General features: G+C 38.7%; 1 protein-coding gene and 1 pseudogene across 6 annotated transcripts; both read left to right on the top strand.

Moving 5' to 3' along the window:
* The first annotated feature begins 5,565 nt into the window (after positions 1 to 5,565).
* On the top strand, positions 5,566 to 7,805 carry LOC148852601 (nucleolar GTP-binding protein 1 pseudogene; annotated as a pseudogene). The gene has a single exon (XR_016099440.1). The product of XR_016099440.1 is annotated as a nucleolar GTP-binding protein 1 pseudogene (transcript).
* Positions 7,806 to 60,608: 52,803 nt separating this feature from the next.
* LOC148852600 (Tetratricopeptide repeat (TPR)-like superfamily protein) lies at positions 60,609 to 71,100 on the top strand. Of its 5 annotated transcripts, XM_088947085.1 has the most exons (5): positions 60,638 to 61,156; positions 64,771 to 65,000; positions 68,839 to 69,380; positions 69,648 to 69,860; positions 69,948 to 71,100. In XM_088947085.1, exons 3-5 carry the CDS (start codon positions 68,907 to 68,909, stop codon positions 70,788 to 70,790), a joined length of 1,530 nt encoding a protein of 509 aa, XP_088803211.1. In that variant the 5' UTR covers positions 60,638 to 61,156; positions 64,771 to 65,000; positions 68,839 to 68,906; the 3' UTR covers positions 70,791 to 71,100. The 5 variants fall into 5 exon arrangements, with proteins under 5 accessions (XP_088803209.1, XP_088803208.1, XP_088803210.1 ...); XM_088947082.1 differs by having other exon boundaries at positions 60,633 to 61,156; positions 69,648 to 71,100; XM_088947084.1 differs by having other exon boundaries at positions 60,635 to 61,156; positions 64,784 to 65,000; positions 69,648 to 71,100.
* Positions 71,101 to 72,089: the final 989 nt, after the last annotated feature.

Below are 72,089 nucleotides of genomic sequence, written 5' to 3'. Positions count from 1 at the left end.
GGTCTGACTACAGGGTCAGTATTAAGTTTGTGAGTTATCAAGCCGGGGCTAATGCCGGGCATGTCGGCCGCGGACCAGGCGAAAATATCTAAATTTTGAAGTAAAAAACTCACCAGTTCGGTTCGTAGGGGTTCCTCGATGGAAGCTCCGATCTGAAGTGTGCGAGTTGGGTCCGTAGCCGAAGTCGGGATTGCGACCATTTCCTCCATGGGCGAAGCTCATTCCTCACTTTGCTCCGCAGGCCGCTCCATTTCGAGGTCGTCGGCCGCCTTGGTTTTTCCCTTCAGGGCGGCAACATAACACTTGCGGGACTCGAGCTGGTCGCCCCGCGCTACCCCCACACCGAAGTCCATTGGGAACTTCATGGCCAAATAGTAGGTGGAGACCACCGCCCGTAGGATATGCGTGATCAGCCGCCCTATTATGGCATTGTATGGGGAGGGGTCGCAACCACCAGGAAATCATGGTTGAGTCTGACTGCACAAGGCCATGTGCCGACTTCCACAGGTACTGTTATTTTTCCGAGGGGCTTGACTTCCTCTCCGCTGAAACCCACCAGGGGAGTGTTCACGGGCTTTAGCTCGCTCCTTTGTAACTGCAGCTGGTCAAATGCTGATTTAAAGAGGATGTCCGCTGAGCTGCCCGAATCTACGAGTATGCATCTGACCTCGAAGTCGCTGATCCTTAGTTTAATGGAAAGTGCGTCATCATGGGGGTAGCGGACCCCTCGCGCGTTGTCCTCCGTGAAGAAGATTGGTTCTTCGGTCTTTGGTCTCTTTGGGGGGTTCCGTTCTTCGAGGGCCGCTTCACGAACTGAAGTCCGGGCCGCTACCGAGGTACACCCCGCTACCACTGAACCTCCCACAATTACATGGATGGTTCCCCGAACTGGCCTCTCTTCCGGAGGCTGTCATTGCAACGGTTCGGCAGGTCTGCTGCTAGACTCGGGGGCATCCTTTTCGTGCTCCCCTTGCCGACCTGCCTTATTGTTATTATTGTTGTGCTGTACAAAGTTTCTCAAGTATCCGCGACGGATGAGCCCCTCTATCTCGTCTCGGAGGTTATTACACTGCTCGGTACTATGACCATGGTCTCTATGGAAACTACAATACAATTTCTTATTTCTCTCTTTCGGATTTCCCTTTAGGCGAGGTGGCCACTTCACGTACAGGGCGTCTTTGATCGTCATTAAGATCTCGGTCCGCCTTGTGTTTAACGGCGTGTAATCCGTCCGAACTGCTAGGGGAGCTCGAAATGACTAGTTCGGCTTCGGCTCCCGGGCCGGGTTTTTTCTGTCGACCGAGTTGGAGAGCTCGCCTTCCCTCTTTCTTTTCTCGTTCCCGCCTTCGGTTCGTTGGTTGATCTCTTCCTCTGTCCTCATGAACTTATCCGCGAGCTTGAGGAATTCGGCCACGGTTGCGGGCTGGTTAGCCACCATGTGCCATTTGAATTCTTTGTGCGTCACTCCTCTTTTGACCGCCGCGAGCTGCACTACGGGGTCCAACCGCGGTATCTACAAGCATGCTTCGTTGAATCGCTTGATGTAGCTCCGGATGGATTCTCCTTCCCTTTGGACTACTCCGAAGATGCTTTCCTCTGTTTTGGGACACCGTTGGCTGGTGACAAAGTGTGCGGTGAAGACTTGCACGAACTGGGCCCAGCACTTTATCGACCCGGGGGCCAGGTTCCTGTACCAAGTGCGGGCTACCCCCCTGAGGGTGGTGGTAAAGGCCACGCACATGCACGATTCGCTGGCCCTGGCGAGGTGCATTTGGGACTGAAAGGCGTCAACGTGGTCGTTGGGGTCGAAGGACGGCGCCAATTGATGAAGCGCAATCCGGCCGGTCTTAGCTGTCCACGATCTTGCTTCTGAATGGAGTAGCAGGGAACCTTAAACGGAGGAGATGAGGAAGCTCCGGGGGGGAACCCGGTGTAGCGGCTCCGAAGCTCAAGTTAGAATCCTTCAAAAGCAAGATAATACCAAATAGCGCAAAGTTTGCATACCTTCTTTGTTGGGGGGCAGGAGGCTCTTATAATCACTTCGCGCACTCATTCCAAGGCCCTTGTCAGGTCGGGTATGATTACCCTTGCGCTTGTTAGTTCGGCCGTCGTCCTTTCTGCTGGGACAGAACCGTCACTACCTAATCGTCTTTCTAACTGGAGATGGTGGTGTCAATGGCGGTGGCAGGTGGCCGTTTAAAAGTGCGACCGCCAAGCGTCAGATCCCAAGTCAGTCAGGTGCGGCGCCCTTGGGCACGGACTTCCTCAGTGTCAGGCATGGTATGACTTGTTTGGTTTTGGTGCCCAAAAGGTGATGCGGAGTGGTGAGCGAGGCGAAGTCTTGAGTTCGGAGGTATCTATAGGGCAGGTCAGTTCGGCGAGGTGAATCCCGAACTGTTACAAGGTTGGCCAGCTCGGCGAGGTATATCCCGAGCTATTACAAGTTTGGTCAGTTCGGTGAAGTGAATCCTGAACTGTTACAAGGTTGGCCAGCTCGGCAAGGTATATCCCGAGCTGTTACAAGGTTGGTCAGCTTGGCGTGGTATATCCCGAGCTGTTACAAGGTTGGTCAGCTCGGCGAGGTATATCTCGAGCTATTACAAGGTTGGTCAGTTCGGCGAGATATATCCCGAGCTGTTATAAGTTTGGCCAGTTCGGATTACTCTGGTTTTGGGCCAAGGGTGAGTTCGGGCCCCCCGTGGGGAGTTCGGTCCGCTGGTGTCCCCTTGTTCACGCCTAAGCTTGGCCCTTTTGCCGAGCTGTCATTTCTACCACGTGTCGTATAACTGTGAGGTCGGGCCAAATCTTCCTTCATCAGTTCTGGTTGAAGAATGTGAATCATTCAGAAGCGTCATTGTCGTGTGAAAAAAATAATGGAGTTGATTCTCGGTTGAGTCTTGATTTGTTGGTTGGTATCCTGAGTTTGTGTTTGGGCTTTCCTCTGTCCTCTTTTTCCATTTGTGGGTTGGATTCTGTCTGTAAACGGATTATCTCATTGTGAGAAATAAGTTTGTAGAAAAAAATGATTTTGAAAAGTGAAGCAGAGATGTCCTTTTAGTTCATGGTAATTGAAATTTGTGCTGATTTATAAGTGGCTTGTGTTTCTTCCCTATTACTCTTCATTCATTTTAGAATTTGTAAGTGGATTGTGTTTCTTCCCTATTTAAGATTAAGAGCACATAAGAGACAGAGAGTAATCTTAAATCTCCAATGGCAACCATCAACTTACAAGAAAATTTTTAACAACCGTGGCTTTTACAGTAGTAATCTTGAAGGGAAGAGATAAAATAGCCCAATGGATGGAACTTGCTGAATTGCAGCTCCCCAATTTAATCACTAGAAAACACAGGTTCCTGGCTCACAAGACCCGTCTTTTCTCTCAATCATTTCAACTGAAGCTTTAGAATCTTACTCCATCTAGATTCTAGAACCTAGGTTAATGTGATTTGATCATTGTTTGTCTCAAAACGATATCACTGTTTGCCACCATTTGAGAGAAATATCAATCAAACCATCTAAATTATCTAATATCTTCTCTGGCCTTTTATGTTGTATACAATCAGTACACAATATACATTTCACTCCTAAGACATTTAAAGATGCAGAAATAATTTATTAACTTAAATATTGTATATCAGAAGTATATGTACAACAGATAAAGAGTAATTCCAGTTGTTCCTTTTCCAATGGATTATGACTCACCCAGCTGTTGACTTTGGCACTTGTTGCTTCCGCTGGAACATGCTACCAAACAGCGTTAAATGTGCCTTTCTTTTGAGCCCCTTTTTTTACTTGTTATAGACTTATAGAAACAGCCTTAAATGTGTTTTTCCCTAGAATTGCAGCCCACATCATAGATTAATATGGATTTTATACATTTTTTTTAGTTTTATTATGTTCTTTTTGTTTATTTAATCCAATAATTGAATCTCTAGCTGTTTTAGTCCATTTGTTTCTGCATTTCCTGCATTTTTTTTGTAAAGGCGTGCACCTGGTGCGCCTAGGCGTGCGCCTCATCCCAGGCGTGCGCCTCATCTCAGGCATGCACTTTTTGCTATTTTTTGAGTCTAACGGCTGGGCCAGGGGCTTTGCCCCCGGAGCCCCAACCACACCCCTCGAGGCAAGCCCAAACAAGTCTATGTTAGGGTCTGAAATTCTTATTTCTCACATAAAATATAATGATTTTACAACTTTCATTGCCTTTTAAGAAGATGTTTTATTGCAATGAATGAATGAACAACATAAGCAAATCGGGGGTTCTCATAGACTTCTTTGGGCTTGCCTCGTGGGGCATGCTACAATGGCGACTCATAGAATCAAGAATGCAATATGTTTTACATCACATTAATTACTTGAAGCAATGCAATTAAGGAAAAAAGAGATTGTGGGTTTTACATGCTTGAAAATGCTTTATATGTTTTCTTTTATTTTTAAATTTTCATTTGAATACACTTTACATGTTATGTTTATGTATTTTAATTTTAGATAATAGGTTTTTTAAATCATTTATTTTAAAATTTAAGTTTATGTTTTTATTAACACTATGTTTAATATTTTTTTAATTTTTTGGAATTTTCTCACTTTTTTTAAGCTTTTTTTTTTGGTAATTTTGCACCTTTCTTAAAAAGGCGCGTGCCTTGCCTTGCACCTCAGGTGCAAATTGGCCCTTGCGCTTTTTTTGTGCCTTGCCCTTTTAAAACACTGTGCAAGTTGGCCTGACCCATATGTATCACGTGGCAGTCATAAGGACAACATTTATTGTAAATTTTTGGGTATACAGATTGACCCAACCCATATCTGCCATCTTGCATTCAGAAGAATAGACAAAAATTGTTTTCTCTTAAAATGGAGTTTTTTTTGGCTATGTGAGTTAATCAAAACCAGTTGTGGTATTTGAAGTAGAGAAATGCAAGAAAAAAAAAGATATCTACTTTGGGTAAGTGGGTCAATATTGGTTGGTAAGGGTGGGTGAGGGTCAGGGTGGGTTATGGCCCACTAACAAGCATTTATAATGGGTCACTAGTGGGTGTTGGTCATTAATGGGTGGGTTAGCACCCAGCCCAACACATCCTACCCCTTTGCCACGCCTAGGTTTGGATCTAATTCTTTCTTTTTGTCTCTATTTTTGTGAATACTTGACCTTTTTAGGTTTTTTATTGGACTGAAACAGGTTATTGGTTCCTTGTTGTTTGATGAGTATATTCTCCATGTCTGTAATATACTAATATTCAAGCATGTATTGTTTCTCTTACCAATTTCAGTAGGGAAAAATCATTTTATTTCATTTAACCATTTTTTTTACTTTCTCTGAAGTTTGATTACATGTAATTCTGTTTTCTGTTCTACTCATGAAACAATTCTTGTACCATTGTAGAACTAATATGCTTGCCATTTCATGGACCAGTTGCTGAGTCCAATGTGAATCAAATGTTTTAATCATTTATTGATATGAACTATTTGATAAATATTCAATAACATAAACTGTATCTTTTCCAGCACTTGTCCCCTCCCTAATACTTTTCCAATTCATTTTTGTGTTCTGCATTGTAAACAGAAACCTGAACAATGGTGCAATACAACTTCAAGAAGATCACTGTTGTCCCCAGTGGGAAGAACTTCATTGACATCATCCTCTCCCGCACCCAGCGTCAGACCCCAACTGTTGTCCACAAGGGTTATGCCATCTCTCGCCTTCGTCAATTCTACATGCGTAAAGTGAAATTCACTCAACAGAACTTTCACGAGAAGCTTTCTACCATCATTGATGAGTTTCCTAGGCTGGATGACATACATCCATTCTATGGAGACCTTCTCCATGTGCTTTATAATAAAGATCACTATAAGCTTGCTTTAAGCCATATCAACACTGCAAGGAATCTCATTGGTAAGATCGCAAAGGATTATGTTAGGCTGTTGAAGTATGGTGATTCACTCTATAGATGCAAATGTCTGAAGGTCGCTGCACTTGGACGCATGTGTACGGTGATCAAACGTATTGGTCCTAGCTTGGCCTACCTAGAGCAGATAAGACAACACATGGCAAGGCTACCTTCAATTGACCCAAACACCCGGACAATCTTGATTTGTGGGTATCCAAATGTTGGCAAGAGCTCATTTATCAACAAGATCACTAGAGCTGATGTGGATGTACAGCCATATGCATTCACCACAAAGTCTCTCTTTGTTGGTCATACTGACTATAAATACTTAAGATACCAGGTGATTGATACTCCAGGGATATTGGACCGTCCTTTTGAGGATCGTAACATCATTGAGATGTGCAGCATCACTACTCTGGCCCACCTTCAAGCTGCTGTCTTATTTTTCCTGGATATATCTGGATCTTGTGGGTACAGCATTGCTCAGCAGGCTGCTCTCTTCCACAGTATCAAGTCATTGTTTATGAACAAACCACTAATTATTGTCTGCAACAAGACAGATCTGCAGCCATTTGATGGACTTTCTGATGAAGACAAGAAGTTGGTCATGGAGATGAAAGATGAAGCTATGAAAACTGTTATAGGTCAAGGTGTTGAGGCTATTAATGATGATGGTGTCCTTTCGACTATGAGTACTTTGACCGAGGATGGAGTCATAGCTGTAAAGAATGCAGCCTGTGAGAGACTATTGAATCAACGTGTAGAAATAAAGATGAAGTCAAAGAAGATGAATGATTGCCTGAATCGTTTTCATGTTGCAATCCCAAAGCCACGGGATCAGAAGGAAAGGCCACCTTGTATTCTGCAGGCAGTTTTGGAAGCCAAAGCTAAGGCAGCAACAGAAAAAGAGAAGAGGAAAGTTGAAAAAGATTTGGAGAATGAGAATGGTGGGGCTGGTGTTTACTCAGCTAACTTGAGGAAGAATTATATCTTAGCAAATGATGAATGGAAAGAAGATATAATGGTCACAATGTCGCAGACTTTATTGATCCAGACATCTTGCATAGACTTGAGGAGTTGGAGAGGGAAGAGGGGCTCCGGCTTGAACAGGAAGCCGATGATGATGATTTTGAGATGGGTGGTAAGGAGTGAACTCCAGAAGAGCAAGAAGCCTTGGCCGAAATTAGGAAGAAAAAAAGCTTGCTCATTCAACAGCATAGGATCAAGAAGAGCACTGCAGAGAGTAGGCATACTATACCAAGAAAATTTGATAAAGACAGGAAATTCACATCAGAGAGGATGGGGAGGCAGCTGTCTGCATTGGGGCTTGACCCCACTTCAGCCATTAACCGGGCACGCAGCAGGTCTGTCTCTAGGAGGGGCCGGAAGAGAGAGCGATCATTGTCCAGGGAAGATAATGATGGTGATGCTATGGATATGGATGCTGATCTACCTAGCAAGAAGCTACGTATGAGATCTAGATCAAGATCAAGGTCAAGGTCACGCTCACCTAGTGATGTTGTTCCAGGAGAGGGCTTTAAGGATTCTGCACAGAAAGTGAAAGCTGTAAAACTTGCTAAGAAATCTGTCAAGAAAAGGAACAAGGATGCTCGGCGGGGAGAGGCAGATAGGGTCATTCCAACTTTGAAACCCAAGCACTTATTCTCTGGGAAGCGCTCCATTGGAAAAACTAGCAGATATTTATGTTTGTTTCTTTTTGAACTGTTTTTGTTGTTGTTTGTAATACTCCAATATTTATCTCTAATCATTATGTTCGCTTCTTTTAACTGTATATGTTGTTACTCAGTCTTGATTATGTGTCCTCCTTTAACCACTTCAATGCATTTTTTAAGTTTTATTGTCGAATTTCACAATCATAGTTTGATTATTTGCTCTAAGGTTCTTTTTCTCTTTGCTTTCACATAGTCATTTTGTGTTTTGTTAACCATTTAGCAGTGTAGTGTTGGAACACCTGGAATGAAATAATTGCGTTTTGGTCTTCTGGATTTCAAATGAACTCATTCCCTCTTATGATGACAGTCAGAATTGGTTTCACTTTAGATGAAAATGAGAGTTCTGAGTGGTACCTGAAAATAAATTAGGGTCCATTTGGTTCACAGCCAGTATCAGAATTGGAATCAGAATCGGAATCCCCTGTAATTGGAACCAGAATCACCTATTCCCGACGCCTGTTTGGTTCAAATGAAAATTGGAGTCAGATTCCAATCATTGCTGTGTGGTTCATTTGAAGTCGGAATCGGAATCAACTGAAATTTTTTAATTTTGTATTAGTTTATTAATATTTTAATATTCTATTATTTCTTTATTAGCACTTCTACTACATCATTGCCATTCTAATACCATTTTTGTCAATTCATTCATTTTTGTTTTTCTCTTTGAATCCACTTTATTCTCTTACTTGTAAATACATGTAATCTTATTCTTATACTATTTTTGTCATTATTATCATTTATTTATTATTATTATCATTGCTGCATAAGTGTATTGTGGTTCTGCTTTTATTCATTTATTTCAAAAGAGATGAGGGTTGAGATTAAGCCTCTACATGAAATAGGAACAACTACACATCGAATTAAACTTATTGACAATGAACTTGATTTGGTTAACCATCTTTTACTGAAAATTTTCTTCCTGTCAAATTTTTCTCACATATATGTATACAGATATGAATCCTTTCTATTCCCTCGAAACACAAATGGATCAATTTCATTTGAACCTATCACACTAGAATAAGAAAAATACACCATATAACAATAGAACTGATAAAAACAGAAAATAGAAACTAAAACAAAACCAGATCTTGCCTGACTAGAGACTTATGTCATCCATTTTATTATTGCTATTATCATTCACATTATCCAAATCATAACCGAAAAGCCAAAACAAACTGAAAGAAGAACTAAGTAATTATAAAAGATGAAGATCGGCTCATTGTGAATCACTATGCGGATACCCGACTCAGAAATCACTAGATAGATACCAGATACCGACAGTTGTATAAAATAGATCTCCAAACCAGTAAATCGGCTTTGAATGACCTCAATCAATTGAAAAACGATGCTTAAACTGAGATCTCTCGATCCTGATATTGCTCGTTGATGTAGCCTACTCAATCTATGGTGAGAAATGCAGTCTAATGTTACTATTTTTGCTCTTTATTCCATTCTAAATGGAATCAGGTGGAGACAAGTCTAGTTAACAGATGTTTGTTGATAGTCCTATGCTATGGCAGACAGGGGAGTCGGGAGGTGAAGGAATGAAATAAAGAGAGAAAACGAGGAGAGAGAAAAAGATAGAGTGAATAAAAAGACAAAAATAGGAGGAAGAATGCCACCATTGTTCTTGGCGGTGGCTAGAAACAAGGGATGCGCCGAGAAGAAAATAAAGAGATGGGGGAAAGGGAAGGAGAGAGAGAGAGACGGAGATAGAGACGGTGTGTTTGTAAGAAAGAGAGAGAAAAAAAAAAAAAAGAAAGAGATTGAGTAAGAGATGGAAAGAATAAGATTTGAGTATTCAGGGAAGGGGAGATTTCAGTTTGGTCACTGTAGTGTCAGAGAAAGGTGTTGAATAGTAGATTCAGGCCATTAGTTCAAATTGAAAGAAAGGTTAAAATTTATATTAGGGTATAAGGGTGGTAAACTAATTTTTGGATCTTTCGGGGGTATTTTGGTAATTTTGGGTTTAAGTGGGTCAAACTAAAATTCTGATCTAATGGAGGGGATTTTATGTAAAAAAATGGCGGGTGGGCATGGGACTAACCTTCTCTTGGATCACCACAAGTTGTCCTCTTCACTAACCTTCTCTTGGATCATCTTTAAGATTTCCATTTCCGAACCAGGGTTAGAGGAGTTAAACAACTCTACAAAATGGTTCTTTAGGAGTTTGTGATTTAGTCTTGGCTCTGATCCAATTCTCATTCTCATCCTTCAAGGCTACTATTCTATTCCTAGCCCTTTTAAAAGTTGCCTGATGAAAAAATAAAACCTAGCTTTACATATAAAACATATTCAAATGTAAACTCTTAACCTCTTTATTTTCTTCCCAATTGTATTACATCAAAAAGCTAATGTGATGTTAAACATTATGCATTCTTTATTCTATGAGCCGCCTTTGTACCAAGCCCCTTGTGGCAAGCGGCAAGCCTAAACAAGTTCATATTAGGGTCTTAAATTCTTAATCCCTATAAATTTAAAGATATTTTTTTATTACAATGAATGGATGAGCAACATTAGCAATTATTCGGAGCTTCAGTGAGTGAACAAAGCGAACGAACACAAAAAACAGAAAATGCACAGATTTTCAAAAGGCATATGCCTAGGCTGAAGTGCAGGGCGCACCAGGCATGCACCTTTCGAAAATACTTTGCCCGGGACTTAGGCGAGGTGCATACCCTATAATGTTCCTTGCCTGTGCACTTCCTAAATCACTGCTTACAACTGATAATCAATTCAACAATCTATAAAACACTTCTGATATCCCAACTATGCATTAGATTTATCCAAGATTACCTAATGCAAGAGATGTAGAATAGATCTTGTTCAACCAGCAACTGAGTGCAAGGAAATTGAATGGTTGGAATTAGAACATGAAATGGAGACAGAAAATTGATTGGATGAGACAGAAATTGTTTTGTGAATCAATTACAGATTAAAAACTTTGAGGAAGCATGATTTATTTCACAACCACTTGCAGCAAAAGTAGGTTCCAAGGTGTTAAAAACTGGACTGTATTTGACCATCTGAATTTAATTCTTTAAAACAAAAACTAGAACACATGTCAGAATCATATAGAATAGCCAGATTACTAGAGAATTTAGGTGAGAGAGGATGTCTAAGCAAAACATTCAATATTCCACATATAGTTGAAGCAGATTGGGGAATAGGGACCAAGAAACATCTGAATGTGACCTCTTTGTCACCTTGGTTTGGTAATCCATATCAAGGGATATATTGAGGAGGATGTTTCCCATAGAATTGGAGCCAGATGAGAGAAATGGATTTGGTGCATTTGGCATCCTATGTGATAGGAATGGAGAATACCACTTTAAGGTAACTTATTGTATTAAGAATCAAAAGGACTTTACACCCCCACAACTGCACAACAAAAACTATGCTACCGAAACATCCGACTATACAAAAGAAAAAAAAAAAAAACTTTAGGAATTACAAAAAAGTGTATCCACAATAATAAAGAGATGTACTGTATATTTGAGAAACATCATTGCACTGCTGCCCAAAAATTTCCATATGAAGCACTGTCATCTGGCATTTCTTTCCGATCACACTGTCCAAAAATTGCCATATGAAGCACTCGCCACACATTTCCTTTCCTACTCAGGCCTTTAACTGCCAACTTGACAAAAACTCCAAATCAGACTTTGGGAAACACAACTGTAGCCCAAATATGTCTAACATTTTCTCCACGGACTTCTAGTAAACGTGCAATGCAAAGATAAGTTATCAAGTTTCTACATCCCCATACCCCCATTACAAAAAATACAATCAGTGTTATCAATCATACAACCTCTCTTAATCAAGATGCCCCTCGTTAAACAACTGTGGCAATCCACACAAAAAGCAACCTTCAAAGGTGCATCTGTACACAAAAAACTTGCACATAGGAAATCAATGTTTTAAAGTGTGGAGGTGTGACGCGAGGTGTTCCACTACTTAGAGGCGTGAGGCATAGTTCAGAATGCAAGAAGCATAAGCCTCCCAAACACAAGGAGGTGTAAGCCTCCTTAAGAGGAGGGGTTAGGAGGAAGGAGGAAGGGGAGGATGATGAAGAGGAAGGGAGGATCTCATTTTTTCTTTATTTTTAATAACAATCTTTTATATTAAGAAGAATAAAGATGTATAACATTAGTTGAAAGTAAACCACTTTCTTTCCCCTTATTTTTTCTTCTCTTCCCTTCCCTTTTCTTTTCTTTCATTATCTCTTTTTTTTCTTCTCTTTGTTTTTCTTTCCCCTCCTTTTCTTTTCCTTTCCTTTCCTTTTCTTTTTCTTTTTTTTTTCTTTCCTTTTCTGCCTTTTTATATAAGATGTGCATGAGGCGTATGCCTCTAGCACACCTCATGAAAGAAGCACATGAGGCATATGCCTCTAGCACGCCTTAGGAAAAAAAATGCATGAGGCATACTCCTCAAAGGTGTCAGCGCTTCTAGCATACGCCTTAGTGTCATAGGACTAGTCGTTGGGGCCCTGTGTGGCATTCGAATGCGACGAGTAAGCCTAAGCAACAAGCAACAACACAAGAAAATGCAACAAAGATGGCACACAAATTAGACAAAAGGCAAATTGTATTGCATTAATGGATAGCAAGCATAAGCACACAGTTCAGTGTCGAGGGGATCTCATGCTTAACCTTTACATGCTCTTGATTCACTCAACTACCTACCTCCCCTAAAGAGTACGTTAAGCTTTTGGAGGAGTGACATAAAGATACATCAAAAGGATGAAAAATCATACTAGGTAATTACAAAAATGCCATTGACAATCTCCCCATACAAAAATACATGCATAGCCCACCCATGACACACACTTGGACATTGGAGTGGCAGTTGTAGACACGATGGATGGCACTTAATGGCACGACGAAGAAAACACTTGTGACATCAGGGCGTTTTGGGAGCGCCTCACCTGGAGGCATGCTTCCAAGTGTATGCCTTCCATGCCTTTTAAAACATTGCAGGAAATTATATTCTCCCCTCTCCACTAGCATTTTGTAAAATGATTTAGCAGATAACATATCATCCTTATTACCATTTCCATTCTCTTCTGTTAGCAACACCCAAATTGCTTGGGTTAAGGCCATAAATCTTCTACAACAGATCAACCATCTTCCCCATCTCCCAATTGGTTAATTTCCTCTAGAAGTAGGGTGCCATAGTTGTACCATCATGAAATGACAAAATAGTCACCACCAAAGCTTCTTTGTTTTGAGCTATACCAAATAAAGATGGAAACACCTTTAGACTAGTCCCCTCACACCCAGGGTCATACAGGAATCTTATCCTTGTTCCATCATCAAGGTCCCAATTATCACCCCTTTGGTCATGGTTTGCTCAAGGATCAAAGTTTTGATATGATACGCCCCATACCGGGCATATCATACCGTATCTTTTGGGTTTCAAAATACTTGTTTACATAGGTGTTTCGGAACTCCTCTTATATTTAATAATATATATAAACCAATTTTTTAAAAAAAAGACCACAAAAGTGCAAGGTTTTTAGTATTGATACACCTCTGTGCTGATACATGGAGGTGTATCTTTACTTTGAACCTTGGCTTTGTATGAATAACTTCCCTTTGCAAATTGTCCGCCTCATTGTATCTCCCAAACCACTTACCCAACAAGGCCTTGTTGAAATATTTTAATCTTCTTATTCCGAAGGCCTCCACTCTTTCTTGGTTGGCAAACATTCTTCTATTTAACCAAGTGCATCAGTCACCCTTAATCACCCCACAAAGGAAATGTTATGGTTGTGCCTTGAATTCTTTGTTGCAACGTGCTTCATGAACCTGCTCCAGATTAAGTTGAGAAAAACCCAAAGGCAAAATTTCATAGTGGTTTTTGGTGGAAGCATAGGGGCGGTACAAACCCGATCCATATTTAGCTTATCGGTCCAAACTGAATATGAAGAGTTATGTATCTTGGGGGTTTTTTCTTCTGTATACTTAGTCTTTTGTCTTGTGAGAGAAGTGTGAGACTTTTGGTGTATTTGGGGTTTAGGGCTTACTCTCTCTCCCTTCACAAAAATGAGCCAATTGCAAATTTTTTTCCAACCCGAGGTAACCTTGGGCCTTCAGGTATAGGGGGTGTCCTAAGGAATAAGGATAGCAATATCATTTTCTTATTCTCAGGACCGATGTGAGTGGGGGACTCTACAAGGGTAGAAATTAGTTGTTGTACAAGGAATTCATATCGCTAACCAGCTTGGACCGGAACATCTCCTAGTTGAATGGGACTCTCAAGTGGTAACAAGGTTGCTTCTAAACCCGAATGCTACCATTTGGGGCTACAAAGACTTCATCAAAGTAGTAAAGTGGTTAACTAGTAATATGAGAGTTGAGGTTGTAAGCAGGTCAACTAATACTATCATTGATTCTTTGGCGAAATAGGAGGTTTCCAGGGAGGGCCTTTTTTGTGCTACAATGTAACTCATTCTAGTATAATGGGAAGTTGTACTTAACTAGCTTGAAGAGGTTGCATCTCGTACCTCTCCTTGGGTACATTGTACTATTTATCTTTGCTGATCAATAAATTTCTTTCAATTATCAAAAAAAAAAAAAAAAAACTCTGTATTCCTCCCCAATACACGTTACATAGTGGATTTCTGCTCCTTCGCCTATGGACATAGGTTATAAGCCGAACCACGTAACTTTGGTTGTCCTCTTTGCTTGCTTCTCTTTATCTTTATTTTTCTTTTGCTTTGGGGTGTCATTTCAAATTTGTGTTTTTGAGTTTTGCACAACAAATTGGTATTAGAGCCCTATTTTTTGTTTGACACTTGCAATATCATCAATGAAGTTTGATGATAGCATCAATTTCAATATTTGGCAAGTTAGGACGCGTGCCATTTTGGGACAAGACAGATTGCACAAAGCTCTGTATGGGAAGCAGAAAAACCTATAACTACGAGTGATGAAGAATGGGGGGAGCTAGACTTTAAAGACCTAATCATGATTCGGCTGTTGCTACCAAACGAAGTTTTGTGGAAAGTTGCTCATGAGAAGATTGTTGTAGGTTTGTGGTGGAAGTTGGAGTCTCCGTACATGTCAAAATCCTTTGCTAGTAAGCTCTACTTGAAGCAATGACTATTCCTGTTTCGTATGGATGGAAGTACACCTATCAAATCTCATATTAATGAATTTAACTCTATTGACAATTATGATGGATTTGCAAAATATTGATGTTAAGGTTGAAAGTGAAGATTAAGCCCTTTTGTTACTTTGTTCCTTACCACCCTCATATAAGTTTTTTTTTTTTGAGAGTCTTCTTTATGGAAGAGACACTATTACTATAGAGGATGTTAAAGCATCATTACTTTCTAAAGAAGTGATTGATAAATACATGACTATAAATAGGGATGATAGTCAGGACTCTAGGTTGCTCGCAAGAGGGAGGTCTAAGGACAAGGGATCAAATAGTAAATTGAAATCTAGATCAAAATCTAGACATAAGAACTTGACTTGCAACTATTGTCACAAGAAATGGCACATTAAGTCAGAATGTTATAAGTTAAAACAAAAACCAAAATGAAGAAAAGAAAAAGAGTAACTCTATAGAGACTAGTGCGACTGAGGATGAAAATGCTGATGTTCTCTTAATGATAGATCACAGATGATAGAACCAAATCCAAGGATTAATGGATTTTGGATTTGGATTTTTCTTACCATATGTGTGTCAATAGGGACTAGTTCTCTACCTATGAACCTGTTAATGTTGGAGTTGTAGTGATGGATAATAATGCCTCTTGTAAAACTGTTAAAAAATGAACAATTAGAATCAAAATACATGATGATATTGTAAGAACATTGACAAAAATACATGTATCGGATTTAAAGAAAAATCTCATCTCTCTTGGCACTCCAAATGTTAATGGGTTTAAGTATTCAATTGAAGGTGGAGTTTTGAAAGTCGGTATGAGTGCTTTTGTTGTGATGAAAGAGGCATGGGGATAGAAAGTCTGTATGTAATCACAAGTTTAGTTGCAATTTCTACATTATCTTTATCTGAGTTCGTAACCATCAAGTTATGGCACATGAGACTCAGACGTATGAGTGAAAGGGGATTGACTATATTAAGCAGGAGAGGTCTTCTTTGTAGCCAAAGTATAGTAAATGTTGACTTTTGTGAATATTGTGTTTTTAGGAAGCAGAAAAGAACTACTTTCAATGCAGACATTTTTTATCAATAACAGAAAGCTTTATTAATGAAATACACTTGTGAAATTTACTTACAAGACAGGGGAGGTAAACTATCTTAACTCCCCAACATCAAAGGACAAAGAAAAAAACTAAAAATTAGTCCAAAACAAAGAATCATTAGCCACTCCTTGTTTAGCTAACCCATCAGCCATTGAGTTAGCACTTCTCTTCACCCATCAACCATTAAGTTAGCCACTCCTTGCTCCACAAGCAACTGTTGTCTCCTTTCAGCCACCTAATCACCACCTCCGAGTCCCCCTCAATAACTAAGCATCTAATGATTAATTCTCTTGCTCTTCAAGAACTACTAGAATTTCGGCCCTAAGAGAGTCACCATCTTCGATTGGTCCAGAGAACATGGCAATAATATGCCCCTCCTCATTCCTGAACACACCCCCTAGCCTAGAAGGCTCTGGATTCCTTAAACTGTATCCATCGAAATTCAGTCTTATGAGTCCAACGGGAGGGGGGTCCAAGCGGGTCTATAGGTCCTCTTACAAAGAGCAGTAGTAGCTACCTCTTTCCACTTTCTGAACTAGTCAGCCATAGAAAATTCAGAGAAAAACTCCATTGATTTTAGCCAATGAGCTACTCTTAATAGTATCAAGTTTATTAGGTGTTTTGTGGTTCTTTCCTTATCTGAAAAAATTTGTGAGTTTCTTTCTTCCCATATTGACCAGCACAATGCAGCCCTAATGCTTCTCCACATAACCTTCCCCCTTTTCTTAGGCCATCTAAAAAAAGAGGAAGAGAACAAGCATTGCACACTCACAAGGGGATTCCAAGTACACCCAAAAAAAGAAAACACCCATTCCCAAACAGTCTTTGTAACTGGACAAGTAACCATAATGTGGTAATTCGTTTTCCCATCAGATTTACAAAGAATACACCTATTGGGAAGTAAACAACAGTTAGGTCTCTTTCTTTGAAGCAAATCATTTGTGTTAATTCTTTCCAGGAAAATTTCCCAATAAAAACTACCAACCCGAGGAATGGGTTTGCTCCAAATCTCTTTAACAGGGAATGACAACCCAAGCGAAATAGTAGGTGGAACTAATGTCTCAAAAAAATGAAGCACAAGAGAAGGAGCCAGAGGAGGAAGGTATCCAGATTCTGGTGTCTTCCTTATTGGATTTCAAGAAAACATTTTGGCTTCAATGCAGCCATTCACAGAACAAAGGGCAGTTTGGATTATGTTTACTCAGACCTATGGGGACCTTCACACGTTCCATCGAAGGGTGGTGCTCAATATCTCCTTACCATCATAGGTGACTACTTTAGGAAAGTGTGGGTTTATTTTCTAAAGCATAAGAATGATGTATTTGTGACTTTTAAATAGTGGAAAACATTGTTTGAAAAGCAAACAGGAAAACAGGTCAGTTGAGACAAATAATGGTTAGAGTTTTGTCAAAATGAATTTAATGAGTTTTGCAAAAATGAAAGCATTGTAAGGCATCATATTGTTGTTAAAACACCACAGCAGAATGGAGTTGCAAAACGTATGAACAAAACTCTACTAAAGAGCAAGGTGCATGTTGTCAAATGCTAGTCTTTCCAAGGAAATTTTGGGCAGAAGTAGTTAATATGGCTTGTTACTTGGTAGACTGCTTTCCATTTACTAACATTGAGTGTTAGACTCCAAAAGAGGTATGGTTTGGCAACCCCCCAAATTATTCAAATTTGAAAATATTTGATTGTTCAACATATGCACATGTTAATGAAGGCAAGCTTTGAGCCTAGGGCCAAGAAGTGTATATTTCTTGGTTATGTTTTAGGTGTGAAGGGGTACAAGTTGTGGTGTCCTGATCCTAAATCACCAAAATTCATAGCAGAGATATTACTTTTTATAAGTTTGTTATGCTTCATTTGAGAAAGGAGTTCATTTTTTGTGATGCAAATAAAACACAAGGTTTAGGAAATAAAGTGGAGTTAGAAGTTAGAAAATTTTCTTCCTTACCTCAGTTTACATCAATCCAAGTGCCCACTTCTACTGAGATAGAAGAACACATACAAGAGGAAGAAGATGAGCAATATTCTATTGCTAGAGGCAGAACAAGGACAAAGGTTAGACCACCTCAAGGATATGGCTATGCTAATTTGGTTGCTTATGCATTGTCAATTGCAAAAAATGTTGATGTTGTTGAACCTAATACTTATGCAAAAGTTATCTCATCTATTGATTTTATTAAGTCGTTGGAAATCATGCATGAAGAAAATGAATTCTTGCATAATAACTAGACTTGGTAGTTAGTAAGACCACCTAAACGAAAGAAGATTGTTGGATACAAATGGGTTTTCAAAAGGAATGAAGGTAGTCCAGGTATTGAGGATGCTAGATATAAAGCATGATTGGTTGCTAAAGGCTACAATTAGGTACAATGTGTTGATTTTAATGATGTTTTCTCACAAGTTGTTAAGCATAGCTCCATTCATTTTTTTCCTCGCTTTGGTTGCCATGCATAATTTGGAATTACAACAGTTAGATGTTAAAAACTACTTCCTTGCACAGAGAAGTTGATGAACATTTTTATATGCATCAACCTGAGGGTTTTGTTGTTAAAGGGAAGAAAGACCATGTTTGCTTGTTAAAGAAATCTATTTATGGTTTAAAATAGTCTCTTAGACAATGGTATAGAATATTTTACTCTTTTATGGTGGTTTTTGGGCATTCTAGATGCAAGTATGACAACTGTATTTATTTTAGGAAACTTGTAGATGATTCTTTTATTTACTTGTTGATTTATGTTGATGATATGCTTATTGCAGTAAGAGAAATATCTGAAATCAACAAGTTGACATGGTTGAGTGGTAAGTTTGAAATGAAAGATTTGGATGCAACAAAGAAAATTCTTGGCATGGAGATTTAGAGGGATCGAAAAGCAGGGAAGTTGTATTTGACACAACAAAAGTATATTGAGAAGGTCCTGAGCATTTTGGCATGAAGGATGCTAAATCAGTAAGTACTTTTCTTGCAGCCCATTTTACACTTTCAGCTAATTCATCAGCACAGATGGATGAAGAAAAAATATATGTCACATGTCCCTTAATTCTAGTATAGTTGGGAGTATTATGTATACTATGGTTTGCACACGACTTGACATTTCACATGCGGTTAGTGTGGTGAGCAAATATATGTCATGTCCCAACAAGGCACATTGGCAGGTAGTGAAGTGGATTCTCAGATACTTGAAAGGAACATCATATGCTTGTTTGGAGTTCGGGAGTAGTAATAGCTTGATGGGCTATGTTGATTCAAGTTATGCAGGTGATCCTGACAGAAGGTCACTCATAGGTTAGGTATTTTCTCTTGGTGGTTGTGTTATTAGTTGGAAAGTTACCTTACAGTCTACAATTGCATTGTCTACTACTGAGGCTAAGTATATGGCATTGACTGAGGTAGTTAAAGAAACTATTTGCTTAAGAGGTTTGTTTGGTGAACTCAGTTTGGGTTCAAAGGTGATTGTTCTCTATTGTGATAGGTAGAGTGTTATTCATCTTGTTAGACAGTTTTGTATGCCCTTAGCTTCAATCAGAATGATGTACTTTATGAGTTTATTGTAAATGAATAAAAGTGCATATTTGATTCATGTTCCCTTTGTATGTTTCTGTGTAATACCCTTAAACTGGATACTTAATGAGACTCATGTTAGTTTAGAATGTTCACAGCCAGTGGGTCAGTCTGGGGAGACCTATCCTGATAAGGCTGACACTGTGGTGCCACCAAGTCAGTTGGGGTGATCAGTCTCAGCTGTCAGAGTGACACCCTAGGTACACACAGTGTATGATTAATTGAATCTTTGAACTGGACCAGATTTTTAGTATTGCTTTGGACCTTAGAGATTAATGGGCAAAACTGAAAAGTTACACCCGACCCCTAAACTCGATTATGATACTGCACTAGGTGTCGGATTAGGTTGTCTTTGATGTACCAATCAGTGAGATCCTTAGCGGGGGTCAAAACCTGGGTATGTTGGGACAATCTGACAATTCATCTGAGTGAGTGATCATAATGACAGGATCAGTCCCTCTGTCGGACAAATGTAATGATCGGGGATGCACTTTCACTGATGGAAACCTAGATTGTCGACAACCGATTTCAATCGTTGAGATTTGTTTTTGCAAAATATATTTTATATGAGATATAAAAGTATATATATTATGGTTTCTAAAATGTTTGCAAAAGGTTTTAATTCCTGAGATCCATATAAGTAGAGAGTGCAACATTGTTCCTTGCAGCCGAGGGAGAGGTCCTCTCTTGTCGGGCAGTGTATGATCATTATGGGCTGAGAGGTTAAGTGTAAGACCATTGAGGATAATACCTGATGGGCTAATCTTGCATCTGCCCACAGTCCTTGGGTGTTACAAGGTGGCTTGGCCCAAGGACCACTTAGGGTAAGTGTTGGGCCCATAGAGCCCATTTGATGGGTTTCAAGGGGTGCACTGTCCATAGCAATGTATTCGGCTAGGCCTTGTGACAAAGGCTGGGTTGAACCCATGTGACTGATGTGTAGATCAATGCTTGGGTCCCACGCCATACAAGGAAGCCCAACTGGGCAGCAGTTAGGAAGGTTAAATATGGATGAATTCTGAGATGGATCAGCAGATAGGATAGGGACTTAACCCTATCCACTCAGAGAGTCCAGATCGAAATATGATTTGGATCTAGAAACCTCATAATAAGATTAGGAGAAGGTTGATCTAATCTGCAGATAAGATAAGGGTTTATCCTTATCACCTTAAGAGATGTTTGATCCAAATAAGATTTGGATCAGCAACTCCTAATAGGATTAGGAGCTGATCCTTTAGGGTTACAATTAAAGAGGGGGTGGCAGCCTTTAGAGAAGACATAATCAAATCCTCTTCAGAGCTGAAATCACAGAAGAAATATTTCTACAATCCCCGCAAAGATCTTTCTTGCCGCCTCCTTCCTGCAGCCGCCAGACATCTAGTTCGATCTCCAGTTGTGGGAGAAGTTAAGATTCGATCTTGACATAAGTTCTTTGAGAAAGAATTGATAGGAAGCTGTGTTCACATGCCATTCTGTTGTTTCTTGCGAATGACAGAATTCTGCTGATTCTGCCCCATCCTGCACTGTGCCATCTTCAGTGGGAGCAGTCTTTGGACCCTTCCTTGGGCGTAAACACCTTCGTTGGGGGATACTATTTCTCTATATCAGGTATAACCCTCTCCTACTCCTTTTGATTCAGATCTGGTTCAGTTTATAGTTCAAGATTGATCCTTGAAAATATGATTTTTTAAATAGGAAATGCGATTCCCAGTTGAAGGGAGAGAAAAAAATTTTGAAATTCACTCCCTTTATTCCGCAAGATTTGAGCATCCATACGATGGATCTCTCATCCCTTCACATCTGACTAAGGATCAAATGTGCCACCATGAGAGGACGAAACACATTGATGTGAGGTACCACTTTGTCCTTGATGTTGTAGAGCAAGGAAATATCATTGTGAAGAAGATTGGCACTGTAGAAAACCTAGTTGATGTGTTAACAAAGCCTTTTCCTATGGCTGAGTTCAAGCATTTCTTGGACCTGATTGGTGTTTGTAGCATTTGAGTTTGCCCATTGGGGGCTTTTGTTGGAGAAGTTGGAGGGAGATTGTTTTTTTATGATGCTTGAGAGAATTCAAGCCAAGGTAGAGTTTTGTTATGGTTATGGTTGTGCCTCGAATTCTTTGTTACGACCCACTTCATGAACCTGCACCGAATTAAGTTAAGAAAAACCAAAAGGCAAAATTTCATAGTGGTTAGTATTTAGCTTATGGCTCCAGACTGAATACGAACAGGGGCTTTCTCTTTTGCATGCTTAGTCTTTCGTTTTGTGAGATAAGTGTGGGACTTTGGGTGTATTTGGGATTTAGAGTTTTCTGTGAATGTATAACTTTGTATTACTCTCCATTACATGGTGGATTTCTGCTCCTCCACCCATGGAAGTAGGCTATTAGCTGAACCATGTAAATTTGTGTGTTTTCTTTGCTTTCTTCTCTTTATCTCTGTTTTTCTTTCATTTTTTGGTGCCATTCAAATCTGTATTTCTGGGTTTTGCACAATGGGAAATGACTTGTTAATTTCTCTACCCTCCTTGCTACACTTGCTGGAATGGGGAACAATGACAGAACATATGTAGGAAGAGAGCTCAATACACTTTTAATCAAAGTTATCTTGCCTCATTTAGATAAATATTTTGCCTTCCAACCAGTTAGCCTTCCCTCCTCCACTCTTTCAATCACTGGGTCCCATACCAATTTTCAGATGCATTTCTCACCTAAAGGAAGCCCAAGTATTTTGAAGGCAACTCAACAACCTTGCACCCAATCAAATCAGCCAATACATTCACATCTACAACCTCACCCACAACAAAGAGTTCACTTTTGAACAGATTAATTCTCAATCCTGAAAATTGAAATAGCCTTAAATCATTTTAAAATACAGCTTAAGTTTAGCAGTTGGTCCGGATCAGCACATGGGGAGAATACCACTTAAAATTTTATAAAATGGTTATAAGACCAGAAATGTTTGATGGAGCAGAATATTGGGTAGTCAAGAAACATGTCCATAAAATGTGTGGTAGAAATAGATGTTGAGATGGATGAATGGAGAAATTAGAAATGATAGGATCAGGAATGAACATATTTGTAGGAACTCGGGACCAGCCCTAATAGATAAAACGAGGCAAAGCGGACTAAGATGGTTTAGGTTCAGTCACATGCAGAGAAGACCATCTATAGTACCAATAAGAAGAAAGAAACGATCTGTTGCAACAGTATTGCATGGACATGGACAAAGGAGTTGAAATCTGATGCGTGTCCAAGATGACTCTACAAGATTAGAAAACATGGACGCCTCTATGAGAAAGTATATATGATTATGTACCTGCAAAAAAAGGGTCCAGCATGTTGCCTTTGTTGCCAAGTAATATTTGTATGGAAAATTGCATTCATCTTGTACATTGGCTGTTCATTTATGTCAAATAAGCACTGTTGTAAATAGGAAACTTTATGTAGAAGTGTCTTTGAGATTCCATGGATTGTCAGACTCCAATGTATGTCCAACATGGAAACATCATTGATATAAGACAGTCCATGCAAAACTGGTTTCAAGTTGAAAGGTCTAGAATGATAGAATGATTTGAGAGCCAATGATTTGACAATGGATCCAGGTAGTAGAGTAACATAACAGAATAGAATAACATAATAGGATCCAAGTAGTCGACCCCATATAGTTGGGCATGGCTTAAGTTCAAATGAAGCAAACGGGATTCAATGTATGAAAAAGCATGAATGTAATCTCAAAATTTATTTTAATGTACATATGTTATAGTACAAACTAGACCTGTTCATGGGCCGGGTTGGGCCGGACTTTTGCTCTTCAATAACAGAAATTTTTCAGGCCTGAGCTCGAGCCCGGCTCGACCAATGGGCCTACAATTTGGGCCCGAGCCCGACCCTCATAAAAAGCCCAAAGCTCCACCTAGAGTCTGAGCGCCGCCGGTGCCCTCTGAGATTGAGAGAATGGTGCCTGGGTTGAGTCCGCCGATTCCTAGGAGTTTGAGAGTGAGAATAGAAACTAAGAAAGTGAGAAGATAGAAGATGAAAAATAGTGCTGGCGAGAGAGAGAGAGAAAGAGTGCTTACTGCCGGAGAGAGAGACAACCTAGATCTGGTGGTGCCAACTGCCGGTGTCTGAGTTTGTAGAGTGAAAACAGTTCGCCTGGTTTCTGGTGGCACCAATTGGAGAGAGAACTGAGAAAATAGAAGACTTAGTTCTGAGAAGAGAGAGAACTAAGAATGAGATGATAGAAGATGAAAACGGTGCCGACTGGAGAGAGAGAGAGAGACGACCTAGTTCTGGTGGCGCCGGCCGTCGGTGCATGAGTTCGCAGGTGCAGCTGGGTTCGTAGATTGTGAGAGTCTGAGAGGGAGAAATGAGAGTCGATTGAGAGTGTGAGAATGAAAGGTGATAATGAAAAGAAAAGATTTAAGAATTTAGGGTTAGGGTTAGGCAGTTTGGGAGTTTAGGTTAACTTATACAAAGGTCGGGTTGGGCTTGTTTAACAAATCTCGAGCCCAGCCCGCAAAATAGTCGGGCTCAGGCTTTTAGGCACAAAGTCAAGCCCACAGGCTTAAATGCATATGCTCAAGCCCTTCCAGGGGCTAGGTCGGCCTGTCGGGCTACCCGGCCCATGAACAGGTCTAGTACAAACCCACTTCACCAAACTGGCCTATAATACTTATAACACAGAGAAAAAAGAAAACCAACAAAAAGATATAGAAAAAGAATAGGAAATCTAATATGTAAAGCAAGCATTGTTGGAGGAAAATGCTATGATATATATGATGTGGCAACTGCAAAGAAAACTAGAAATAGTTTACAATTTCTGCTAAATAAACTAAAGTAAATAGAAAAACATACTTAGGTAACACAAACAAAAGAGTTGTAAAAATGAAGGGAATAGAGCCATAACACCAAGGACATAGGAAGAAACAATAAAATAAATTATAAAGCAACTGCCCTAAGCAATTAGCCATTTGCATAAACCTCTCTCTCTCTCTCTCTCTCTCTTGGAGAAGTAGACTAAAACATGTTTTGATGTTTAGAAACCATAAAACTTGTAACTCAAAATTGTAACTTTTTGAATCATATAAGAGCTGTGAAACTAAACAGGATGCCACAATTGAAAATTAGAAGAGAATGGTCCAACTTGCCTTCAGATGGGAAAAAACTGAAGAGGAAAACTGAAACATGTGCTACGCTTTTTTTCAGAGAATGAATGCTCTTCCAGACGTAAAAAGAGGGAGGAAAAAACTTGAGAATAGAGGTCCTGTACAAAAGCCTCATAGGTTGTTTTATGAAGATTTAAGCATCCACACCATAGCTAGATGCCAAGAACAAACTACAATCCTAAGTTTTTTATTTGCATCCTAGGTTGAAAAGCACAGATAGATATTTTAAAGGGAAGTATGGAAGATTAAATTTAGAAATGTTTTGATGAATAAAAAGACTCGAGTGAAACTTGGTTCCAAAAAGACTTAAAGAAAATCATTTCGTAAAATGGGAAAATTTTAGAATGATTCTGAGTTGATTTGTGGTTGAAAAATGGAAACTTTTATTATAGAAATATCAATGACCCACCGATCTAGCGCATGGATCAATTCTTGCAGATAGGATACTGCTTTATTCGCTGACTTTTTTTGTTTGTAATCTTACAGGTTGCTACAGGAGACAGTAATCACTCTAGAGATTGTCTTTTGGGATTTTTCGATGAAGTTTTGAAGCCGAGAATAGGACCTATAAGCTTTTTTGGTGCGTTTGGATCAGTGCATGGTGATATAATATTTGATTGGAGTACTGCTATCAGTTCTTTTCTTTTTGAACTAATGCTTTCATTTAATGCTCAGCAGTTACTGCTATCTGTGCTGTATTTCCTTGGCGACAAAAATGAGCAACTGAACACTGGGTGACTCTGCCAATCAATACCCTAACCTGTAATCGGCCATGATTTGTTCTATACGCCAACGAGTGAAATTTCCTTCTATTCCTTGGTCACAAACAGCGCATCTCCTTTGATAATAATCCCAGCTCCATTGCCAAGTTTAGCCTCCGGACCAGCCACCGTTTCCTCTAAGGTCCACCTAGGTTGCTTTATAGCTCGACTCAGTACCCACAACCAATGTTTTAGAAACCGACCCAGAAATAGAACTGGTTTGATCACTGGTTTTTTGGTCAATGGTTTGATTGTTTAGGTTTGAACGGATCGGGCGGTTTGATCTATTTTGACTTATTAGGGTAAAGAGAAATAGGTGGCTGTCAATTTGGAAAGGAATTAAAAAAAAAAAAAAGAAAAGGAATGAAAGAAACGAAAAGAAAGGAGGTGGTGGTTCAGATCTCATCTTTCGATCTCCTTTCTATTAATGCTCTTTTAAAAAATTAAATAATATTTTATTAAACCATGAACTGCTGCCCGGGTTGAATGATTCGATTGCCCAGGTCAGTATTTTACTGACGAATTCAATGCTTTTTTCCCAAGAAAAAAAAGATTAACATGAAAGTCGGACATGGCAATATGACCATTCCTTGAGTCAAACGGTTCGACCGTTTAATCCGATCCGATCCGATTTTCATCCATTTGTGCATGTGCACAACTGATCAGTTGGTGTGGATTTAACGGTTTATTTTTCATCGCAAAACTATACCTAAACCTCCAAATGTTTCATGATCCTCACACCATGAGTCAGAGCAAGATACTCATACCCACTCATTCACCCTAAGAGACAATCTACTTCCAAACCAAACCAACCTGAAATCTGTACAATAAACAACAAATGCTCCTAATAAGGTTCTTCCTCCATCCTACATCTTCTGCAAACGCTCTCTATATTGATAGCCGTAGAGAACTAGGGATGGTATCAAAGAGATATCGCTTGAGGAAATGATGGATCTGGGTGGTATATGTTTGAAGCTCCAAAATTGCTTTCATGTGACAGTCCCAAATACTGGTGAAGGGGATGAAGAATGACCGCTGTTCTCTACTAAACATTTGTAATCTGAAAAAGATGTGAGTTTACCCAACGGTGTCAATAGGGATGCAATTGGATCCGGATTAGAATCTGATGCTATTCTGTTGGATTTGAATATCCCTTATTGGATTTTTGGATTGGATAAGATCGAATAATTGGATTTGATTAAAAGTTGGATCAAATTTCTTATTATGTTTATATTGCATTTTTGTAATTTTTATATTATTATTTTTTATAAAAGATATAATAAAAATAGTTGAAATTTTTGATTTTTTTGTTTTTTCTTTAGATAAACTTTTATATTTTTTCCTTTTAATGCTTTGTTAAATTTGAAAGAAATTAACTCCGATTGGATCATATTCAGATATTCAACATCCTTGTTTCTTTTGACATCCAATCCGATCTTTGGACCGGATATGAGAATACAGATATAAATATTCCTCATTTCCTTGATTCAAATCTATTCCGATTGATTTGCACCCCGACCCAATTAATTCATCTTCTGTAGAAGATATTTGTAGTGGTAATCACACTGATGATATTGCTGAGAGCCTAAGTCATCCACCAAGTTGTTAATAATGTCCATCCTCTAAGTGTTCATCTTTGGGTGAATAAATGCAGCCACTTTGCAATTTTCCTCCAAATAATCACCCATGAACCTAATCTCTTCACCCCTCGTAAACCTCGGAGTCCAAGATCTGGTTTGATCCATACACTCCAACGATTTGCTATGAAAAGCGGGTTTCCTCCTCACAAAATTAGTCCTCACAGTCCTTGCACCCGTGCTTTGGAACATATTTCCATGAATAAAAGCATACAATGCCAGTACAAAGATGTTATTGATTGTGGCTACAAGCCTGCAAGTATTGTGAGGTGGGAGTTCAGATTTTCTCACAAAATTAGTCTTCATACCCACCTCACAGCTCTTACAGCTTCACATTAGGCACATCTCCATACTTGTATGTTTTTATCATGCGAAATGTTCCCAATGCATGGCTGTAAGGTCTTGACTGTGAGGATCAATTTTGTGAGAAGGAAATCCAAACTCTTTAACATATGACCCACCCTATACCCCTTCCAAGCAACTTTTGACAGTGATAAATTCCTTTCTAGAAGAGACATGTGTTTGGATTGGCTCCCTATGGCGCATGCCTCATGTGCACATTTCAATGTGCATGGAATTGGGATTTAGGTGATGTTTGGTTCCGTTGGCGTTTATCAAAAGAAAAAAACACTGCCACATCAACGCCACATGGGTGTTTGTGTTTATTGCATATTCATCATTTATTAAATAAACACTAAGAAACTGAAATGCTTGATTTTTTTATTCATGGAGCATTTGGGGAAATGCTGACATGGCATGCTTTTAATTGATGCTCAACCAAACAAAAAAAAAAGCAAAAAATGTTTAAAGTAGAATGGTACATATAAACGTTTAAAGTAATAAATGGCCTCTCAATAAACTCTAGTGGAACCAAACATATACTTAGTCCTCACGAAATTGGTATCTCACATCTTACAACACTTGTAGTCATGCATTGGGAACATCTCCATACAAAGCGTATTTTCATTCATGGGAAGATGTTCCCAATGCATGACTAGAAGAAGTGTGAGGACTAAATTGCAATGTTTTTGAACCACCGTTGATCTAGACAATCACACCATACGGCTTGGGAATCATCCCGGTAATCGGTTCTATTTTACCCCAAATCTGGTCCTTGGCCAAAAACTGTTGAATTGGTCAATGACCTATTAACTCAGAAGGTCAAACTGTCAACCTGTTCGAGAATGAAGTGCAAGTTGATTGTTATCAATATTTTCCACTTTATGACACATGGATTTTCTACCTTTGTGATGTGCCAAAGGCAAAAAAAAACTTGTGTGCTATAGAGCAGAAAATACTGATTCTAATGTGCTAAGGGTGAAAAACTTGTGTGTTATATAGCGGAAAATTCTGATTTATGATGTGTCAGATGGTGGAAAATCTATGCGCTATGCAGTGAAATTCATGATGTGCCAAAGGGTAGATACTTCATGTGTTGTGTAGCGGGATTCATGATGTGCCAAAGGCCAGATACTCAATGTGCTATGTAGCAGAATTCATGATGTGCTAGAGAGCGAATACTCTATGTTCTATGTAGCGGAAATTTCTAATTTTTGATGTACCAAATTGGCAAACAATCCATGTGCTATACAATGGAAAAACTGTGCTATTCAGTGGAAAATCCATGTGCTATGCAGTGGAATACATGATGTGCCAGAGGGGTGGATACTCCATGTGCTTATGCAGCTGAAAACTCCAATTTCTAAGGTGCCAAAGGGTGGAAGAATCATGTGTTATGCAGCAAAAAAAATCCAAATTCAAGATGTGCTTGTGAAGCGTTAAACTCAATATACCCGTGTGCTATAAAGTAAAAAGAAAGTCGATAGGGACAATAATGTGCAAGAGCGGAAAAACTAGTGATCCGATTAAACAACTAAGTCAATGATATAATTAAAATTGTGATTCACGATGAGAATAATGTAGTTCTTATGCTGGAAACCAAAATTTGCAATGTATTGCACAATAATGAAGATATGAAACTAATACAAAGTCACATAAATGATAAAAATGATAACAAGATCAAAAAATTTTGAAATAAACCAACATGATGTTAGATGTAATGAATGCAAAATGCAATAAAGATTCAAGAACTGTCATCTCAATATCACAATCTTGGGAGCCTTGGCTACATCATCCTCCCCGGGTTGAGGAGATTTCAACCATGAGCTAAAAACTTTAAAAGTGTCATTCTCCTAGTGATAATGAGGCAAATACTTGACATTGAACACGCCTGAGGTCTAGTTCAATGTGATTGGCATTGTCACTGATCATCTCTAGGGTGTGACAAGTATTCATCTTGTGGTTTCGTAGATTATGTTCTAGAGTCAACACAACCTAAACTAAATCTCCATCCTCAAATAACACCTTTTGTGTCATCTTTTGTCAATGTAAGCCTTGTAACATTTGTTAGATGTTTCAAGATGTACCTCAACTCAAGTGCAAATATCCTTGTGGCGATCTAAAATTTCATTAACCTTCAAGATGGGCTTTGTTGAGGTCGGTATCACGTAGTGAGTTCAAGAGGTCCTAGAGGATTAAACCCATCAACGATTTGGCATGGACTTAGGTGAGTACTATGATGGGAACTCATATTGTAGTATAGCTTTGTGAGGAAGGGTTGAATCCCAAAATTGTGGCAATTTTCTCAGCTATATTCGTAGTAGATTACCAACTTAATTATTTATTTATGACCTTAGTTTGGTCATTGGTTTAGAGGTGGTAAGAGCTACTAAACATAAGCTTGGTTCTCAAGTTGGCCCAAAATATTGCCAGAAGTGGCCAATATCATGATTTAAGATGTGGATTCAAAGCACTCGAGATTTCCTACTCACTTTTCCTATCCATTCTCTACCCACCGTGAATCGGAGTCACACATCTCTATTATGAATCAGAGCCACACATCCTATCCATAAGCTCGATTCAAGGACCCAATATAGTTTGACTACTTTGATCATGAGTTGGACCATTTATGAAATGAAGTGTGCCATTTTGGAGAAGTGATCAACCATGATTAGGATTCTATCAACGCCATGAGAGGTGCAGGGGAGATTGAGTAATACTTTTCTATAAAAGAGCTACAATGGAAGGTTTTCCCTTAAAAGTCTAGTAGATCTACATATCTTAACAAATTTGTCTAAATCGTGCTTTAATTTAGCCCAATAGTACTTTTTTGCGAAAAAAGCATAGGTTTTATGACACTCGAAATGGCCATTGTGGATCTCCTGCAAAATTAACAAATGCCTAGAATAATTAGACACACATAGTTGATTGTCCTTCCACAAATAGCCATCACGCAAATAATATCCAATATGATCTCCATTATATGTAAAGTGAAAAATGGAAGAAAAACCTAGGTCATTAAAGTAATTCCTCCAAAGTATTCAGAACCAAGCACCTTTAGTTGTGATATTGCATTGAGAGACACTCATCTGCTCAGCGCATCAACTGTCTTGTTCAATTTACCAGCTTTTGTATCATAGGGAAAGGTGAACTCTTGAACATAACTAGTCCACTTGGCATGTATCACATTAAGATTTGATTGAGAGTTTAGATGCTTAAAGGTTGGTGAACAATATCTCCACTCTCTCCTTTCCACATTAGGAACAATAGTTTATATTTATATGTAGGGTAATGGAAACTTTTGTAATTTTTGATAATTTAGGGGGGTCTTTTTATAATTTTAAGAAATCCGGTAAAAAACCGTCCAAGGAATCAAACCTGGGGTTCTAGTTCAATGGTTGTGATTTTTTGGTCAAATATTAGAGGGTTGAGGTGGGTTTGACCGCAGAGAGTGGTTTTGTGTGAGTGGGCTAATGGGGTTGGCTAAAACGGAATATTTTTACATGGATGGATAAATAAGGGTATTCTTGGCTGAAATTTGACAAGGTGATTTTTTTATCATTTTGGGTTGAATGGTGCGGTCAAATTGGCCCAATTGAGCCTAGATTAGGTAAATCTAGAAGGGGCTTAATTTGGTTAATCTAGAGTCTCAAAACAGAGTCTTTGTGTGATAAAGGGGCAACGAGGGTCTTTTTGGTTGAAATTTCAGAGGGTAGGGTTTTTGAGCATTATGGGTTGAATGGTGGGATCAAATTGGCCTAACTAAGCTAGGATCAAACAGATTTAGGATTCGATCAATTTAAGGCTTCAAAATGGAATCTTAGTGTGATGAAGAGGTAAACAAAGACAATTTGGGATGAACTTTTACATATGGGTATTTTGGAGTATTCCAGATCTGATGGTAATGTCTAGATGGTTCAGGGGGTCAAAATTGTAGGAATTTGGGTCAACGAATGATTTAAAATGAAATATTGGTTTGATAGAATGGTAAATAGGGGAATCTTAGGTTAAAACTTTATGGGTAGGTTTTTTTGGTGTGTTTAGGGCTTAATCGTATGGTTTGATTACAAGGTCATATGATTAGAGTGGAGGACAAACTTAGTAGAAATTAAGTAATAGCTGTGGTGCTTGAGAGTTAGAACTATGTATGGAACGAAGCATCGTATGCTCTATAATTGAGTTGCAATTATGTGAGGTTCTTGCTAACATATGCAATAAGATGATTGATCTACAGCAAAACTGCTCTTATTCTAACCTTGGTCTCATTTGAATCAAGCTTAAATAAAATATTGAAGTCCAAGAGTGTGAGGATAGGTGGATTGGAAAATTTCTCCTTGATCTCATAGAGTGGTGCTTGTGTAGCTTCGTTCCACTAAAACCACAACTTGCTCTACATAGAATCAATGATGGGGGCCATAATTAAATTAAAGTCTATGATGAATTGCCTATAAAAAGAGGTGAGCCCATGAAAGCTTCAAACTTCATGCAAGCTCATTCCCATTGGTCAGTTACGGATTGTTGCAACCTTAAAAGTTCATCTACTTTGATTTCTTCAACTAAGAACTCATATTCAAGAAAGGCCAACTTAGGTTGCATAAAGAAGCACTTCTTTAGATTTGTATAGAACTTCTCTCTATCAAAACATCAAAAACCTCATATAGGTGTTGCATGAGTTTATTAATACTTCTACTATATGCAAGAATACCATCAAAATAAACAAGAGATTGCCTAGAAAATGCTATAGAAGTTGAGTCATCACTCTCATAAAAGATGATGGTACATTAAACAACCCAAATGGCATGACTAGCCACTCATAGAGGCTCTCTTGGGTCTTGAAGGCCATCTTTCACTCGTCGCCTAGTCCAATGCAAATTTGGTGGTAGTCAATGCTCAGATCAATCTTATTGAACATAGTAGCTTGGCTGAATTGATCCAATATCTTCTCTAGTCGAGATATGGGAAACTAATACTTGAGAGTGATCATGTTGATAGCACGACTATCTATGTGCATCCATCATGAGCCATCCTTCTTAAGAACAAGCAAGGTTGATACAATGTAAAGACTAAGACTATATTGGATTTAACCCTTCTCGAACAATTCATTGACTTGGTGTTATAGCTCATAACGTTCCTTGGAACACATCCTAAAATGGGGTTAGTTCAGGAAAGGAGTGTTAGGTATGAGGTTGATTTGGTGTTGGATATCGTACAAGGAAGGTAAGCCATTTGGAAGCCTCTTAGGAAAATGTGTGTATTCTAAAACCAAAGGTTGGAGCTGTGTTGGGATTGGAATCAATTCTTCTATGGGATTTGCTATGAGGACTAACATGACACCCACTCATTGTTCTTCACTCTTTAATTGCTTGCACAATAATAGGGTCAATGCAATCCCAGAGGTCTTCAATTGAGTGCACTAGGGCTGTGATGGCTTTAGCATGAACTTCATGCCTTCCTTAGTGAAGCTGTAAATGTTGGTCTATCCATTGGGCATGACATTGTGATCATATTGCTAGGACCTTCTTAGAAGCAATTGAGAAGCATCCATTTGCATCAAATCACATCATACTTAGTATAAGACTTACCCATGATGAATTGTACCAAGTAGTTCTTGGTTACTTTCACTTTGGCACCCCTTTTCAACCAAAGTAGCAAGTATAAGCGAGGGTGGATTCTTGTTGGTAAGTGCAATTGTTGTACTGCTTCTTTTGATACAACATTCTCATAGCTGCCACCATCTATGACTACAATGCAAACTTTACCCCAATAAGGTAATTAGAACAAAGATGTGTTGGTGCAAAGATGGTCTTCATCCTTTTGGGGTGTAAGCAAATTCCTACAAACAATCAAAGCTTTACCTTCATGATTTCCATCAATGAATTCAGCATGCTTCTCGTCCTTCAAATTGCAATTTGTCCTGATGATCTACTTCATCAAACATTATGCACTTGATGAGCTTATAATTATTGGCATTGTGCTCTACTTCATTGCATTGGAAACAATGTATAGTCATTTGCACGTTTGATTAAAAAGGTGGTTTTCAAGGAGGATGTTGCACATAGAATTGTAGGGTTTGTTGCAAGCTTGGAATTTTTTGTGATGAAGTCACAATGATCTTGACAGGTCATTATTATGGAAGTTGCACCTACAACTTCTTTACTCTCTATGCAACTTGTTGGGTGTTGGAGATGGAGTAAATGTACAATGTAACCAATAATTGTTTTCACAATGAAGGCTTTAACCCTTCAATGTACCTAGTGACTATGACTTCTTTGGGCTCCTAGAGGCTCATCTAGGCCAACAACGATTAAGACTAGAAAGTGTACTCATTTACAGTCTCGTTTCCTTGGCATAGGGGTTATATTTAGATGAAAATGTCTTGGTTATAGTCCTGTGGTAGGAACTCCATTTTCATCTTGGTTTCATCACCTCTCTAATAGAGATTGTTCCACCAAGCGAGATCCCTGCCCCAAAGCTTGAGCACTACCAAGAGAACCTTGTTTTGCATAGGGACTAACATATAGTATAAAATCTTCTCTAGACTACTTAAGCAAACTACAAAAATCTTTGGTGCCACTATCTAGTGACAAATGCAATGTCTAGCCATTGTTGTTGTTGTTGCATGATGTCAATAGGGGTGTAGTAGTTTGCACTCTAGTGACTCCCCAACGAAAGATATCAAGGCACCTTGAAGTTTATCTAACTCCAATTAATGGGGAGACCTAGGGATAGAATCTAGTGGTAGGTGGCTACTTCTAGAAGCTCTCTTGTCTCGAAGCTCAAGGACCAAGTTAATGAACTCCTGGACCTAAGCTGAGATTTGGTTTAGCCACCTATTCATGTTGATGATACATCTTCAAGGTCCTGCATAGAGGGATGATTTCTTTGCATACCTTTAACAGGACTCTCTTTGGTTTGGTTCCCTTTATGCTTAGAAGCCATGGAAGTTTTGATATCAAATGGTGCAACCAATAGTCTTTAACAAAGGAAATTGATAGGAAAAACCAACAACAAGATACTATTATGGTCTGACTCGATGCAACAACCACACTAGCCCTTTAGCTTTGCAACCCATAAAGGTAGTGACCTTAACCTCTACTCTAATACATGGTTGTAAAGGATTTAAGTGTGGATGGCTCCTAGAGAATAAAAGTAGGTACAAGTAGATAAGCATAAGATCAAAAGAAAAATTAGAGGCTGATAGCTCCTAGAGAATGATCTGGTTGTTAAGAGATTGCTCAGTGTGATATCCACTAGGTGATCGGTTTTGTAACCACCACACACTGGGAGTTGATTGTAGAATGCTAACATTTGGAAAGAGGGCACGGGGACTCAAGTTTGGATGCTTGTCTAATCACCATAGGGGTCTTGTGGTCGTGACCTATGTGATGAAAGAGTTGTATACATTACACCCTAGGCATGAGTTATGGGATCACATGCAAGTATGATGTCGAAGCTTGATATGATAAGTCTTGGTTCATCACCCAATACCCATAAGCGTTCGTATCCAATCTCTATTGCATCACAGTTTTGTAATTTCTTCTCATCACAACCTTGCGGTTTTAACACATCATAGTTGTTTTCTTGCTCATTGTTGCATTCTAAGGTCTCATCACAGCTAGGGATCTTCTAATTGTAGCTTTCCTTTCACAACTTTAGAATTCTTGGGCTAGATCATGACTCTACCAAAGTATAAAGAAGTGGGAATTAGCATTAATTTCTAGTCTAGTTTCTTTATCTCACCTCTTTGTGTAACTAAGAAACAATACCCCTTAAAATATGAGAGGAAACTTCATTTTAGAAGAAGTAGAGTGGAAAAGAAAACTCCAAACAAGCATCTTAACATTGATGATGGCACCCTTCTTTCTCTAGTTGAAAAGTTCCTAGGCAAACTTTTAACTTCCATGGTGGCCTGGTGCACTAATAGAGACATCATTGAAAAGATAAACACCTTTGAACCCCATAAACAACCTCTTGAATTCATCTTCCATTATATCAAAGAACTTGATTACTCCATGAACTACACTTGGATCAAGAGCTTGTGTTTTAGTAGTTTTGATCATATTCTTGGATAAAACATCAAGACGGTACAAGTACTCTTTCCTTGTGGAGTACTTCCTACCATATTTTTCATGATGATTTGGAACTTCCTCTCATATACCCAAATGTCAGTCTCTTCTGAACTTTGTTTTGGTTCGATCACCTATGGTTGAAACACTCTCAATTCTTTTATATTGTCTTCAAAAGTAGCTAAAATTGAAAATATGTCTTCAAGGCTATGTTAAAGAAATATTTAGAAAGCCATGATTAACAGAAGGATGAGGGAAATATGCTTTAGTTATATTCCCTCCATAGGAGCATCACATACCTAAGTATTACCCCAAGGTGTGAGTGCATCCACTAGAATATTGTCAAGCAAGCAAGTTAAACGGCCTAAAAGCTCATTATTATGAAGAATAAACGATAAGTGTAAGGTTTTGGAAGATGGAGAGGTGGCACTTGCATGAAACATAGGCTCCATGTCATCTAGGGATTAAATGTCATGACATAGAATAGGTTTTAATTCTATCTCCTCCCTTCCAGCCAGGTGTAGTAAAACTTGGAGAGAAAATCTTCGGTGTTGGGACCTTCTTCTTGATGTTAGTTTCTGGCTTGATAAGTGACGTTGAAATTCTTAATTACAATTTACTTATTAAGGATGTTCTTCGTTTTGAAGGCACTTGGGATCTTTCCCTCGTTTTGAATGTTATTTGAGAAAAGGGTATTTATCTACTAGACCGGCGTGATAGGTTATTTTGGTTACATATTAGTGATGGTTTTTTTTTCCATGAAATCAGCTTAGAATGTGGTTCACAACCTTAAGCCTACTTCTTCAGTATTTTAGTAGGTTTGGCATTCCTCTTTTCCCTCTAGAATTTCTTATTTTTGTTGGAGACTTCTTTGTAAGAGGTGAAATTCAAAGAATTGGAATTCCCCCTTGTATCTAAATGCTCATATTGCAAACACTCTAAAATAGAGAGTGTGGATTATCTCTTTGTTGGAGGAGTTCTTGCTAGAAAAAGTATGGGCTTTATTTTGTTCTTTGTTTTACGTGGAGTTTTATGATGCTGATAGTTGTTCTACGAGGATTTCTCGTTGGTTCTCCCTTGCAAAGTTTAGAGGTTCCCAGTTTGACTTAATTCTTGGTATATGCCCTCTCTTCATTGTTTGGGAAATCTGGAAAGAAGATAATAGACATTTCTGGGTTGATATGGTCATATCTAGCTCAAATACGCCTATCTTTGGTACTAGGCAAATGATCTACATGATCTTTTATAGGACATGGATTTTATCATTCAGCATATGTATAAAGAAGGTAATTGGCTAGCCGATGCCTTTGCTAATCTGGCTTGTGACTTGAAGTCATCAATAGTTTTTGACTTTCTCTTGTCTATACATTTTCATGTTCATAGAATTTTTATGGATGATTATCATGGTCTCTCTTACATCCAAGTTTCTTGATTTCCTTGATTATGGTAAAGATGTTAATTTTTTATGTTATATATTTATAAGTCGGAAACATGGAGTATAGATTTTCTAGAGGGGTAAGGTTTCTATGACCCTCCCCTTCTCATAGGTTTTTATTCTTAAGATTTATTAATAAAATTTACGATGGCTGCCCCTCCACTGAGTGTAAATTTTGGGGTTAAAAAAAAGAGAAAGTTGAACTAGGTTTTTTTGTCTAGCAAGAGAGTATATAACAAGATGCAAGAAGGAGGTTTACAAGTGTATATTGACCTCTACTTATTTCCTTTATAGACATGCCAATGCCAATTCTAATGTAATTAGGACTATCCAATTCTGATGTGGCTAGGCTTCTAGTTACATTAGTCATTATGGAGATCCATACCCATTTTTGACCCATTGCACATAACAACTTTAGTTGTCATGTGATTAATCTAATTAGCTAATGAATTAAATCCATTACTTAAGTGGTTCAATCCATGCACATAACCCATATGGACTGTTGCAAGCCTTATTGGGCTTGAATAATGTATGGTGTGGGACCCAAAAAGTTCCTATATCAATCCATATGGGTTCAGCCCATACAAAAAAAGCATATAAGCCAAATTCGTAGAGTAAATTCAATAAACCCTTGAGACAATCGAATTTGGCCCGATATGGGCCCAACACTTAAGTTTAAGTAATCCTTGGTTTCAACCACCCTATGAAGCCCAAGGATAATGGACTAACATAAGAAAAAGTCCATTAGGTTTCATCCCTTTAATAGTCTTTTGTTTTTAACCTAGCATAAAAGGATCAAATACTACTCGTAAGGAAGGACCTCTTCCTTGTTGCTAAATACAGTGTCACACCCTCTACTCAAATGGATCTTAGGATTAAAACCGTTTGCAAATTCTCATAAAATAACATATTATAAATATAAAGACATTTTGTAAAATGATTTAAAAAACCACTTCAAATCCACTACCAACAATTTTAAGTTTCCATTAGAGGGAGTGTTACCCCTTGACAAAGGGGTTAATCCTTACACAATGATCACCCACTCAAACAGTACTCTAAATTGTTCCAACATACCCAAGTATTCGACACTAAGATTATCTCACTAGTTGGCATATCAAAGTCAACTTGGTCCAAATCTTAGTGCAATATCATTAGCAAGTCTAGATTTTAAGTACAATTTTTTAGTTTTGCCCTTCTATTTCCAAAGTATACAGCCTTAGCTCCAATCAAATTGATGTACACAAACTTTCATGTATGAATACTATAAGTACATTATTGTTTTATATTTTGTATTGGTGTGTTTCCATTAATGACTACTTAAAATCAATACTTATAAGACTTATGTTAGTTTAAAATGTTCTCAACCATTGGATAATCTTGGGGAGTTTATCCTAGTAGGGCTAAAACTAGTGTGCTATCAAATTGATAGAGTTGTTTGCCTCAATTGCTAGGGTTAGACCCCAAGTACAATTAGTTGGTGTTTGTAAGAAGCATTGAACTTAGACCAATTTTCAATTTTGTTCTAGAACTTGGAAATAGATGGGCAAAATTGGAAAGTTGCACTTAACCCCAAACTTGATTATGATAATGCATTAAATCTTATCCTAAGCTGTTTTTGATATGCAAACCAATGACATCCATATATGGTTAAATACTTGGGTATATTAGAGAAATTTAGGGTATTACTTGGATTAGCCCCTTTGTTAGACAAAGTGAATATTAGGGTTTGCACTTTCTTTCATATAAACCTACAACTATAGACAGTGGAATTCAATTGTATTTAAAATTGGATATGCAAAGTGTATTTATACTTATACATATTATTTTTAAGAAGGTTTGCAAAAGGTTTTAATCCAAGGATCCATCTGAGTAGTGGGTGTGATACTGCATTTTGTAGTCAAGGAAGAAGTCCTTCCTTGTGAGTAGTGTTTTGATTATTTAAGGCTGAGAGGTTAAGGACAAGAGACCATTAGTGGGCTGATAACATAATAGGCTTTATCTTATATCAATCCATTATCCTTGGGTTTCATAGGGTGGCTGAACCTAGGGATGAGCAAGAAAAACTAAAAAATTGAACCAAACTAAATATTCGATTAACCAAATCGGTTGGTTCACTATTTTTCTATATATTTTATATTTTTATATATTATAAATTAATAAATATGCATTATTTATATTTAGTTTTTTTATTATATATTTGTATATTTTTTATTATATATATTGTAAAAACAAAAAATTGACGAATCAAACAAGTCAATCGATTAACCAATCGGCTTTGGTTCAATTTTGACTACCGGTTTTCCATAAACCAGTAGTACTAGTTTGGCCTTAAAAATAGGCCCACGGTTCGGTCCCCTAGAAGAACCCAAGGATCATTTAAGTGTTGGGCCCAAGTTGAGCCCAACTTGATTGGCTTAAGGGATCATTGCCCTTATGCAGTGAATTCCACCCTCCCCAAACATGGGCCAAACCATATGGACTTGTATGAGGCATTTGTGTGTTCCACACCAAACAATAATTAGGCCTAAGAAGCCACACATTGCTTATGTATGTAAACCATTAAAAAATAGGGCCCATGACCATAACTAGTAAGACTAGTTAGACTAGTTAAAGATGTCACTTAAGTTGTGATGTGATATGGGTCAAATATGGGTATGGAGCTTCATTCTAATGAGAAAATTAAGTCCTAATCCAAACCTGATTTGGATTAAGACATAATTCAATTAGGAGAGTACTCTATAAAAGGGGATTAGACAGAGGGGTGAACCATGCATTCTCCCTGATCATTCTTGCTCGTTCTCTCTTCTCCCTTGCTCCCAAAAACCCTAGTTCATACCAACTATAGAGAATTTTGATTCCCATCATCTCTCAACTATGTTTTTGACAAAAAAAAAAAAAAAAACATCAGAGAAAAGGAGGTTCACATAGTTTCGTCAAATCCCAAGAAATTGGTGTTCAAATTGACTGAAAGAGTGTTGTTGAATCAACTTCACACATACAACTACACCATTTTTATACTAGCATTTTTTAACATTATAACATGGAAGTCTAGATATTTTAATAGGTTGTGTTTGGATAAGACATTTCTATTTTTTTTTCTTTTGGTAAAAATAAGCTCTTTATTCTAGGAATGACAACGAGGAGAATTCAAGGTGGGTCACCCCCACCTTGTAGAGGGGCGAGTTTGGGGTAAGGTACTCTTCCGCTATTAGGGACGGGGAATTCCCGAATTTTCCCTGCCCCAAAGAAATTACCTAAAAATACATTAAATTTCAAGGGCATTTTAGATATAGGACAATATAAATTTAGGGGTATTTTATCAATGTGATTATGGTATCCTAGTTTTTTGGGATTTAGAGGAAATTCAAGGATATTTTAAAAATTAATATTAAACCATAAAAATGTTTTAATAATTTATGGGTGAAGTTCGGGGAACCAACCTTGGTTCAAGACAAAAATATTTTTCCCATTCCTAACATCCCATTTAAGATCAAGGAAAACCTGCTCTATTCAGTACAGGGTAGCGCGAGGCCCCGATTTTATCAAGAAAATTGCCATCCCAACTTTCGTTAAACTTTGGGTTATAAAAAAGGGTAAATTACAAAGACCCCCTATACTATGGGATTAGTGACAAAGACCCCCTATACTTTAATCTGACAAAGATCTCCTTGAACTTTTACGTCACAACAAATACCTCCTTGGTCGTTAAGCCAAATAATGAAAAATGTTAAATTACCAAAATAACCCACTAAACTTTCTCTATTTTCTTTTTCCTACCATTTTCTCTTTAACCTTTAAACCTAATTGACCTAAAAATACCTTCATTGCTTCTCATTGAAAAATATTTTTGTCATCTCACCAATGACCTTGCCGAAAAAGAAAACATCTGCCATCCGAGACAAGGAAACAAAGAGCTCCTTAATCTGGATTGCCAGTCTGTCAAACAAAAAGAAAAGTCTTCTCATCAACTCTGTCAAAAGAGCCCTTAATTTGGATTACCATTTTGTTAAATAAAAAGAAAAGTCCTCTTGTCAGCTCTGTCAAAGAGTTACTTAGTTTGGATTGTTGGTCAACAGTAATCCAAATTCTAAGCAACAAGCACCCCTGACAAAGACGAAGACACCAACCCCTTATAGGACAAAAAGAAAAGTCTTCTCGTCAACTCTATCAAAAGAGCTCCTTAATTTGGATTACCATTCTGTTAAACAAAAAGAAAAGTCCTCTTGTCGGCTTTGTCAAAGAGTTACTTAGTTTGGATTGTTGGTAAACAGCAATCCAAATTCTAAGCAACAAGCACCCCTGACAAGGACGAAGACACCAACCCCTTATAGGAATTCTGGATGAAATTCAATATCCATGAATCCAATAGTGGGGCCAGGAATTTTTTAAGAGGGGGTCAAAACTTATGGATAGGCCATAGGAGAGGCAACCATTGGGTGAGAAGTGAGGGGAGGGAGGAAACTTACATAGAAAAAATGTGTGCAGATTTCTAGATCATAAGGGGGGCCATGGCTCCCCTGGGTCCCCCATAGATTTGCCCCTCTGCATGAATCTATCATCCAAGACAGCTAAGCCAACCTTATTCTAGAGCTCTATTGCGAGCATAGGTTTGTCGACCCCAAGTACATCAGAGAGGTCTAAATCCCGATTAAGGAGACTTTAACAAAGTTGGCAAGAGGACTACTAAGCTTACCATGAGCTATCCCATCAATCAACCCTCATAGGACCCGAAGGAAAATTGAACTTCTAGTATAAATTTGTCAGAGTTTCCTCACCAAATGGAATACCATCACTGCCACAGTGATGAAATTACAGTTTAGATATGCTGGAATATATCAAAACTCAATCGCTCCAGTTAAGTCCTTGAATAGTGATGTCAATGAAAAGCTATTGAAATCATTTGTTGATGCTTGGAATAGGACGAGGAAAATATTGTCTATTCACTCCTAAGTTGATGGGTGGCTGAGTGGTCCGAAGACCGAGGTGGCTGAGGACTAGTAGGTTGGTTCCACAAGGAGTGAAGGAAAGAGGACGTTAAAGGCCTCAGGTTGGTACCCGAGGCAGAGACTCTGACACTCAAGTTAGTACCAGAAGGTGGTATGGAGTGGACAAGGCCTGAGGTGTGAACACTTAGATGAGGCCACAAAGGAGAATAGGAGATCTTGAGCTCAGGTTCCAATCCTTTAACTTGAGAGGGGTCACCTCCTATTTATACTTGAGGTTGCCTGGAGGTAGATGAGCTCGAATGGTTTGGGTGCAGTCCATATGTGGAGAGGGCACCCATCCAAGGCTGTCAGGTGACTTTGCACCATTGGTCCTAGAAAGCCCACCAAGCATTGATCAGTTCGTGCGCTGATTGGATCCACCCTGTGCACCACCGCCCACCACATGCTGGCCTCCTATTGGACTAAACCACGAGTCCCTACATCATTTTCCCCCACTCTAGAGGCTATGTTGGAGGTTTGAGCTAAGGAGCTCATCGTCGGCCAAAGGGAGTTTGTCGATTGAACTGGGAGGCATTGTTTGACCCTTTGGATAGGGATCTTGTCCTCAGCTTGTCGAGGATAAGGACGATGTGGCCTGCGGTGGCATTGACTCGACCTTCATTCTCTTCCCTGAGCGGTGTCGTGAAGGCTCCTATTGCTAGGAGGCCTTGGCCTCAATTGTGGTGTCTATGTTGGAAATGGATGAGAGGTCCCAAGTTTGGTGGGTGTTGATAGTGTGTGGCACAGGTGCCCGAACTGGCCAGTCGGAGCCGTGTTTGCAATGGGTTGTGGTGCCGCACCTAGAGGGGGGACGGGAATCGGACGAGTCATGTCATAGGCCCTCTAGGTCAGTGTGGTTGGGTGAACTAGTAAGTTGCGACGAGTGGACTAGTCAGTTTGTTCTATGTTGTTTCATCTTCCTAAGGTGAGCCACACATGTCGATTGGTGAATAGGACGGTAGAGGTGGTCGTTGCATGGCCATTGGATTAGGTATGATCTAGCCTTGAGAGGACATCCACACCTGTTGAGAGGATGTCCACACTCACACCCATCAAGAGAACGCTTCGGCCACAAGTCCCTACTAGTGGAGGGGGTGACTGTGAGAAGAGACCAGTTGAGGGGGGATAGCAAAAGAAGACTGGCCAAAAGAGGCTAACTAAGGCATCTCATCTCCCTCTGGGGAAGAAATTGGCACACAAGGACTGCCCAGCCGAGGGCGGAGAGAAAGGAGGGGAGGTCACGGTTGTTCAAAGGTGGCCTTTATGAAAGAGGTCTGCGACGGAGCCTTCATCTACTGAAGAGGGGGGACTTGCTTGAGTGTTCTACCCTAGATGGAACGTCTAGGATGGGGACTCTATCAACTCCAAAGGGGCTAGTAGAGCTTTGATCAAAGGGATGATCCCTCAGGGGATCATCTCAGTATGATGGACACGGACCCCATCATCATCCAGGAATAGGGTCTCGAGTTCCTGGCCAAGGTAAGTTTGGCTAACTTTTGCTTCGTCATTTGCCTTCTCGCTTTTTTTATTAACTTTACTAACAGAGACGCTTGTTGCAGGTCTGTCGGCACTATGTTGGCCTGGGGGACCGGTTTGGCCTCCTCCTCGATCGCTTGGACCAAGCAGTAAAGAAGAATGAGCAGCTCGCGGTGCAGGCCACCTCAGCAAAGAGCAGCCGAAAGGAGGTCCTCTTGACCCTAGGAGAAGAGAAGCAGCTCTGGAAGATGCTAGAGGATAACCTGAAGGTGAAGAAGGGTTAGACCATTAGGCTTTAGGAGCAACTCAAGAAGTCTGAGCTTGAGCATGCCCACCTTGACAGAGTTGCATTGAAGGCCCAAAAGCGGGTTGTGGGGGCTAAGGTGCAAGTGGAGGGGGACAAGGCAAGGGTGGGAGATGTCATTCGGTAAGCCCCTGTTGAAGGCCTCGGTGCTATAGGTCAGATTGAATGGGGTTTCCCCTGTTGCCGTCCGAGGTGTCATTTGGTAAGCCCACAGGACATTGTTTAGTTCGTCAATCCAGAGAACTTTGGCTCTATCAAGTCTGGTTTTCAGTCCATTTAGGATGGTTTGGTTGGTGACCTTAGCTAGGTCGTTCATCTAGGGGTAGCCTACTGAGGTGTACTGCTACTTGATTCTGAGGGAGGCACACCATTCTCAGAATCTTGCATCATCAAACTGCTTCTTGTTGTTGGTGACTAGCATGTAGGGGAGGCTGATGCGGAAGACGATGTTCTTCCCAGAGAAATTTTGTATCATCCAGGCCATAATGGTGACCAAGGGCTCGACCTCGACCCATTTGGTGAAATAGTTAATGGCGACAACGAGGTACTTCCTGTTTCCTATCTCGACCCATTTGGGGAAGGGGCCGAGGAGATCCATGCCCCACTTGGCAAAGGGCCAAGGGTTGCTGAGGGCCGAAAAGGTTACAGTTGATAGGAGATGTTGAAGTGCCTTTGGCACTTGTCACATTTTCATACCAGTTCAGCTGCATCCTTCAAAACTATCGGCTAGAAATACCCTTACCTTAGTGCTTTTTGGGCCAAGGCTCTACCTCCAAGGTGGTTGTCGTAGATGCCTTTGTGAATCTCTCGAAGCACGTACTTACCCTCCTCTTGACAAAGACAGTGGAAGTAAGGTAAGGTGAACTCTCTTCGGTATAGCTTCCCTTCAAGCAAAGTGTAGTGGGTGGCCTATCGTTGGATTCGTCTGTCTTCGTTTCTATTGTCAGGAAGCTACTCGGTCATGAGGAACGTGACAATAGGATCCATCAATGATGGCTCTACCTGTACTAGAAGGACTTAGACTTCTTCAATGGAAGGTTAAGCTAACTTTTCTACTAGGACAATGCAGCCGAGGACTGCGCCTGAGGTGCTTGCTAACTTAGATAGGGCGTTAACTCTCATATTCTCGGTCTGTGGTACTTGTCGTAGGGAGAGGTGCTAGAAGTGGCGGGCTAGTTCTTGCACCTCGGTGAGGTACTTGGCCACGCTTTGTTCCTTGGCCTCATACTTGCCGTTGACTTGATTCACTACCAGTTGGGAGTCATTGAAGACCTCAATACATTGTGAGCCGAGGTGCTTTGCGAGCTATAGTGTGACGAGGAGGGCTTTGTACTCGGCCTCATTTTTTGAGGCCAAGAAGTGGAAGCTCAATGCATATTCCAGTTCAATGTTGTCTATGCTCTCGCAAACAGACCCTCGGACGACGGCCACACCTTGGTGGCCCCCTTTGCTTGCATCTTAACAAACACGCAACCCTCCTCGCTAGAGATCTCACCTCCTCGACCCGGGGCATCATCACCTCCAACGGATGCCCCCTCCTCCTGCCTCTCGATGGACACACGCCCCTCCTTGCCAAAGATCTCACCTCCTCGGCTCGGGGCATCATCACCGTCGGAGGTAGCCACACCTTGGAGGCCCCCTCTGCCCACCTCTCGACGGATGCGCACCCCTCCTCGCTAGAGATCTCACCTCCTCGGCTCGAGGTATTGTCACCTCGGACAACAGTCACACCTCGGTGACCCCCTCTGCCTGCCTCTCGATGGACGAGTGCCCCTCCTTGCTAGAGATCTCACCTCCTAGGCTCAGGGCATCATCACCTCAGATGGCGGCTGCACCTCGGCGGCCCCCTACCTACCTCTTGAAAGACATGTGCCCCTCCTCACCTCCTTGGCTTGGGGCATCACCACCTTAGACGGCGGACATACCTCAGTGGCCCCCTCTGCCCACCTCTTGACAGACACACACCCCTCCTTGATAGAGATCTAACATCCTCGGCTCGGGGCATTGTCACCTCAGATAGCAGCCACACCTCGGCGGCCTGCCTACCTCTTGATGAATGCACGCCCCTCCTCACTAGATATCTCACCACCTCGACTTAGGGCATCATCCCCTCGGATGGCAGCCATGCCTTAGCAGACCCCTCTACCCACCTCTAAACAGACGCACCCCCTCCTCGCTAGAGATCTCACCTCCTCGGCTTAGGGCATCATCACCTCGGACGGCGGCCACACCTCGACAACCAGCCCTCAGCATCGAATGCAAAGAAAAACCATATCTGTCTTGTGTACGGCTACGACCCAACGCCCGCCTAGGGCATGGTATTGAACCTTCAACACCAAGACCCATCACATGTGCAAACAAATACCCGACACCGGAATTCATTTCGTGCATGGCCATGGCACTCCCGCTCATCATCTATGCCTCACATGATGGCGACTGGCCAAAAGATGATGCCTAGCCCACGCACGAACTCATCAACTAATCTGAAGCCCATAATTGGAGGGCACACACACCTCGTACTTGTGCACGTTGACACAAGATTAATGGTGTGACCACACGCAACGACCTCAGATGGCCACTATGCTAAGGCCGGATTGCATCCTGAACATCCGCGCCTGTCTACCACAAGGTGGTCTCAAGTAAAATTGTATAAATAGGAGCTAACCCCCCTCAAGGTAATCATCTAGAATATGGGATGGTAACCCGCTACTCTATGTTCTCTAGATTCTTGGTGACCTCGTTTGAGCTACTCTACTTAGGCCTCATCCGCCCTCTTTGCCACACTCCTACTAACTTGGCTGTCAGAGTCCCCACCTCGAGCATTGACCCAGGGCCTTTGACATTCCCTTCTCTATAGGACAAACTCCATAGGTCCTTGACCACAACAAACCTCAAACTCCACTAGTCCTCGGCCTTGGCAGATCTCAAACTCCATAGATCCTCAGCCACAACAGATCTCAGATTCCATTGATCCTCAGCCTCCTTGGACCACTCACCAACACCTCATATTGAAAATGAATTGACAATATTGCCCTCGGTCTATTTCGAGCATCAACATATCTGAACTCTATTTTTGTTCTTGCTTATATTGCCATGAATGTAGCTCCAATTCTCTAGATTTGATCCCGTTGAATTAAAACTGGAAAACAGGTTCCAACCTACTCATGTTGCAGCTATTATTAGAACTTTCCTTTGTTTCGTTGTAGAATAAGTTGCTCACCTTCGAAGTTGAATTGCTTTTAGAAGTTTGTCTCAATTACACTTGTTAATTGGGACATCGAACTAAACCTGAAATCATAGGTGGTCACCAAATGGGTTTGGTTGAAAGGTTAGAAATTTTGTTTATGTTAAGACACAAGGTTGGAATTTGTTCCAATAGGATTAGTACCTGTCTGGAATTCAAACAAAGGAAATGGAAAATTTTCTTATGAAGTTCCATCGAGTCTGACAACATGATATCCTAAACTAATAACCAAAAATAACTACCCAAATTCCTATGAGCCTCGTGTGCATCGAAGCCTTTTAGGCTGAAATGGTTGCAAGGAGTCTTCTTCCCTTCTCTAAGTGTGTATCTGATGAACAAGAGCCAACACAAGTAAAGGTATTAGCAAGACAAAGCAAAAAAGCGTCTAAGGAGCATTAACACTTGGACACCCAAAAATTTCTATTACTTTTATAGTGCATTTAAGGGATTATTCCTTTTACAGACAATAAACGAGACACTCAAATATAGGGGTGTAAACGGATTAAATTTGAATTCAAATCCGATTAAATATTCGAGTATTTGATTCGATTCAAATTTGATTAATTAATTATTTTAGATAATTAATAAATATATAAAATAAATATTTTATTGATATAAAGTATACAAATATATAAATTATTTATATAATTTAATTATTATATATATAAATTATATAAAATATTTATGTATTTCTTAAGCCAATACACTTCTAAACCCCAAGGCACAAAGCCTCAAAATTGGAACTTCTTTTGGGTTTTACCCATTTGGATTTGGCTAGGGTAAAAGGGTTAGACCCTATTTGGCATCATTTCAAAGAATCACTTTCTAGTGATTCCTTACATTCTTTGGAACTAAATGATGTTTGGAATCGTTCACTTTAGGGAATCATTCGGATTCTTGATGAAAAAATATCATCCGAACTAACCATTCTCAAGAACTAATTTTTTCGTTTCTCATTCCTACTACTTCTTATATTAATAAGGGAATTTTGCATATTAGTACCCTATACATTGGGGCCTAGTCTCACTTTGGTCCCTGAACTTCAAAACATGCTAATCAATACCTAAACTTTCAAAATGTGCCAACTTAATAGTTAATGCTAACCAACCATCAATTATGTGTCACATAACATCATGGACGACTTAAAACTTTTGAAAATGTTAAAATTACCCTTCGAGATAAAATACTATTCATCATCATCTTCCTCAAAAACATGAAACAAAGCCCAATTTCTGCGTTGCATGTGAGCAATCTGGTGGCTATTGTGCTTACTCTACCAATTCCACGACCGACCTATTTTGACTTTACAAGGATGAAACACGTAGTGGGAAACGTTGCTTTGTTATTTGTGAAAGTATGGACTTGTTAGAGTTTGATGCATCTTCTAAGGGTGCATCTTTTTTCGAATTTTGAGAGGGGGGAAAGTTGGTCAATGGGATTTTGGTTCCCATTGACCAAGAATTCCATGTTCTTTTTTTGGATTTATATGGGGACCAGGGAAAGTTTATTTTCTTCCTAGGAGGGTAAATAACTTTCCCACCTAGGGGGAAAGTTGCCAACACTTGAAAAGGACAAAAATGTCCTTTTTAATAATGGATTTTTATGTCTAAAATGGCCATTGCCTTATTTACATGAGAAATAAAAGAACATGGACAAGTGCACTTACCCAGGTAAGTGTTTCCTAAGAAAAGCTTACCCAGGTAACTGCATTTACCTAGATAAATAACTTACCGAAAAGCGAACAGAGCCAAAATGTTTTAGTAAACAACAAAGTAGAAAAAGGCAATACAACATTTTTGTCACAACATATCAGGATTGGATTCATTCCAAAAATGATGGATTAATTAAAATCCGACTTTCCTTAAATGTTCAAAACTAGATCACTGCAACTCAAAAGCAACACACAAGTTGCCAGGTTGCTTGCATCCTTTAACCATTCTGTGTGTGTGTGTGTAATCATTGTTTTTCCTTGGTTGTTTGGAATGCACATATATTTTTCCTAGGAGGATTTAAATAATTAATTTATTAATGGTTTTTTATTAGGGAGGTAAGAATTTTGAGCCTTCTACAATTTGACTTATAATTCGTAGATCTTTGAATTCTAGATTGTTTCTTGATAGAAAAAGTGTATGCACCTCTGATCTTTAGTCAGAGTTATTGCTTCTATTGGGATTTGTTCCTTGGATTTGCTATGAATCCGAAAAGCTCTTGGAAAATTATCAATTATTCTATTGACCTAATTCATTTGTTCTATTTTAGAACACTTAGAGGTTTGAACCTTCATGCTTCGTGATTTTCAATGGTGGAGCTAGTGGATAGAATAGAGGAAGAGATGGTTTTTTTATCTTGTAGTGTCTAAATTCAATGTTAGTTGAGAAAACAGAGATTAGAGAGAGAGGAGAGAAGAAGAGAGATGGTTCAAACTTCTTAGAAGGGAATTTTGATGATTGATAAAGAAAATTAGATGACACTCAAAGGGCATTTATATCTTTTGACATGCCACTTAACGACTAATTAAGATTGGTACTAAGTTGATATGTTTTGGAAGTTTAAGCATTGGATTGGCATGCTTTGAAGTTTGGGGACCAAACTGAGACTAGGCCCAAAGTACTAGGTACTAATATGCAATTTGACACATTTGCCCATATTCCACGTGCAAACATGGGCACTTAGGCAAAAAAAAAACCCTAACTGATCTTGTATTGACCTTCTTTCTTTGAGTGAGGTTCCCCTTCCATAGGTAACCAGGTCCCATTTGGCATCACTCCCTGGGAGTGATTCTACCAATTATGGTGATTCTTGGGATGAGAATCACATTTGGTTAAAACCAGTTGATCGATTCTCACTCAAAATGGTATGAAAAAATCCTTCTAGAATTGCGATTCCATGGAGTGAAAAAAAAAAGACACTTCTAAGAATTTGATTTGCGTGACCCAACAATTCTCACTACATCCTTTAAAAGAATGAACACATGAGAAAATGGGTACTAATGTAATTTTGTATAAAAATATAGGGTAAATTGCTAAAACCCCTAAATTTTCTGGTTGTTGCTAAATCTCCCCTAATGTTGGGTAATTGCAATCACCTCTCTTGAACTTTCTAATATAGTCACAAGTAGACCCCTTCTGGTAGAATTTTCTTAAAAAGGGCATGAAAATGTCCAAAATACCCATGTCATTACTTTTAACAAAAATGTTTGTTTTCCGATTTTTTTCTTCATATGACTACCCAAACCCTTCCAATCTCTTGTCTGAAGTTTATTTATTTTCCAAAATTTCCCGTCACATCAATCACTCAAAGGTAGACCTGCAACTTTAAGTTCTCTTTAGTTTTGTTGTTCAACAAGTTTGTATTGTTTTTTCTCATAGAAACTAGTCTCAATGGTATTTGCATGGGTATTTTGGACATTTTCATGCCTTGTTGTAGAAGATTCTACAAAAGGGGGTCTATTTGCAACTGTATTAGAAAGTTTAGGGGAGGTGATTGCAATTACTAAACTTCATGGGAGGTTTTATGCCCTTTTCATTGTGTTCTCAACTGATCTCTCTCTCTCCCTCTCTTGTTATCTATCTATCTATCTACCTATCTATCTATTTCTTTCTCTATCTCTATCTCTATCTCTCTATATTCTTAACGACTCTCCCATTCTTTCTATGTTTTATCAAATAGTTTTCATTTAAATGTGTTGTTCCTTTGTCTGTAATCTAGTCAAAGCCTTGCTTTGTTTTTTTTTTTTTTTTTTCAAACTTTCTTCCATGGCTGGTTTTATATCAGTTGGCAACTATTTCTTTGAACTAGTTGTTATCTATTTTTCTTCACAGTTTTTATTACTTGTTCCTAGCTTTATTGCTTTGGATACAAATTATATGAAACATCTTTATTCTACAATTTTAGCATCATCCCAAAGAGTTCCAACGACAATTATTTTTTGCGGAACTTTGTTTCTTTGTTTACTTATTAATGTATTGTTTAGTTATCTTTGTTTTAACAATTGAAAATGTGTTTAATAAAGGTGAGATTTGCAACTTTTTTTAATGAACTTATTAAAAAATTGTTCTTTTTTGGTATAAAATAAACAAATGATAAGGGTAATTGGATAATCCAATTGTAAAAGTTTGCCTTGTAATACAAAACTGTAAGTGAACTGTATATTGTTTTTAGGAGTTCAGATACTAGGGGAAAGAGAGGTATAGCAATGGCTAGTTGGTATAGATTATTATACAAATTAAAATATCGGACACATTTATAGCAAGTTGGACAATCTCTTATCTTCGTAATTCCAATCTTGATGATACCAAATTTCAAGAGATGGATCTCAAGGAAGTAGACTTGAAGCTAGTAATAATATTGTGTAGATTGGGGTCATTCCTTCAATTAAAGCTTTAAACTATAGTTGAGACTATTTGGGCCACAATGAGATATGATGGATAACTATTTACAAGTTGGATTTTGTGGTTGTCACTTATAGAATTAATTTGAAGAAATTGATTCATGCCAAACATCATTCTTTTTATGAGAAATAAGAATTATGAACGTTTACCAAATGCCTACATAGATTCTTAGAATCAGAAAAATTTAGAATCCATTCTTTTTGGAAGGCTCTAAGAAATCGAATCTTTAGAAAAATTTGCGAGGATGGAACACGTGGCAGGAAACGTTGATTTGTTATGTGTGAAAGTATGGTTTAGTTAGAGTTTGGTGCATCTTCTAAGTCTATGTTTGGCATCGATGCTCCAGATACAGCACCATTTTCTCAGAAAATGTGTTGCTGATATGTGGGTTGGAAGCATCATTTTCTTAGAAAATGGTGTCATTTTTTTTTTGTTTGGAAACGTTGTTGCTAGAAAGGACATTTCCTGGAGCAGAACAACATTTTCTGTTTGGTACCAATGTTCTAAGAAACATTTTAAGCATTGGTACCTATTTATCCATTGCCACCTCATGTCCCTATTGGCAACAACGAACTACAGCTCTAGGAAACGCCAAATTCGGCGTTGCTCCAAGCTATGCCTTCCCAATTTCCAAGGCATGCCTTAGAGCACTATTTTTTATAGGAAAAGGGTTCCAAACAAATAGGCATTTCCTAGAGCACTATTTTTCTGACATAGCACGGATGTGTCACCGTTTTCTGGAGCAACAACATCAATGCCAAACAAACACTAAATGCTTTATAGACAACGATGCAGAAAGAGGCAATACAACATTCTTGTCACAATAGATTTGGATTGGATTCATCCCGAGAATGATGGAATAATTAAAATCTCACTTTCCTCATGCTGCTGCCTAAGAGAGGCCAAGGGCAACAAAGTAAATCCGCTTCCAAGTCGAGGGCTGATTAAAGAGTCCAAGGTCCATTGTGGCCGAGAGCCTATAGGTCAGGCCTTTGAAGAGAGAGAGAAGATGTCAGAGGCCCCGAGTGCTAACCCAAGGCAGAGACTCCAACGGTCAAGTTAATAAGGGTGTGATGAGAGGTGGACAAGGCCTGAGGTTGGGATGCTCAGACAAGGCCACAATTGAGGCAATGAAGTTCTTAGCAATCCAGAGTCTAGATGCTCACCTTGGGGTCACCCCTATTTATACTTGAGACCGCCTAGAGGTAGGTGGACGCAGACGGCCAGGATGTGTTTCAGCCTTGACGACACGACCATTCGAGGCCACCGTGTGCGGTCACACTATTGGCCCCATGTCGCGCATGGCCTCTGCTCTACGCGACACTCTCATTGGATCTACTCGACACGATGCCTTCTGCTATGCACATTTGTGCCATTGGCCCGAGATATAAGTGCCTACATCATTTGCCCCCTCTCTCGAGGTCGTGGTGAAGGTCTTAGCTAAGGACCTTGACTTTGGTGAGGACCTTGGCCTCAGCTTCATCTTGTCAAGGAGACACTTAGTTTTTGAATGCGGTGGCATCGACTTGGGCTTCGGTTCCCCTTCCGAGGAATGCTGTAAAGGTTCTACCACGTAGAGGTATCGGCCTCGGCTTCTGCAAGTTCGGGCCCCTGCTGGATACGGGTGCAAGATGCACTTGCTCCCCAGTCCTACACATTATTGATATTGTGGTGAATCTATACGGGGCATTAGCCTCAGTTGGTGGTCGTCGAGGGTGACGCTTGGTGGAAGGTGGTCGTGCATTGACCATGCATAGGACGGGTCTTGCTGCTGACAAGTTGTGGACCATATGGGGGATGGATTTCAATGCTAGGTGTAGGTCATGTGCGCTATGGGTCCCCATGCTCATAGGTCAGGACCGTCGCCGAGACGGGCTTCGGATCGAGGCCATGCACAAGGTGGGTCACCACGTCGTGTCTGTACATGAGACGAGTGTCAGGTTGGCTAGGTTACACTACTTATGATTCAGGATCGCTGGGTGTACCAACTGACTCAGCAAGCAGATCTGTCCATTTTTCTTTAAATAGGGGACTTAGTTATGTCCACCTTCACCATTTGCTTCTAAGTTCTCTATCTTTCAGAGACCTCAACCTTCCTTCTTGCTTTCCTTGGAGCTTTCTAGACCTCATCTTCTTAGGTAAAGGACTTCTTCACTACAATGTCTTACTTAGTCTCTGGCCCAGAGTGCTATGAACTCCCAAACCTGAAGCCTATTAGTAGTAGCAGAGGCTACTTGGGTGAGCCTAAGGTCCCTGCTCCGAGGCCCAAGGGAGAGGACTGCCTCTATAGGCACTGAGTGCAGCCAAAGGCGTGATGACTCTCCTAATGAAAGTCTTGGATCTATGAGGCCGAGGGAAGTTGAGGGGTCTTTGGGGTCACTCGAGAAGGGCGAGGAAGTTCCCATGCCTAATCCGAGGCTAGTTGCTGAGTACACGACCCGAGGGGTGACAATGGGACATCTTCCCCATTCGGAGCTGGGTAGTATCCTCGTCATTAAGAAAGTGAAGGCCATGACCAAGAAGTACTACATTCCTTGGAGATATAGACTTAGGGTCCCAGACACCGATGATCGGTTGTCGATACCAGAGGAGGGTGAAATTTGTGTCTACCATCACTACTTAGAGTTCGGCCTTAGGTTTCCTCTCTATCCCCTTAACCATGAGCTGTTTAGGTGGTATGACATCTCAATCGGTCAACTGGCCCCCAACGCCCTTGGGATCATCATCGCAGTGTTGGTGATGGATCGACTTCGAGACATGGAACTAACAGAAAAAATCTTTCGGGCTATGTTTGTGCTAAGGCCACACCCTCACAAGGGGTACGTAGGCAGCCTAAGTAGTGGCACTTGGGTTCGACCTAGATAATAAAATAAAAGTAAAAGTTTCATAATCTAATCCTTTAGGTCCATGCTTGCTAAACAACCCTAGGTTGCTTCCTTAATAGGTGTTGCCCTACCTCAGCCATGTTATTGATAACATGATTTCTCGGATTTCATTCACTCCAGCAATGGCACACGCACATACATACATGGATTTTCCCTTCACATTGTTTCATGCATGTGGTATTCATTTTTCGAGGTTCGATGCTCCTCGGGATGAAAAATAAAAAGGGCAATGTAAGAAAGAAAGAACCAGGTTAAGCCAATGGTACTGGAGATACTGCCAATGCTCTCTGATGAAAATAGTAGAAGTGACATAATTCTTGAGTTACACAGTTGTGCTTAATAAAGGCATTTTTTATGAAATCATCTATTGTTCTCATTTTCCCATTTTGCATTTTGCATAATAAATTCAGCTTCTTTGGCCTGATGTTTTGTTCTGAAAAATGTTTACTCCTGCTAATGATCGGTTTGTAACCCGCCAAGAGTTTGAAGAACTCGAGCAAATGATGGTTGCCTTGGATTCCAAGTTAGATCATTTGTTATCTCAAACTGGGAAAAACCCATGTCACATACTCCCATATAGCGTACCCTTATCCCTGCCGGCCTTCATGACATCTATGTACCTGCTCCCATAGTCATTAGACCACAACCTCAACTAGTATCACCATACCACCAACCACCAATTCATGGATGTCATCTGGTACATTGGTGAGAAAATCTCTTAGCGTATTGATCACACCTTAGATAACTCTGATCCATACATCATCTTCCCAGCTGGCATCACTTGCATTATCCCCTGTTCCGGTCCAAGTAACCCAGCATAGCCAGTCATTCTAGAAGAAGAAAAAGAGGGTACTCACCCAACTACCATGCTCTCATGCTCAGTTGTTGCCTTTTCTTGTTTCTAAGGGATATCTTTGACCATTAAAATGGAAGTCACCCCCAGAACCAAAGTCGTGGAGGTACAATGAAGATGCATTTTGTGCTTATCACTAGGGGCCTGGGCATACAATTGATCATTGTTGGCCATTGAAATTTGCTATTCAAGATATCATCGACAAGGGAATATTCGATCCCACCAAGGAAATTGCAGACATGGCACCGCCAATACCCAAGAAGTTGATCTGTTAGAGGATATCATTAGTTTTATTTCGCTACATTATGACTCTTTTCACTTATTCCATTATGTCTTGCTTTGCCTTGTGGTAGTTTGGAAGTGAATGTGGTCATTGGTTGACTTATATTTTGAATTAATGAAAGTTTTACTTGGCTATTTCATTTTATTACTCTATCGTTTGTGCTTCCAATAAAGCAATAAGTTTCAATAAGGAGGGGACTTTCCAACTTAGGAAAGAGATAAAGTGGCCACTTCCCTCATAAAGATTGCATGAACATTATTTTTTTTTTTTGACTGCAAGCTCAAGATAAGTCTTGAAGACATAACTTGGTGAATAATGATTGTTAATTGAAAGTCCATCTATAGGAATGTCTAAGGAAAGGGAGGTAACCCTATCAATCCAAAATAGTAGTATCCATTCCCAAGCGCATCCACAAGTAAGACCATCATTGTTAGCTCAAACCGGAGCAGTCATAAGGTTGAAGTCATTGCGATGGGGTGTACACTCACTTTGATCTATTTCCTAAGCTAGCATAGAATACAAGCGTTGTATTTACCTAGATGTCCTGATCATTAACAATATCACTAGTTAGCCCGTTGAGATAATTCCATTGGACCATCTTATTTGTAAACCGAGCAAATTCTCAAGATGCTTTTTTCCAAAAGGCTAGAAAAAAAGTATTAAAAAAAAGAGAAAGAGAGAGGGGAAAAGAGAATATAATAAATAAATAAATAAAGAGAGAAAAAGAAAAAAAAGGACAATAAAAAGGAATCGATCTCATTTGAATAATCTCAAAATATTCCCGTCTTAAGGATGTCAAATGACATAATTACCCCTGAGTTAGTAGCATTCAAATTGTGCTCGATATGTAGTTCTTTCCTACTAGTTAAGCCTTTGATAGAGAAATGATGGAAGGCCCTCTTTTGGTCAATTGCCTTATCCCTTTTCATCAAACCCTCTTTATTATTCATTTCACTAGTTATCCCTTTGAGCCTTTTTAGGAACCATTTCTTCAAATACACCCTCCTCTAAGGAGGATGTCATATGTTTAATTGTGTGTGCATCTCAACAAGATTTTTTGAAAGAAAAAAGAAACAAGAAGAAGAAATTTTTGGAGAAAAGTGAAAATGAAAAAAAAAAAAGAAAGGAAGATGAAGCATCAAAAAAGAATTGGGGCAGCCAATTGATACCAAGAGTGAAGAGAGAAGCAAACAAGAAAAACTAGGGCATACGTGATGATCAAACCAATGAGATATTCTTCCATAATGACATCCGTTCTCAGTTTTTATTTTAACCTTACCCATTTACATTTCGTCCTATAATAAAACCCTCATTGATCACCCAGGTGCATTACCTATAGTATTCAAAGACATGAAGAACACTTTGTTTCATTTATGGTTACAAGAGTATTTAATTGAAAAAAAAAATGAGAGCGAGAGCATAATCTTTAGTAAAGCTTGAAATGTAGATTCAAACATCCGATACCCATCATAGTTTAAGTTTCTTTGAGCCTTTTATCCCTTGTTTTAGAACCCTTGCCCTAAGCCCCATTTCGTCTTAGTTAGAAGTCCTCTTTGATCCTTGAGAAATTGGTAACTAGCATTGGACAGACCTAAGTGGGCTAGAAAAAAAAAAAAGAAAAAGAAAAAGATAAAAGGCAAGAGAAAAAAAAAAGAAAAAAGAAAAGAGAAGAAGAGAAAGAGTCAATCCTAGTGATCCTCTAAAAATTAGGGGTAAAATAGTTCAAAGAAAAATCTCTTTATCAAAAGTTGAATACCAAAGAAGGTGAAGTAATTAATCATTTGAAATGTGGCAAGAGCACCAATCAACACAGTTGAGCAAATTCAAAGTCATCCCTCTTTTGAAACTTATGATCAGCTCCCATTTTGAAGAATCATAGTCCCCTTTGTGCAAAATGGAGTAGTTATCTTCTTCTTGAGTTATCATTCTCAATTGATCCAAACTGGGGCAACCCCCCTTCCGATGGGTTTTTCTCGATATGAATCTTTGATCAACAATCATTGCATACCCAGTGTTTATGTTTTTATGTTTTTATGATTTAAAATGTGTTGATCATTCCGTTCCAAGGAGGAAATTGTTACTTTGTCTCTTATCCCAATCTGGCAAGAATTCCCAAGCCTGACTATTTTTGAGTATCCATTATTTTGAATCACATGAATCTGACATTTTTCATATCATTTTTACTAGATTTGGTTTTCTAATCGCACCTCATGTTGCTTATAAGAAAATAAATGCATTGTGTTTTCTTGATTGATCGACCAGTTAAAATTTTCATTTGAAAGTCGTTCATTATTTGAAGAATCCTGTTCTTAGTTAGTTATATCATGCTTTTTAAGATCATCCAACTTCCATATAGTCATATCATCTCCCGCAATATGGCATAGAAACCAATGTTTGATCATTAAATCTATTTTAAAGTCCATTGTGGCATCAAAGTCCCTTGTGGCACTAAAGTCCGTTATGACATTAAAGTCTTTCATGGCACCAAAGTCTCTCGTGGCAAAGTATTGAAGTTTTGTGGATAATTACATAATGGCATCGCATGGCCTTTGCTAATTGCATCACGGCTTATCGTACATCAAATTTGAAAATCATTTGTTAAAATCATTCATTGAAGTTAAATCTGTTTCAAAGTCCCTTATGGCATTAAAGTTCCTTATGGCACCAAAGTCCGTTACGGCATTAAAGTCTTTCATGACACCAAAGTCCATCATGGCAAAATATCGAAGTTTTGTAGATAATTGCATCATGGCATAGCATGACCTTTGCTAATTGCATCGCGGCTTATCTCATATCAAATTTAAAAATCATTTGTTAAAATCATTCATGTGAGTTAAATCTATTTCAAAGTCTGTTGTGGCATCGAAGTCCCTCGTGACACCAAACTCCATTACGACATTAAAGTACTTCATGGCACAAAAGTCCCTTATGACAGAATATCGAAGTTTTGTGGATAATTGCATCCTAGCATAGCATGAATTTTTCTAATTGCATCGCGGCTTATTGCACTTCAAATTTGAAAATCATTTGTTAAAATCATTCATCTAAGTTAAATCTGTTTCAAAGTCCCTCGTGGCACTAAAGTTCGTTATGATATTAAAGTCCTTCATGGCACCAAAGTCCTTTGTGACAGAATATTGAATTTTTGTGGATAATTGCATCATGGCATAGCATGACATTTGATAATTGCATTGCGTCTTATCATGAATTAGATTTGTTAAAGTCATTCATTTGAATTATATCAATGTCAAAATCCATTGCAACATTAAAATCCGTTACGACATAAAAGCCCTTTATTGCATCAAAGCCCCTTGCGACATCTAAAGCCCTTCATGGCACTAAAGTCCCTTGCGACATTAAAGTCTGTTACGACACCAAGGCCCTTCATGGCACTAAGGTCCCTCGTGGCAGAGTATTAATATTTCTCGGCTTAACGCACATAGAAGTTATCTAAATCTCATTTGAATCATACTAGTATCAAAGTCCCTTGCGGCGTCAAAGTCTATTGCGACATCTAAAGCCCCTCATGGCACCAAAGTCCCTCACGGCACTAAAGTCTTTCATGGCATCAAAGCCCCTTATAGCAAAGAGGTTAACATTGTTTCGCATCATTGCATATCATAAATCTTGTTGTTTTCCGTTTTTAGAACATTACTATTTGAGTTGTGGCATAACACATTTTTGCAACATAGTATATCAAAAGAAGAAGAAGAAGAAGAAAAGAGATAATAAGAGGAGAGGAAACTTTGGTAATGAGAATCTTGACGACAGGTCCTTCATTTCTAGGCATATGGCAACATGTCCAACAATCTCATAACCTTAGATGATTTTGTTATTCTATTGAAATTTCCTATCATTCCTTGATGAGCACAAAGAAAACAAATAACTCAAGATATCATATTAATCGTGCATTAATCATGCATTGACATCTGTTACACACTTAAAAGCACAACACTTTGCATTATCATTGGATTTATCGAGTGCTTCATTAAAGTTTTCGAGCGTAGACTTCTCTTACATGAAAGGATGTCTCTCGCCTACCAAAAGAGTAATTACGCTATATCAACCATAGGACCTTTGTCAAGTTTTGAAATGTTTTACTAAGGGTTTTAAAATGCTTTCTAAAGAATATGTGCTTGTGTTGTAATTGCACTTTGCGATAAGCTTAAATATTCTGCTCTTGAATTACTTTCGATGTTGTGCTGTTATTGGGTTCTAGTGCCCTCCTTTATAGCAAATGTACTTTGATTCTACAAGGTTTCTGATACCTAGGAGGGGTCTTTATTCCAAAATGAGTACTTTTCATATTATCATTTGTTTTTATTGTTTTTTTTTACGACAAATGTACCCTGATTCCTAAGGTTCTTGATACTTGGAAATGTCACTTTTCCAAGAACAAAATGGCTTGAACATGATGAAATGATGCTATACGAGAACTCCTTTTCGTCTCAGCCCTCCTTCCTCATTTTGCCCCTCTTTCGAGCCTACTCTTCACAAAAATCTTCGTGTGCTTCTTTTGGTTTTTGTTGTTTCGTAGTTTCCTACCTCACAACAAAGAGGGGCAGTTATTAGTACACGATTTTTGTTCGGTCCACCACTTGAGCCTCCGATTCACCTCAAACACCCGATCAGACCTTTTTGACCTCTCCAAAACACCCAAAAACCTAAAAAACCCAAATTTCACCCCAAAAGCCCTCAGATCCACCGTTAAACCTACCTGATACCTATCTAATGACCCCGATCAACCCTCACTTATACATCAACCATTAGATCAGAACAACCATCATATCCCAGAAACCTCCAAATACCCACCCGTAAAATTTCATCCCAAAACACCTTTTCTTACCCCTCCATCGCACCAAAATTCCATTTTAAGGCTCCAAATTGACCAAATTCCAAGCCCACCCGATCCAGGCCCAACTGACCCAACCTAACCTTGCCGATCACCTCAGGTTACCTAGAAATCATACCCTATGAAATTTCACCAAAAACTGCCTTCATTTGCCCCTTCATCACATAAATATTCTATTTTGAACCTTTAGATTAACCGAATAAACCCTTTTCAGATTTGACTAATCCAAGCCCAATTGGGCCAATTTGACCCCACCAATTAACTCGGAATGTCCAAAAACGCCACCTCATGAACTTTTATTCACAACTACACCTGTTTGCCTTTTCATCTAAAAAGATTTCATTTAAGCCAATCTCACTAGCCCTTACAGAGAACCCGCATCTACGGTCAGAACCATCTCAACCGTCCATTCTTGACCCAAAACCTCAGCCGTCCATACCCTTTGACTCGTTTTGATCAGACTTTTCCAAAATTATCATACTATCCCTCGAATTCCTTAAAAGTACAGAAAGGCCCCTGCCTCTCATATGACTTCAACCGAAGCTTTGTATTCGCCCTAACAGGGAGAGAGACGGTAGGGAGGTGATTTTCACCATCTTCTTCCTTCGAAGAAAGAAAAACCAGCGGCAGTAACCCTTTCAGCTCCCGCGTATCCTCTCCTCTTTCCAGTAGCCTCCTCTCCCATTCACTCCCTCAGTCCCTCTCGCTCATTCTCCCTCTCCAACGAAACAAACCAAGCGCCAGGGGGCCGACGAGACCACTGTCGAGGGGTTTTCTGGAGAAGTCCACTGTTCATCGTCTTCTCCCTCCGAAGGCGAACCAGCGGCGGCCGCCTTGAGTTTCTCCCCGTCGCACTTCTCCATATTCGTTGTTCCCCATCAGACTCGATACAGAGGCGGCGAGTCTCCCTCTAAGCGTCTCCTCTCTCTCCCTTGTTACCGATCTAAAAACTCATCATCGTCACTGCAAGTTCCCGTAGCGACGAAATCCAACCGTTCGTCAGTCGTTTACCAGTTCGAGAAAAAGATCAGAGACGATTACCGTTGCAGTATTCAATCTCAGGCTACATCGACTCTGGTAAATCCTTTCCCTACTGTAGTTTTTTTAATCCATCACCGTAAGACTAGAATTTATTAGTTTGATATTCATAATTTTAGCATAACTAGTGTTTGGGATGGGAAACGACTGGGAGACCCATTGTCACCCTTACTGTTCAGCTTAGTAGTTGATGTTTTGAGTGAGTTGATCTCAAGGGCAGCTGCTAACAATGTGATTAGAGGTGGTGACATGGATTGGGAGGGAGGAAGAGGTGGTGATACATCTATAGTTTGCAAATGACATCATCCTATTTTGTGAAGGGGAAGATGAAGAGCTCCTAAATTTAAAATGATTAGTTCACCAGTTTGAGAAAATTTCCAATCTCAAAGTTAGCTGAGAAGAGAGTTGTGTGGCTGAGTAGACCTAGGGAGGGAAGAGGTGGACAATCTAGCTAGAGTGTTGGGATGCGAGGTGGGCCTGGGACTACCTTTAGGAGATCCAAATGCAAAGAGTTTTTGGTACCTAGTAAATGAAAGATTCACTAAGAGACTTGCAAATTGGAAGAGGAACTACATCTCCTTAAGTGTAAGGATAACTTTAATCAAGTCTACATTGGCCAATTTACCGGTGTACTTCTTGTCCATATTAAAAGTACCAGTGAAAGTGGCAAACCAGATTAGGCCTGTTCATGGGCCAGGTAGCCCGACGGGCTGGCCAAGACTAACCTGATATAAGTCGGGCTTGGACAAGATTTTAGGCCTGTGGCCTTGGGCCTAAAATATTGGGCCCGACTTTTTTTTGGCCTGAGCTTGGGCTTTCTCAAAAAAGCCCAGCCTGAGCCCAAACCCGACTTGATAATGTCTTATATTAATAAAATATATTTTATATAATAAAAAAGCATATATATAATTTGTTTTCTTTATTTTTCTTCCCTTTTTTCAAGTAATAATGAGACTTCATTATTCTTTTAGGTTTTGAGGTCTTTTAGTATAAATAAAACATCTTTTAATTGAATTAAAAAGGATTGGGCTTCAGGCTTTATATGAGGACCGAGCTTGGGCTCAAGGCCTAGGTCCGATGGTTGGACCGGGCTTGGGCTTGGGCTTGGGCCTAAACATATTCTGTTAATGTAGAGGTAAAGCTCGGCCCGACCCGTGAACAGGTCTAAACTAGATGGAGAAGATCATGAGGGACTTTCTGTGAGAATTGGGGGATACAAGGATCACCTAGTGAAGTGGGTAGGGTTGAAGGAGGAGTAGGGTTGGGAATATTAGATCAAGGAATATAGCTTTGTTGGGGAAATAGCTATGGAGACTGAACCATAAAAAAATGGCTATGGAGACAATTGATGGACAGTGATTTAAAAGGCACGCCTGAGGCGCGCCTAGACGCACAGGCGAGGCGCATTTTGGGGTATGCCTAGCATAGACTTGTTTGGGCTTGCCTCAAGGGGCATGGTACAAAGGCGACTCATAGAATCAAGAATGCACATTAGCTACTTGAAGCAATGCAATTAAGGGAAAAAAGAGATTGTGGGTTTTATATGTGTGAAAATGCTTTATATGTTTGCCTTTTCTTTTAAATTTACATTTGAATACACTTTACATGTTATGTTTATGTATTTTAATTTTAGATGATAGACTTTTTAAATAATTTATTTTAAAATTAAAGTTTATACTTTTTATTAACATTATGTTTAATGTTTTCTTTGATTTTTTTGCATTTTTTTTAAATTTCTTACCATTTTTTAGCCTTTTTTTTGGAAATTTATGCCTTTTTTAAAAAGGCGCGTCTCGCCTTACGCCTTAGGCGCAAATTGGCCCTTGCGCTTTTTTTGCTCCTTGCACTTTTAAAACACTGCTGATAGAACATGATAGACTATGGTATAGACAATGATTTAAAAGGCACGCCTAGGCTAATAGGCGCAACCCATTTTGCGCCTTAGCCCAGGCGTGCGCCTTTTGAAAATTTGCTGATTTTTCCTTTTGTTTTTTTGAGTTTAGCAGTTGGGCCAAGGGTTCTGCCCCCGGACTCTGTGCCATACCCCTCGAGGCCAGCCCAAACAAGTCCATGTTAGGGTCTTAAATTCTTACTTTTCACACAAAAAATAATAATTTTATAGTTTTAATTGCTTTTAAGAAGATATTTTATTGGGATGAATGAATGGACAACATTACCAAATAGGGGATTTTTGAACTAAGAATTTAAGACCCTAACATGGACTTGTTTGGGCTTGCCTCGAGGGGCGAGGCACAAAGGCGGCTTGTAGAATTACGAATGTAATATGTCACATTAGCTACTTGATGCAATTGAGAAAAAAAAAAAGAGATTGTGGGTTTTATATGCTTGAAAATGTTTTGTATGTATTATTTCATTTTTAAATTCTCATTTGAATATGCTTTGCATATTACATTTATGTATTTCAATTTTAGATAATAGGTTTTTTAAAACATTTATTTTAAAACTTAAGTTTATATTTTTATTAATATTATGTTTTACATTTTTTTTATTTTTAGATTTTTCTAAAATGTGCGCCTTGCCTCAAAAAGGCGCGCGCCTTACCTTGCGCCTTGCACCTTTTTTTGCGCCTCGCGCTTTTAAAACATTGGGTATAGAGTCACTATGAGTATACATGGTTTAGCAGACAATGGTTGGGATGTGGATCTTGACCGTATGGCTTCTCGTTGCTCCCCTTGGAAAGCTATTCCTTGTATTTTGCCCTACATGCTTTATTTATTTATTTATTTTTTTCAAATATGATGTCTGTTCTGGTAACAAATTGTTGTTTTGGAAGATATTTGGGTTGGTGGGAGTTCCCTTAGAGATAGGTTTCCCCATATCTGTTCTATTTCAAAAAATAGAAGAAAAGTGATTTCTTCGGTCTTTACAAATAACTCATGGGATATAGGTCTAAGGAGAGGGTTAAGGGAGTAAAAAATGGGGCTGGTTGATGAACTTATTACACTCTTAGGGACGATTTACTTGGATCAGTCTTGCTTGGATAGTAGAATTTGGAAACCTTCTCCGTTTGGTTATTTCACCTGCTCTCCCTTCTTTGATGTTCTCATTCAGTCCTCTAATAGTGTCAGGAACTTTCCAGCAAAGGAGGTTTCGTGTAGTCCTATACCTCCAAAGATTAGGGCTTTTTTATGGGAAGTTGTACTCCAAAAAATCAACACCTTGGATTTGCTGCAAAGAAAAAGGCCAAACATTTGCCTTTCACCCCACGTTTGTCGTATCTACTTGGGTTTTGGTGAGTCAACCATACATCTTAATCTCCTGTCCATTTGTGCTCTTTATTTGGTTTGGGTTCTCTTCTCTCTTTGTTTGCAAGTGGACACCTCCCTCGAATGTGGTGGGCCTCTTTGACCCACATTTCTTCAGGCAATCAAATAAGCGCAGAACGGTAATGTGGAGAGCTACAAGAGCGGCTATACTTAGGTCAATTTGGGAGGAAAGAAACAATAGATTTTTTAAGAATGAGTATAGCTCCAAGGGGGACATTGTAGAAAGTATAATGATTAGCGTGATTCACTGGCTGAAAACAACGGATCTGTTTACAAATGTCTTAGTTGATGATATCTACAGAAAATGGAGTGCTATGGCATGTACTTCTCTATTTTAAACAATGAATTTGTTGATGATATCTACAGGAAATGGTGGCAGGTACTTCTCCGTTCAAGCTGGTAGTACTGGAAGTTTGGATTCCACCAACACAACAAAGGGCGAAGCTGAATTTTGATGGAAGCTCTTACGTAATCCACGTCCATTAGGTATAGGGGGTGTATTCAGAGATGGAGAAGGCAGAATAATTACTATGTACTCAGGTCCAATAGGAGTGGGAGATTCTTTGAGAGCAGAGGTCATGGCTTTGCTTCAAGGGGTAAGATTTGCAAAACAGTTAGGACTCCATCAAATTGAAATAGAAAGGCATGGTTTCAAATGTCGCTAATGTCACCCGACGTATGTCGATGTCGAGGCTCACCGACATGAAATGGATGGTAATATAAAAATTACATTATTTTGGTTGACATTTCCTATATTTCGGAAATGTCGACCAAATCGGTCCAAATAACCAAAAAAAATACAGTTTTTCCTATTATGTTGATAGGATGTCGACTAATGTCGACTAATGTACATTAATAATATAATATATTAGTATATTATATTAATATAATACAGTATATTAATATAAATTATTCCATTAATAATTTCAATTTAATATTTCAAATAAAATATTTATAAAAAAGAATTAACAAAATATAAAAACAAAAGAATAAATTAATTACTTTATAATATAAAACATAAAATACTTTTCAAGTAATAAAATATTAACTAGTTAGTATTTTTAAAATATTTATTAAAATCAGAAAATGTTTATTAAATTTTTTAATAAATCATATTATACATTTGATATAAAAAATCAGAATAAATTTAATAAATTTTATACTAAATCATAATTTATTATTAAAAATCATAATAAATTCATTAAGTTTTATAAGATATCATAAGATATCAGAATTTAACAAAAAGGAGAATCAGTTTATTAAATTTATAATAAAACATAATGTATTATAACTTTAGTATTTGAAAAATCAGAATAAATGTATTTCTACTTACTACTGTGAAATTAATATATTAGAATTTATAATAAATCAGAATTAAAAATAAGAAAAGAAAATGTAGATAACCTTGTAAAAACATCAAAATGCATAATAAATCAGTAAATCGTCATTTACTAATTTGTTATTAATCTTAGTTTCTTAGCTTTATATGATGGTTGGGAATAAGATAATAGTCTATAAATATGTATTAATGCTTCTTATATCATTTTACAAAATATCTTTGCATATTTCCACAATGTCTCTAATTTTTACAATATTTCCCCTCGACATTTCCGACATATGTCCTATATTTTGGTAAGCGACATTTCCATCAACATCAACATTTTAAACCATGACAGAAGGGAATCTGTAATTGAATGGATGCAATCAGTTGTTTGGGAGCCTGGATACATAGACAGCTCATAAGGGAAATATACAATGTAACAAGGGAGGTGGATTCTTGCTTTAAGTTGTTAAAAAGATCAGCTAATGGGCTAGCAGATACTTTAACAAAACAAGGGGCAGTTAGGGAGAACATGTTTTGGGCAACTTTGAAATTCATCTTGTATTGGTTGAACACCCTATGCTAGGGGTTTATGTCTCTTTTTTAAAAAGATCTCATTAATGAAGTTACCATTTCCAATAAAAAAATAAAAATAATTTAGAAGATGTAAACAACCGTTAATTTGATCCATTACAACAAAAAAAGCAATAAAAAATAAAATAAATCCATTAGGAAAAGAAATGAGAAAATAACAAACTTGGGATGTTAGACTTAGATTAATAAGAAAAAGAACCCACTTGATTTATTAAAGAGTAGGGGTGATCATGAGCTGGATTGAGCCCAACACCAATTATAAGGGCTTTAAGATAGGTTTAATGAGTAATGACTTTGGGCCCATGAAATCAAATAATAAAAGTTTAATTATTAATTTTTTTTAAATTTAATAACATATAAATAGAATCCATACAAAAAAAATTACACAACCCAAAGTTAAATTGGGCTTGGCTAATCTTTAGGCCTATGGCACAAAACGTAAGGCATGGACCTCATTTAATTGTTAGGCTTTGGCTTGGGTTACCAATCCTTTCGTAGATGAAGACAAGGCCTTCCTTCCCATTCTGTAGCAATGTGGGATTTGAAACAACACTAAATAGTTAGTGCAGCAATTGAGTATTTTCCCAAGTCCCACATTGCTTAGGGAATGAGAATGAAGGCTTTGCCTTCATCTATACAAGGCTTTCCTCAGGAGGACAATTCTCATATTGAATTGACTCAAAGTGTTGACATATGTGTTTCAATTCATAAATATTTACTTATATGTAAAAATAAAACTTAAAACTTTTATATTTTATATAAAATAATATACTTGTGTATATATAGCATAAAACATAATATGTTATATTATAATACATATATGTATATTATATTATATTACGGGTTGGGCTGGGTCCAGGATACCATGAAACATGTTTTTGTTCTTGTGGTGGTAGATGGTAGCATAGTTGTCAAGGTGATGCCTAGGCAACAAGGCGCCCTTTGAGGCTCGCCTCACCTAATCGCCAAACAGTTTTGTACTATGTATTATAAAATACTTTTTTATTCTTTATTTTTTGACATTATAATTATAAAATATGCACTATTAAACTAAAATATTCATTTTATGTGTTTATATACTAATTTCTTTTTATTATTTTCTTATTTGTTAGGGTTTAATCAATATTAAAATTGCTAAATGCTGTATTGAACCCTCAAAGACTTTTTAAACTGAACCAATAAGTAAGGAAGAACTTAAAATTTTGTCTAATCAACACATTTTCTAATCAGCATATTTTCTTTTCTTATTTTCCTATAACAAAAATAAGGGTTCAGCCCCTATATTTTTTGAAATTTCTTTTCCTTCTTTTTCTTCTAATGAATATGTTGATTTTCTATACTTTAGCATGAACTCTATACTTTTCTCATGAAAATTATGTATAATTCTTAAGGAAATATGGTTATGGTACCTAGGGAACTACCCTAGGACCTATGTTTTCTACATTAAAAATCCATCGCCTAGGTGGGCGCCTAGGCGACCAGGCGCCCCTTGTCACCTAGCCTCGCCTTGGCGCCTTGAAAACTATGGATGGTAGTTGTTCAACTTTTTTGTTAGAGACAACCCAGGATAAGAGAGTAAAAATAAATATTGTCATGGATGTTTTCAGCCCTCTTAAAGGTATTAATACCACAAGTGTTTGTTTATGTGGAATTTGAGTATTTCTTATCATTTGTTTATATTTTCATACCACAATTGAGAGGTTAACTTTTATTTGGTATCTTTGAATTTGAGTTTTTTTTTCATATTTTATATAGAATAGGCTAATGTAAAATTTTGTATTTTTGTACATTCCTTTAGATTTTTGCTAATTTGTGCATTTCTTTCATTTTTCTTAATTTCCTGTATTTTCCTGCAAATTTTCTGCATTTCTTGCAATTTTCTGTATATCCCTCAAATTTCCTGCATTTCCTGCAAAATTCCTGCAATTTCCTGTAACTTTCTTGCATTGCTTTTTGCAATTTTCTGTATTTTTGGGTACAAGGGTTTGGTCAGCCCATATCTGCCATGTGGCAGTCATAAGAAGGACAAAAAAAATTGTCTTAAAATGGATTTTTGGTTATGTAGGTTTACCCAACCCATATGGCACGTAGTAGTCACAAGAACAGATAAAATCTCGTCTTCTCTTAAAATAGATAAGCAATTAATATGGGTTCTTTGTTTTGTGGATTTATTGATGTACTCCAGAGGGGGTGACATCTTGTCACCTAGTTATGTTGTAATGTTTTTTTCCCTTCTAACAATAAATTTTCGTTTTTATTTATCTTCAAAGAAAAAGTATGGGTCACTCACTAGTGGGTGTAGGTCTAATTGGGATGGTTGGCACTTGGCACTCAACCCACATCCAACTGAACCCATCCATTTACCTCCCCTCCCTTCCTCTCTTTCGTTTACTTTCTAAACCTGTCTTAAAGCTTCGGTCAAGGTTTTAACAGAACTTAAATATTTTTAATAGTATTCATTCCGTTGTATAACATTGACGGTGATATTCTCATTCCTTTCTTCATCCTTTGACATTCAGGTTTTCAGATGAATCAATTTTTCAGTCCATAAACCACTGAAACTCCTACCAAACGCTCCTACTATTCAATGCAGCGAGCCTGGAGAATCTCAGAGGTCAAAGCGGAGCTGCTGCTTCTGTATAGATGTTCCCTCACAAATCCCAAATCCCTAATCAATCCCCTCTACAGGATTCCATGGACTCTGAACAACATATTTGTTAGGGAATTCTCCGTTCAGAAACCTTATTCCTGCAATGAGAAAATTTCCAGGCTAATTGCTTTATTTGAAAATAAGCCTCATTCGTTAGGCAATAATACAATTACTTTATTATCAGAGAAGCCCGGTTCATCAGGCAAAATTGACTATAGAGAAATTCTACGGAAGAGGGTGTCAAAATTAGCGGTCAAGTTGGTAGCAGCGGATGCCGAAGAAGACCCGAAGAGCATCTCTGAGAATTTAGAGGCAAATGAAGCCGTTTCATTATTTCGGAGTTATTCTGATGGAGATGCATTTGTTGAGCTGTTGAGGCAGTTGAGTTCATTGCCTCGGTTGGCACTAGAGGTACTCTTCTTGCCAGATTTTGTTTTTATAGGCTCTGAAGGCATTCAAAAGAACTATTGTGTATAAAATATTTTGTTTTCCTTCAACCGGGTTGTTCTATGTTTTCATTTCTCATTTTCTATCTGCGTATATTGGGTGAAACAAAGAAAGAACAAACTGAGTAAACTTTTATGAGTAAGATGGAACTTGTCAAACAAACAAAAAAAGAACAATTTCTTGGTCTGTTTATCGTTTACATTTGTTACATTTTCTTCTAATTTTCTGCAGGTATTTAATTGGAGGAGGAAACAGGTTGATAATGGCATTCCAATGGTACTGAAGGAATATGTAAAGGGTATAACCATTGCTGGTAGAGCTATGAATGTTGATCTTGCCTTGGAATTATTTAATGATGCTGCTAATAGGGGAATTAAATCAACTTGTACTTATAATGCATTGATGGGTGCTTATATGTACAACGGATTTGCTGAAAAGGCTCAGGTGGTGTTCCGAGACTTAAAGAGAGAACAAAACTGTAGCCCTAGTGTTGTAACATATAACATGCTTATTTCAATTTTTGGTAGACAGATGATGGTAGATCACATGGAGACAGCATTCAGTGAGATAAATCAGTTGGACCTCTCCCCTAATGTAAGTACATACAATCATTTAATTGCTGGATATGTTACAGCTTGGATGTGGGACAAAATGGAGAAAACTTTCAGGATTATGAAGGCAAGCAATGTCAAGCCTGATAGTAATACTTACATGCTAATGCTTAGAGGGTATGCACATTCTGGTAATTTGGAGAAGATGGAGAGTATTTATGCATTGGTGAAGGACCATGTCAATAAGAAGGAAGTACCATTGATTAGAGCAATGATAATTGCTTACTGCAAGAGTTCTGATAAGGATAGAGTTAGAAAGATTGAGGAACTAATGAAGCTTATTCAAGAAGAACAATATAGACCTTGGTTGAATGCAATGTTAATTAAGGTTTATGCGCAAGAGAACTTGGTGGAAGGGATGGACAATTACATACACCAGGCTTTCGAGCACAACACTTCAGTTACAACAGTAAAAATTATGCGTGCAATCATCGCAAATTATTTCAAATGCAATGCAGCTGACAAACTTGAAAATTTTATAAGACGGGCAGAATCTGCTGGGTGGAGAATATGTCGGTCCTTGTACCATTCTAAGATGGTCATGTATTCTTCACTGAATCGTTTTGAAGAAATGGAAAATGTCTTAGAAGAGATGGGCAGGTTTAACCTTGATCCTTCGAAGAAAACATTCTTGATAATGTACAAGGGTTACATGCAAAGTGGGCACAGAACTAAAGTAGCACGTATACTAGGCATGATGTGCAAACATGGATTTGAAATTCCATTGGATCCCATTTCTTCACATTTCAAAGCAGTGGAGTAAAGTATACTCAGAAAACCCTTAATGGAATCTCTTTTTAATGAAAATTTGCATTGGTGTTGGGGTTTTGTCTTTATGTAATGTTTGGGGTAATTCTCCTCACTGATCGTAATCCTTTCTTTCTTTAATTAATTTTCTTATTATCAAAAAATAAATAAAATAAACAGAACATTAACAAGTACATTGCTGATGATTTAGGACATTTGACTAGGCAATTTTGGTTTTTAAATGAAAGCCATGTAAGTCTCTGAATGATCTCATGCATTCCTTCAAATAATACTTTCAAGGTTCAATACATGTACATTTTTTGTCATTTTTTTCCTGATGCTTAGCATGGTTATGCTAAGCAATATCTTCTTTGTGAATAAAGGTAATCATTCAAGCAGCAAATTCTCCATAATGCCAGGTGTATTAGAGACATATGGGAAATGAAAAATTATATATGCATTTTTTATCCATGACAAATAGATTGTATTCATTACAGAAAAAACTCCATACTGCAGTTAGTTTAAAAGGTTTGTTTTGAACCTCAATTCTCCAGTGGTCCTACATGAGTTTCTTGGCCCAATTGTAATATTACTTCTGTTCAGCCCACTTGTATTAACCCCTTTTAATTTTTCTTTTCCAGCTTTAACCCTTTTAATTTTTAAAGCTTCTATTTGTTACCCCTCTCGACTGACCATCTCCTCCTTCAACCCTAGTTTCACCTTCCAGCTTCTTCCTTTTTGCTATAACATCTTCTACCGCATCAAACAGTGTAAAGGTGGGATCACACGTTGCCACCACCATGCACAATTCAAAATTTCTCCCACATAAAACAAATCAATTGGAGAAGGGATGGATTTCACATGCTCTGACTCAATTAGGATTTGTGTGAATTGAACCTGCTCCCATAGTCTGTTATGAAAGTCAAAGTGTTTATATCTACCACAAGTATTCCCTTATAATATGCTGTGCTTCTTAATGTATTTTATTATGCTCTATGGTACTAGCAAACAAAGTGGTGCCCCCTTCTTTTTCATTATTTCTCTTTTTTCTCCAAAGTTTCTAATGATAGAATTGGATATTGTTTGATGTTTGCAGATTTTTAGAGATGGATTTTGGAGATGCCAAAACTTTTAAGGTATCTAGCAGCAGATTTTTTTGATATTACATTTTCATTTTTAATTACTTAGTCCATGTTTACTGCTTGCAGATGCCTACTTTTGTTGTAAATAGAATAGGTGTGCAATCAAGCTTAGTCAAGCTAAACTTTGGCATGTCTTGGCTTGGCTCAACTAAAATACTAGTATACTACTAGGT

Source organism: Nelumbo lutea, chromosome 5 (genome assembly GCF_056320005.1).
Source record: "Nelumbo lutea isolate HS-2025 chromosome 5, American lotus-T2T, whole genome shotgun sequence".
Taxonomy (NCBI): Eukaryota; Viridiplantae; Streptophyta; class Magnoliopsida; order Proteales; family Nelumbonaceae; genus Nelumbo; species Nelumbo lutea.
The sequence above is the reverse complement of the archived record's forward strand: the minus strand, read 5'-3'. Positions and strand labels throughout refer to the sequence as shown.

Bases quoted from the DNA above. Each gene is read 5' to 3' on its own strand.
- LOC148852600 (XM_088947083.1), top strand. From the start codon at position 68,907: ATGCAGCGAGCCTGGAGAATCTCAGAGGTCAAAGCGGAGCTGCTGCTT. The intron at 69,381-69,647 runs GTACTCTTCTTG...AATTTTCTGCAG, and splicing joins TGCCTCGGTTGGCACTAGAG to GTATTTAATTGGAGGAGGAA.